Genomic DNA, 72,089 nt, shown 5'->3' with positions numbered 1-72,089 from the left:
ATAGCATACTATAGGGTTTAATATAGTATACTATAGGGTGTACTATAGGGTTTAATATAGTATACTATAGGGTCTACTATAGGGTTTAATATAGTATACTATAGGGTTTAATATAGTATAATATAGGGTCTACTATAGGGTTTAATATAGTATACTATAGGGTTAAATATAGTATACTATAGGGTCTACTATAGGGTTTAATATAGTATACTATAGGATTTAATATAGTATACTATAGGGTTAAATATAGTATACTATAGGGTCTACTATAGGGTTTAATATAGTATACTATAGGGTCTACTATAGGGTTTAATATAGTATACTATAGGGTGTACTATAGGGTTTAATATAGTATACTATAGGGTTTAATATAGTATACTATAGGGTGTACTATAGGGTTTAATATAGTATACTATAGGGTCTACTATAGGGTTTAATATAGTATACTATAGGGTCTACTATAGGGTCTTGGTTAAGTTCTACATGGGTTGCGGTCTCATGGCTTGACACTGAGCTGTGGCTAAAAGCTTTGCTTTGTATATCTGAAAGGGGAACAAGATAATATACCAAACTGGTCATTGCGCTGGTTGTTTTTACCTTTTTGAGTGTGTTTTAGCAAGAAGAAACTGTTGCCCATAATGTTGTAGAGTGTCATGGCACAACAAACTGGGAAATAATTTCTGTAACTTCATTAATGTACAAGACTATACACCCACACTGTTGTTCATGTCGGACCCTATTGAGACTTGAGAACTTAACATCATTTTAAGTCCCAAAATATTGCCTAATGTCCATGTTTTATTAACTTGTCCATGTTAAGTCTACATACAGTGAGGGAAAAAAGTATTTGATCCCCTGCTGATTTTGTACATTTGCCCACTGACTATTTGAACAGTGAGAGACAGAATAGCAACAAAAAAATCCAGAAAAACGCATGTCAAAAATTTTATAAATTGATTTGCATTTTAATGAGGGAAATAAGTATTTGACCCCCTCTCAATCAGAAAGATTTCTGGCTCCCAGGTGTCTTTTATACAGGTAATGAGCTGAGATTAGGAGCACACTCTTAAAAGGAGTGCTCCTAATCTCAGCTTGTTACCTGTATAAAAAACACCTGTCCACAGAAGCAATCAATCAATCAGATTCCAAACTCTCCACCATGGCCAAGACCAAAGAGCTCTCCAAGGATGTCAGGGACAAGATTGTAGACCTACACAAGGCTTGAATGGGCTACAAGACCATCGCCAAGCAGCTTGGTGAGAAGGTGACAACAGTTGGTGCGATTATTCGCAAATGGAAGAAACACAAAATAACTGTCAATCTCCCTCAGCCTGGGGCTCCATGCAAGATCTCACCTCGTGGAGTTGCAATGATCATGAGAACGGTGAGGAATCAGCCCAGAACTACACGGGACGATCTTGTCAATGATCTCAAGGCAGCTGGGACCATAGTCACCAAGAAAACAATTGGTAACACACTACACCGTGAAGGACTGAAATCCTGCAGCGCCCGCAAGGTCCCCCTGCTCAAGAAAGCACATATACAGGCCCGTCTGAAGTTTGCCAATGGACATCTGAATGATTCAGAGGAGAACTGGGTGAAAGTGTTGTGGTCAGATGGGACCAAAATCGAGCTCTTTGGCATCAACTCAACTCGCCGTGTTTGGAGGAGGAGGAATGCTGCCTATGACCACAAGAACACCATCCCCACCGTCAAACATGGAGGTGGAAACATTATGCTTTGGGGGTGTTTTTCTGCTAAGGGGACAGGACAACTTCACCGCATCAAAGGGACGATGGACGGGGACATGTACCGTCAAATCTTGGGTGAGAACCTCCTTCCCTCAGCCAGGGCATTGAAAATGGGTCGTGGATGGGTATTCCAGCATGACAATGACCCAAAACACACGGCCAAGGCAACAAAGGAGTGGATCAAGAAGAAGCACATGAAGGTCCTGGAGTGGCCTAGCCAGTCTCCAGACCTTAATCCCATAGAAAATCTGTGGAGGGAGCTGAAGGTTCGAGTTGCCAAACGTCAGCCTCGAAACCTTAATGACTTGGAGAAGATCTGCAAAGAGGAGTGGGACAAAATCCCTCCTGAGATGTGTGCAAACCTGGTGGCCAACTACAAGAAACGTCTGACCTCTGATTGCCAACAAGGGTTTTGCCACCAAGTACTAAGTCATGTTTTGCAGAGGGGTCAAATACTTATTTCCCTCATTAAAATGCAAATCATTTTATAACATTTTTGACATGCGTTTTTCTGGATTTCTTTGTTGTTATTCTGTCTCTCACTGTTCAAATAAACCTACCATTCAAATTATAGAATGATCATGTCTTTGTCAGTGGGCAAACATACAAAATCAGCAGGGGATCAAATACTTTTTTCCCTTCACTGTATCTCAAGTCTGAATCGGGCCCTTAATACACATCTTGCAATTAATATTATAATTGTTTGGATTTTTTGTCAAATGCTTTTGTAAAATACTATCTAATTTATAATGAGATTGATTTTGGGTTAAACTATCCCTTTTTAAACCAAAGTATATACTGGGCTCTATTTCACTAAGTACGCTCCATGTATTAAATAACACAATATAATCAGCTTTATTTAATGAGGCCTAATAATAAATGTACACAGTGATTTAAACATCACATCCATTCACCAGACTAGAATAGACCTACAAATAGTCTGTCTGAAATGGCATCCTATTCCCTATACAGTACCTGTCAAAAGTTTGGATACACCTACTCATTCAAGTGTTTTTCTTTATTTTTGAAGACATCAAAGCTATGAAATAACACATGGAATCATGAAGTAACTAAAAAAGTGTTAAACAAATCTAAATATCTTTTAGATTCTTCAAAGTAGCCACCCTTTGCCTTGAAGACAGCTTTGCACACTCTTGGCATTCTCTCAACCAGCTTCATGAGAAATGCTTTTTCAACAGTCTTGAAGGAGTTCCCACATATGCTTCAATCTGCCGTCCGACTCATCCCAAACCATCTCAATTGGGTTGAGGTCGGGTGATTGTGGAGGCCAGGTCATCTGATGCAGCACTCCATCACTCTTCTTCTTGGTCAAATAGCCCTTATACATCCTGGAGGTGTGTTTTAGGTCATTGACTTGTTGAAAAACAAATTATAGTCCCACTAAGAGCAAACCAGATGGGATGGCGTATCGCTGCAGAATGCTGTGGTAGCCATGCTGGTTAAGTGTGCCTTGAATTCTAAATAAATCACAGCGTCACCAGCAAAGCACCCCCACACCTCCTCCTCCATGCTTCATGGTGGCTACCACACATGGGGAGATCATCCGTTCACCAACTCTGCGTCTCACAAAGACACGGCGGTTGGAACCAAAAATCTGGACTCATCAGACCAAAGTGTCACGATCGTCTGGGTAAGGAGTAGACCAAGGCGCAGCGTTGCAGGCAAACATACTCATTTATTTAGTGAAACGCGATCAAAACAACAAAAGACGGTAACGTGACAGTAAACGGTCAAACACAACCAACACGAAACAAGAACCCACAAAACACAAAGGAAAACCGACAGTTTAAATATGGCTCCCAATCAGAGACAACCAGCAAACAGCTGACACTCGTTGCCTCTGATTGGGAGTCACTCAGGCCAACCTAGACATAGAACAACTAGACACTAAAACACAGCACAAAAACACACGGAATCTACACACCCTGACTCAACATATAAAGTCCCCAGAGCCAGAGTGTGACAGTACCCCCCCCCCAAAGGCGCGGACTGCGACCGCGCCTCAACAAAACCCCAAACAGGGGAGGGCTGGGTGGGCATTCCTCCTCGGAGGCGGCTCCGGCTCCGGGCTTGACCACCACCCCTCCATAATCCCCCCGTAGCGCCCCTGGTCCGGTCTGACCCCGCTGACTGGATCAGGACTGGACATCGACGGAGCGGATTGCTTAAGCTCCGTTGTGGAGCAGCTGACCAGTACCTGATCAGGCACCGGACTGACGACGCGCACCCCTGGCTTGGCGCGTGAGGCAGGAACGGACCGGACCTGACTGACGATGCGCACCTCTGGCTTGGTGCGTGGAGCAGCAACGGACCGGACCGGGCTGACGATACGCACCCCTGGCTTGGTGCGTGGAGCCGGAACGGGCCTCACCGGACTGACGACGCACACCACTGGCCTGGTGTGGAGAGCAGGAGCGGGCCGGACAGGGCTGACGAAACGCCCCACAGACTTGGTGCGGGGAGCAGGAATGGGCCGGACTGGGCTGGCGACGCGCACCACAGACTTGGTGCGGAGAGCAGGAACAGGCCGGACAGGGCTGACGAAACGCACCACAGACCTGGTGCGGGGAGCAGGAATGGGCCGGACTGGGCTGGCGACGCGCACCACAGACTTGGTGCGGAGAGCAGGAACGGGCCGGACAGGGCTGACGAAACGCACCACAGACTTTGTGCGGGGAGCAGGAACAGGCCGGACAGGGCTGACGAAGCGCACCATAGGCTCGGTGTGGGGAGCAGGAACAGGCCGGGCCGGGCTGACGACACGCACCACAGGCTCGATGCGAGGAACAGGAACAGGCCGGACCGTACTGGGGACACACACCACTGGCCCTACGCAGGGATCAGGAACGGGCCGGACCGGACTGGTAACACACCCCAGTACCTCTCGCCGTGCCTCCACATTCTCCCTCTCCTCTGTGACCAGTGGCCCCCTTAACCTGGCGGCCTCCTCTGCACACCCGCTGGACTGCTCCTTCGCGGCCTCCTGCTGCCCCGTCGTCCACGTCGTGAGCCCCCCCCTAAAAAATTTCTGGGGTTCTCTCCTCCCCGTGGGCCAGGCCTCTATACTTCTCGCCCAACTCTCACTCCTCTGCTTCCAACTCCCGCTATTCAGCTCCTCAATGGGCTTGACCCAGTCGAGGCTCTTCCTCCATTGTTCCCACGTCCACTCTCTCTGCTCTTCCCTCGGCTTGACCCAGTCGAGGCTGCCACGGAGATCTGCTAGGGATCTCCCTGGCGATGGCTCCTCGACTCGCTGCTTGGTCCAGTTTTGGTGGGTTCTTCTGTCACGATCGTCTGGGTAAGGAGTAGACCAAGGCGCAGCGTTGCAGGCAAACATACTCATTTATTTAGTGAAACGCGATCAAAACAACAAAAGACGGTAACGTGACAGTAAACGGTCAAACACAACCAACACGAAACAAGAACCCACAAAACACAAAGGAAAACCGACAGTTTAAATATGGCTCCCAATCAGAGACAACCAGCAAACAGCTGACACTCGTTGCCTCTGATTGGGAGTCACTCAGGCCAACCTAGACATAGAACAACTAGACACTAAAACACAGCACAAAAACACACGGAATCTACACACCCTGACTCAACATATAAAGTCCCCAGAGCCAGAGTGTGACACAAAGGACAGATTTCCACCCGTCTAATGTCCATTGCTCATGTTTCTTGGCCCAAGCAAGTCTCTTCTTAATATTGGTGTCCTTTAGTAGTGGTTTCTTTGCAGCAATTCGACCATGAAGGCCTGATTCACAGTCTCCTCTGAACAGTTGATGTTGAGATCTGTCTGTGAAGCATGTATTTGGGCTGCAATCTGAGGTGCAGTTAACTCTAATGAATTTACCCTTTGCAGCAGAGGTAACTCTGGGTCTTCCTTTCCTGTGGGGGTCCTCATGAGAGCCAGTTTCATCATAGCGCTTGATGGTTTTTGCGACTGCACTTGAAGAAATTTAAAAGTTCTTGACATTTTCCGGATTGACTGACCTTCACTTCTTAAAGTAATGATGGACTGTCGTTTCTCTTTGCTTATTTGAGCTGTTCTTGCCAAAATATGGACTTGGTCTTTTACCAAATAGAGCTATTTTCTGTATACCACCCCTACCTTGTCACAAAACAACTGATTGGCTCAAACACATTAAGGAGGAAAGAAATTCCACAAATTAACTTTTACCAAGGCACACCTGTTAATTGAAATGCATTCCAGGTGACTACCTCATGAAGCTGGTTGAGAGAATGCCAAGAGTGTGCAAAGCTGTCATCAAGGCAAAGGGTGGCTACTTTGAAGAATCTAAAATATAACACTTTTTTGGTTACTACATGATTTCATAGTTTTGATGCCTTCACTATTATTATACCATGTACAAAATAGTAAAAAAAAAACTGGAATGAGTAGGTGTGTCCAAACTTTTGACTGGTACAGTATGTCGGTTGACATTTGGGATGCAGCTATCCGCTCTAACAGTTAGAAGCCAAACAAATAATGCCAGGAACTCCAAATGTCCTTATGTCAGTCTTGTGGATTGCTGACGCAATGACGTCACACAATTCATCAACGCCATGGTGATGCGCCTTGACAATTTCTTTTAACGGTTGAAGTGTTGACGTTGAGAAAATAAAGGTGCTACCTAGAACCTTAAAGGGTTCTTCGGCTTTTCCATAAGATAACCCTTTTCGGTTCCAGATAGAACCTTTTCGGTTTCAGATAGAACCTTTTCGGTTTCAGATAGAACCTCTTTGGTTCCAGATAGAACCCTTATGGGTTCCATGTAGAACCACATGGAACCCAAAAGGGTTCTCCTATGGGGACAGCTGAAGAACCCATTTGGAATCCTTTTTTCTAAGAGTGTACCCTGCATGTGTCACAGGTGTAACCAAGGTCTTATAAGAGTGACATCATCCTCGCCTCCTCCATAGTGGCCACACTGTCACTCCTGGCAACGGCTCACGGTTCTGAGCACGGTCGCTAGGCGGCGGTCCAGGGCGGAGAGGGTCCACGGAGAATAGAGGATAATGGAAAAGAGAACCTCTCATGACATCACAGACTGTACTGGAGCAGGGAGAGAAGACGCAGACAGACGCAGGAGGGTGGAGCGACGAATCCTAGAGGGAGGAAGAGAGCGAGAGAGTAATGGAGTGAAAGTTGAGAAAGAAGAGGAATAAATTATACTTTTCATTTATCATGTTCTCTCCTCTAGCTGCTATATACAGTGGGGAGAACAAGTATTTGATACACTGCCGATTTTGCAGGTATTCCTACTTACAAAGCATGTAGAGGTCTGTAATTGTTATCATAGGTACACTTCAACTGTGAGAGACGGAATCTAAAACAAAAATCCAGAAAATCACATTGTATGATTTTTAAGTAATTAATTTGCATTTTATTGCATGACATAAGTATTTGATACATCAGAAAAGCAGAACTCAATATTTGGTACAGAAACCTTTGTTTGCAATTACAGAGATCATACGTTTCCTGTAGGTCTTGACCAGGTTTGCACACACTGCAGAAGGGATTTTGGCCCACTCCTCCATACAGACCTTCTCTAGATCCTTCAGGTTTCGGGGCTGTCGCTGGGCAATACGGACTTTCAGCTCCCTCCAAAGATGTTCTATTGGGTTCAGGTCTGGAGACTGGCTAGGCCACTCCAGGACCTTGAGATGCTTCTTACGGAGCCACTCCTTAGTTGCCCTGGCTGTGTGTTTCGGGTCGTTGTCATGCTGGAAGACCCAGCCACGACCCATCTTCAATGCTCTTACTGAGGGAAGGAGGTTGTTGGCCAAGATCTCACGATACATGGCCCCATCCATCCTCCCCTCAATACGGTGCATTCGTCCTGTCCCCTTTGCAGAAAAGCATCCCCAAAGAATGATGTTTCCACCTCCATGCTTCACGGTTGGGATGGTGTTCTTGGGGTTGTACTCATCCTTCTTCTTCCTCCAAACACGGCGAGTGGAGTTTAGACCAAAAAGCTATATTTTTGTCTCATCAGACCACATGACCTTCTCCCATTCCTCCTCTGGATCATCCAGATGGTCATTGGCAAACTTCAGACGGGCCTGGACATGTGCTGGCTTGAGCAGGGGGACCTTGCGTGCGCTGCAGGATTTTAATCCATGATGGCGTAGTGTGTTACTAATGGTTTTCTTTGAGACTGTGGTCCCAGCTCTCTTCAGGTCATTGACCAGGTCCTGCCGTGTAGTTCTGGGCTGATCCCTCACCTTCCTCATGATCATTGATGCCCCACGAGGTGAGATCTTGCATGGAGCCCCAGACCGAGGCTGATTGACCGTCATCTTGAACTTCTTCCATTTTCTAATAATTGCACCAACAGTTGTTGCCTTCTCACCAAGCTGCTTGCCTGTTGTCCTGTAGCCCATCCCAGCCTTGTGCAGGTCTACAATTTTATCCCTGATGTCCTTACACAGCTCTCTGGTCTTGGCCATTGTGGAGAGGTTGGAGTCTGTTTGATTGAGTGTGTGGACAGGTGTCTTTTATACAGGTAACGAGTTCAAACAGGTGCAGTTAGTACAGATAATGAGTGGAGAACATTCTAAGGCATTATGATGCGACTCTAATGATGATTTGAAAAAAGTTGCATGAAAGGCTGTTAGTTTCTTTTATGTGGCCAAAATGTATCATTGTACCTTATGGTGGGTACAAATATCTAACTGGGCAAAGATGTCAATTCAACGTCTATTCCACATTGGTTCAACGTAATTTCGTTGAAATGATGTGTAAACAACATTGATTCAACCAATGTGTGTCCAGTGGAATGTACAGTCCTCTGTATGTGGTCCTCTGTAGCTCAGCTGGTAGAGCACGGCACTTGTAACGCCAAGGTAGTGGGTTCGATCCCCGGGACCACCCATACACAAAAATGTATGCACGCATGACTGTAAGTCGCTTTGGATAAAAGCGTCTGCTAAATGGCATATTATTATATTATTATTAAAGAAAAACTAACAGGTCTGTGAGAGCCGGAATTCTTACTGGTTGGTAGGTGATCAAATACTTATGTCATGCAATAAAATGGAAATTAATTACTTAAAAATCATACAATGTGATTTTCTGGATTTGTATTACAGACCTCTACATGCTTTGTAAGTAGGAAAACCTGCAAAATCGGTAGTGTATCAAATACTTGTTCTCCCCACTGTATATATGAGTATACAGTGAGGGAAAAAAGTATTTGATCCCCTGCTGATTTTGTACGTTTGCCCACTGACAAAGAAATAATCAGTCTTTAATTTTAATGGTAGGTTTATTTGAACAGTGAGAGACAGAAAAACGCATGTCAAAAATGTTATGAAAGTGAAGTTGTCCTGTCCCCTTAGCAGAAAAACACCCCCAAAGCATAATGTTTCCACCTCCATGTTTGATGGTGGGGATGGTGTTCTTGGGGTCATAGGCAGCATTCCTCCTCCCCCAAACACGGCGAGTTGAGTTGGTGCCAAAGAGCTCGATTTTGGTCTCATCTGACCACAACACTTTCATCCAGTTCTCCTCTGAATCATTCAGATGTTCATTGGCAAACTTCAGACGGGCCTGTATATGTGCTTTCTTGAGCAGGGGGACCTTGCGGGCGCTTTCAGTCCTTCACGGCGTAGTGTGTTACCAATTGTTTTCTTGGTGACTATGGTCCCAGCTGCCTTGAGATCATTGACAAGATCCTCCCGTGTAGTTCTGGGCTGATTTCTCACCGTTCTCTTGATTATTGCAACTCCACAAGGTGAGATCTTGCATGGAGTCCCAGGCCGAGGGAGATTGACAGTTCTTTTGTGTTTCTTCCATTTGCGAATAATCGCACCAACTGTTGTCACCTTCTCACCAAGCTGCTTGGCGATGGTCTTGTAGCCCATTCCAGCCTTGTGTAGGTCTACAATCTTGTCCCTGACATCCTTGGAGAGCTCTTTGGTCTTGACCATGGTGGAGAGTTTGGAATCTGATTGATTGATTGCTTCTGTGGACAGGTGTCTTTTATACAGGTAACAAACTGAGATTAGGATTACTCCCTTTAAGAGTGTGCTCCTAATCTCAGCTCGTTACCTGTATAAAAGACACCTGGGAGCCAGAAATCTTTCTGATTGAGAGGGGGTCAAATACTTATTTCCCTCATTAAAATGCAAATCAATTTATAACATTTTTGACATGTGTTTCTCTGGATTTTTTTGTTGTTATTCTGTCTCTCACTGTTCAAATAAACCTACCATTAAAATTATAGACTGATCATTTCTTTGTCAGTGGGCAAACGTACAAAATCAGCAGGGGATCAAATACTTTTTTCCCCTCACTGTATATATTCATGATAACACTACTTTTTGCGCCTTAATGCTTAATCATGCACCCATGTTTTACCTGCAGCACCGCTCCAGAGGTGTCAGGATAAAGGGTTCATCTTTAGAGTGGGCTCCAAACCTGTAGTCAGCATACAGACAGTGTCAATGCTAACGTTAGTTCGCTAGCATTCGAGGGCTGACTGTTCTCAAATATTTGTGCAGTGTAAAAATACAATATTGGTAATTGGTGTAGTCTGACAACTGCAGTAGGCTACTGCTTGTCCATGTGCTAGCTAACAGCAAGAAACCCAGACGAGAGAAACGTGAAAGCATCCAGGCAGCAGAGATGAGCTTGTCATTAGCTAGCTAACGTTAGCTATATTGTAGCTATAAAGCATTATGTTTACTGTTATTTTGAAAGGACATCTTTATTTTATTGTATACAAGTTACAGTTGAAGTCGGAAGTTTACATACACCTTAGCCAAATACATTAAACTCAGTTTTTCACATAAGGTAGTACAAACCCTGAGGCTCTCCGGAAGCGGTATTGATTGTGATTCCCATCCACTGATATAGCATGCATCTCCTGTGAGCAGGCAGGACAATGGAGGAGATTGCTTCCACAAAGCTTGTCTATTTCAAACTGCCAGTACGTCCACTCACGGAATGCCTTCTGGAATGTGTCGCCACATATCTTTCCACTCTAATAACATGCAAAACATACAGAGGTATAAGTAAGGGACAATTTTTATATTACAGGCAAATATTAACCACTAATTATATACACACTTACCCTGCCAAAGTGCTTTGTTCATCCGTCAAGCATTCCCACAAAGGCTTGACGGGAGCATCCTGGGGCCAACACCTTCATGTCTTCAAAGGACTAGAAGAGGTCCACTGTGAAGATGGTCTAGTGAGTCACAGTGGCTGACCAGTAGCCACTCTTTACAAGTTTGTCATCCAGCCCCACTGTCCAATGTCTCAGACACCCGGAGCAGTTCAGGGCAGGAAGGGTCAGGTTGTAGCGCCCTGAGTCAGGAGTAATTATTAGGAAATAATTCATTACATTCTTTAAAAACATGTGAATAGAAGTAAAGTCCTTAAAAACCACATACTTACCATTTATTCCAATCAGGATGACCTGCTTGCCACTCGTCACTGTCAGGGCGCAACTGCAGAGCCGTGGCGCAACCACACAGCCGTGGCACAACCACACAGCCGTGGCAAAACACAAACTAGAAACCAACATGTGACACCCCAAAAAAAATCACTAATAAATGGTTGTATGTATTTGGACTGTAAATACTGATGCATTGTGTAGCATGACTAAAACGTTGGTATTGCAGGAGGTGCTATCAGATTGAATTTGAATCACCTAAACAATAAACACACATACCTTGCTCCTGGAAGGTAACACAGTACCTTCAACAACAGCATCCTCACTGTTGTAATACTGACACTGGCCCAACACAGTACCTTCAACAACAGCATCCTCACTGTTGTAATACTGACACTGGCCCAACACAGTACCTTCAACAACAGCATCCTCACTGTTGTAATACTGACATTGGCCCAACACAGTACCTTCAGCTGAGAGCATGCTGTCCACCATTGCTTCTCTCTTTTCCCCCCACTTTTGTGCACACAAGGCCTGCCTCTCTGCCCAAGTCACCTTTGGGGTTACATGACAATCTGGCCCCGTGAAACTCCCCATCAGCTCCTGTAGGTCCTGCATCAGGGAGTCTTGTGGAGATGTAAAAAAACAAAAAAAAAACATGATAGTCTCTCATGAAAAGAATAGCTTGGCTGTATTAAAAAATGTTAAGGTTGGCATCGCATTTGTTTGGCATTCTAGCATACTGTGCCTGTATCTTGTGGGGATAGGTGCAGGAACATGGGTACTGCAGGAGGATGGGTACTGGTACTAGAAACTATTCACTAAAAATTGTGTTATTTCTTCATCAACGCAACTTAAGTTTAACTGTGTTTATTGGGTGAAGAGATGAGAATCCACTCTGACAGATATATTTCCTAATATGATGATATACTGTACGTCATTATATTAGATATATGTCATTAAATGACATGTGCATAACTATGTGGTTTTAATGTACATTAGCAGTGGTTCTTCTTATTTTGAGCGTTTATTTTCAATACCTGCAACCTAAGAGTTAATGCCTGCAAGACAGAGGCTTAGGTTACAGTCAATCGGTCTGAGGATTTGAACGTTTTATAGCACTACATTGCATTTTATCCCACATTGAAATGAAAGCCAGTGAGCCAGCTAAAATTGGACAGTATATTGCAACAGCATTTAGTACTAGTTAGAAATGTCCTAACAAGGTAGTCATGCTGCCTGACAAGTTGAATGACGCTAGCCTTGATGAGGCCCTTACTCTCTTGGGGTTGTTGTGTGTAGCGTGATTTCCTTAGGGTCAAGTGACCTGGCTTCAAGCCTACCTCAGGTCAATACCCCCTCCTACCATTTGCTACTCTGATGAGCAGAAGTAGGATAGTGTATGAGGCTCAAAAGCATGTCCTGTTAAGGCGTGAGGGATTTGTGATAGAGAAGCACAGGTTGTGTTTTCTGAACAGAGGGAGTAGTGTAACGATCCTAGCCTTGATAAGTCTATTAAGAAATCCCCCAAGGGAGATCTCACTCTTGGCATCTCCCTTGGGGTTCCTTTAGGGCAGAGTTTCCCAAACCTCTCCTCTGTCCCTCCAGATGTTTCACATTTTTGTTTTAACTCTTAACTGGCACACATGGTTCAATTAGTCAACTAATCATCAAGCCTTTGACTAATTAAATCGGTGGTGGCAATTTAGGGTTAAAACACAAATATGAAACTTCTGGGGGGACCAGTGGAGAGGATTGGGAAACCCTTTTTTAGGGTCATATGCCCCAGGGTCAAGCTCTAATTATGGCGGTACTCACCCCCGCTATTAGCTGCAATATGGTTAACAGTTCCGGTAAGGTTCATGTCCTCCACTGTGACTTTTGATGACAATAATATACAATTAACATGAGGCAGCCAGGACTGGCATATGTTATCTATTTAGAAATGTTTTTCACACTTTACATGCGTAAACAAACACACAACCAAATAGGTACATAACACTTACCATGTGTTGAGGTCTTCTTAGACCTTGTTTGTCCAGGTCTTTGGTGAATTATGTTCCCTCTGCTGTCCCTCTCTATCCATTGAAAAGGGGCAAGGCTAGTGCCACAGGAGCAGGTGACTGTCGCTCTGCAGCTTGCTCCTTCTGATCCTAAAGTATTTATTCAAATCAAACAAGTTAATATCAGTAGTGGGTAGGTGCTTAATATATATAATCAGTATCCTATAACGATGTTTATCACCAGAGCCGATTGCCGCGATGGTAACACATTTACCTTTTGATTAGACGACCGGAGTTCGAATAGCAGACACCATCATGATTCATGAAATCTCATTCTAACCAATAATGGGGCGTGCTCATTTTAAATACATTGTGATTTAGTTTCGGTATCAGACTAACTTTTCTTATGATTTTGTTTGCAGAGCAAGGCTGGCAGTTTATCGCCAGTTCACCCTATGGGCACAAGGGAGAATTGGACGAGGTGTACGACGTCTAATCCCTGCGTGTCGTTTCTTCCATAAGCAGCGCATAAACCAGAAGCAAAGGCATTTACGTAGGGTTTGAGTTTGAATAAAACCAGTTCATTTAGTAAATCTAGCCTGCTGTCATTTTTTTCCAAGACATAGACATAATGCCTGCGCCTTATGTAAAAATAGTATTAGTTAGCTTGTCCACTATAACAACAGGTTCAAGCGTAACCAGATACATTTGCTTTGAAGATAAAACGACTTTCAACAAGCACTAACACATTGTCCCTGTCGCTAGAGTAGTGACTTCAACTAGCTTTGGCTGCATTCTATTGGAAAGGAACAGTAACTACACTGGACAGCTAGTTGGTAGAGTCAAAGTAGACTTTAATAATACATGCCATTTAGCAGACGCCTTTATCCAAAGCGAACTGGGTACATGGTAGTGGAAACAGATCATAGAAACAGGATTACAATTTTGATATCATGGATGGTCAGTCCTTGCATCTACAGCTCTATGAATTTGAGAGTGGTTAAATTTCTCCAGCCCCATCCCTCAGCTTTTTACCGAAAGAGGAGCAGGGAACCACTTTGTTATTATTTCTACTGCTGATTGCCACTTTAAGAAGTTAAGATGCAGATTAAATACACACCAAAATATGTTACAGATACTATAGAAATGTCCCATAACTCAGACAGTTAGTGAATACACAGCATCCAACACAGCAAACAATCAATCCGTCAAATGTATTTTACAAAAGCCCTTTTTACAACAACATAATAACCACAGTGGTTATAGAGGGTGCAACAGTTCAACAACTCAGGAGCAAATATCAGTTGGCTTTTCATAGCTGAGCATTCATAACTTGAGAGAGTCGAAACAGCAGGACCGGGACAAGGTAGCACATCTGTTGAAACGGGTAAAACAATCAGTGGAAAAACAATTCCACTCCGATTCCCTTTATGGATGGGTGTATCTTTGAATTCGCTGTTGAATGGCCTGCCCCTTCTCCATTTTCGGAACACCAGCCCGCTCCCCCAAAGTGATCGATAGTATATCTTGGCTTGCAATGTGATGATTGTATTTCTGAGCTCTCAGGTTCAAACAGCGAGTTATGGTCTTCACTGATCTCACTCTCTGTCAGCTCCATCTGTGGCGTATAGAGGCAGGACTCGGTTGTATACTGATGTTCGTGAGCGCTAGCTGGGCCCCGAGCTCTTTAGTGATGGACCTGCTTTCACAGACAATTTGATGATTCCTTCCAGTGACGCACTTGCGTCAGTCGTTACTATGGCAATTAAACATGGTGCTGACCATAGCTCAAATAAACCTTGTCGACTATCAAAATAAAAAATATAGAGATGTTTTTATGTTAAATGCACGTGTTTAGTGGATTGAATACATCTCTTTGCTTAGATTTACTTCCTAAAGTGTTTCCATTTCCCTTTAAATAGTATATTGAGTAGAACGTCATTAGATATAGTCTCAAATATTTGTTATATTTTTTAAGATTAACGGGGGCTGGCATGTTGGATTTAGTTTCTCCCTGTCTCTGGTCCACTCTCCAGTACAGTAGGTGGCGGTAATTCACCATAACGTTGGCTGCCAACCGCCGATAAACCCCATTGAAGAAGAATACATTTTCCTCTAGGAAATACAGTAATTCCATACATGTCTGCCTGTCCCTAAAGTATAATGGATTTAAAATATAAGGGAGTTGTACACCAGTCTAGTAGGTAGCGGTAATGCAACAAATTGGATGCCAACCGCCGTTAAACCTCATCGAAGAAGAATAATAGATTTAAACTATAGTCCAGTTGGAGGCGGTAATGAGAGATATTGGATGCCAACCACCATTAAAGTCCACTGAAGAAGAAGAAGAATTTCGTCATTGAAAATCTTTTCCGGTATGTGAGATAATTTACTTGTTCTCTGTAATATCGTATAGCTTTGTAATCGTGACATTATCTAGTGTGGAGGAAAATATGCAGGTTTCTGGACTCATCCTGACACTGAGCAGGATTGCGTGACGATTACCTTAGCAACCGCGTGACTCAGCATGACAACGTGAACGCGATTGTTCGACAGTCTGCTGGGTGAGGCGTTATACGTTCCTCCATTCATTGCCGAATGAGATTTGTAGATCCTCCTTTCTCTAATATCTCTGCCACGAACTAGTAGCCAGTTGTTGTTGCCCAAAGTGGAATCATATCCAACCCACAGACGTGTACCTATGATGAAAATTACAGGCCCAAAATGGAATCATATCCAACCCACAGACGTGTACCTATGATGAAAATTACAGGCCTCTCATCTTTTTAAGTGGGAGAACTTGCACAATTGGTGGCTGACTAAATACTTTTTTCCCCCACTGTATGTATGTGGACAACTACAAATACCTTGGTGTCTGGTTAGACTGTAAACTCTCCTTCCAGATTCACATGAAGCATCTCCGATCCAAAGTTAAATCTAGAATCGGCTTCCTATTTCGCAACAAAGCCTCCTTCACTCATGCTGCCAAACATGCCCTCGTAAAACGGACTATCCTACCGATCCTTGACTTCGGCGATGTCATTTACAAAATATCCTTCAACATTCTACTCAGCAAATTGGATGTAGTCTATCACAGTGCCATCCGTTTTGTCACCAAAGCCCCATATACTACCCACCATTGTGACCTGTACGCTCTTGTTGGCTGGTCCTCACTACATATTCGTCGCCAAATCACTGGCTCCAGGTCATCTATAAATCACTGCTAGGCAAATCCCCGCCTTATCTTAGCTCATTGGTCACCATAGCAACACCCATCCGTAGTATGCGCTCCAGCAGGTATATCTCACTGGTCATCCCCAAAGCCAACACCTCCTTTGGCCGCCATTCCTTCCAGTTCTCTGCTGCCAATGACTGGAACGAACTGCAAAAATCTCTGAAGCTGGAGACTCCCTCACTAACTTTAAGCATCAGTTGTCAGAGCAGCTTACCGATCACTGCACCTGTACACAGCCCATCTGAAATTAGCCCACCCAACTACCTCATCCCCATATAGTTATTTATTTTGCTCTTTGCACCCCAGTATCTCTCTTTGCACATCATCTCTTGCACATCTATCATTCCAGTGTTAATACTAAATTGTAATTATTTTGCACTATGGCCTATTTATTGCCTTACCTCCATAACTTGCTACATTTGCACACACTGTATATATATTTTCTGTTGTATTTTTGACTTTGTTTTGTTTACCCCATATGTAACTCTGTGTTGTTGTTTTTATCGCACTGCTTTGCTTTATCTTGGCCAGGTCGCAGTTGTAAATGAGAACTTGTTCTCAACTGGCTTACCTGGTTAAATAAAGGTTAAATAAATAAAATAAAATAAATAAATAAAAAACATGTTTCCCATCTCAAGACATTTAATAAAAATATTACTATACTGTAAGTGCCAAATAAAGTAACATGGTTGAACATATCAGGGGACTACTGAAAACACAACCACCAGATTACATGGGTAAAATAGTTTTTTAAATCAGCCATAAAACCCCCTGTGACAGGAGTAATGGAAGGTTGTTTTGTGAAACAGGGAGTGGCAATTGAATGCAATCTTCACCCAAAAATGTAATTGTTAATAAAATTCTAGCATGCTCAGTTTTCCACCACAAAACAGCAGTAAATTAACAAAAATAGTGGAACCAGCTCACCTGCTTTTACTTTTGAAAACATATTTTTTTAAGTGTTCAGTTCATGTAACAGGGTTGACCTTAAAATGAGGGACAGACATAAATGAATTACTAATCACATTCATAATACTCTTCAGAAATGACTTTGTCAAAGCAACAAAATAACTAGTGCTTTACAAAGAGTATGTTTACATGTCTTAGGTTCTGAACAATAATATGCCTATTTGTAAGTCGCTCTGGATAAGAGCGTCTGCTAAATGACGTAAATGTAAATGTATAATAATATAATATGCCATTTAGCAGACACTTTTATCCAAAGCGACTTACAGTCATGCGTGCATACATTTTTGTGTATGGGTGGTCCCAAACAGAGTAAAAACTCAGACATACTAGAAAAAGCTCAAACCAAGGTTATTCACCCACTGGGTCATACAGCTACAAAGACATAATTACACAAGCACATATATTTATACCCTCCTACTAGGCGGAGTCAACTCCTTGCACATCTAGACAGCCAATACATCTCTGTTGCTAGGCAGGAACTGAATTGGTTCCTCTCACTGTTGTAGTCATGCCCCTGCCTGATGCTAGAACCTTTGTGGGCGTGGAAGTATATGTGTGTGAAATAGGACTGTTTCTTCTCACTTCATCTGACCTGACCTTGGGATGAATTCCTCAGTCCTCCCTAATCCACAGCTGTCTTACCTTATCAGTGACTGAAACCAGACTGTTGCCCTTTGCCTCCCTCCTTAGGAGCCATGATATGAACAATAACATGTTTTGACAGAGTGTAAACATTCTGCAACCCCCCTTGTCTCACTCAGTAACTTTCCATACACTTAGTTCCTATCCACCCTCCATTGACCCCAACATTCCTTATACATGGAAAGTAATCAATAAGTTCTAGTATGGTAACATGAATGGGTATATTTCAAGCTAGAATCCAACACATTCACGCTCATAATTTGAAATTAAAGTAGTTATGGCAGTAGGCCGAGTATGGCATTAGTCATGTAAACACCTTACTCTGCTTATCTTAATTGGCTTAAGGTGACAATTGAAGTAACGCTGTTAAAAACACCTGGTTTTCTGAGCAATCTTTCAAATTATTAGGACACGTAAACGCCTTAATCAGATTCATAGAGGCATATGTAATCTACACATGTGCTAGCACGAGCAACGCAAGCTTCCTTTTGCAGTGAGTTCGGGAAAAACTGAAAGTATGAATGTGAAAACTATTTCAAAGATGCAAACTTATTCGGAATCAAATATGCTACTCAAAAATAACATGGTCGCTGTGGTAGTACGTTTATTTTGATTAGCAATTTTCAGCATTTGTCAAAGTCCCATCAGGTAGCCTGATTTCAGATGTCCATGCTATTCAATATCTTTGTTTCACAGGGGACAGCCCTAACCTTTGCTCTCTCAGTGGGAGGGGCTTATCATCTGGGGAGCCTCAACAACATCATGATGCTGACAAGACAGAGAAAAGTCTCAATAAACACCAGCAGAGATGTATAGGGAAGAAACCTCACCACTGCTGCTTTGACTGTGGGAAGAGTTTTGCTAAACAGAGGGAATTGATCATTTACCAGCGGATTCACACTGGAGAGAAACTGTACCGCTGCTCTCAGTGTGGGAAGCGTTTCGCTGCATCTAAAACCTTAAAATCTCAGAGAATTCATACAGGGGAGAGGTCTTACCCCTGCTTTGATTGTGGGAAGATCTTCAGTCAATCAGGAGCTCTGACTACACACCAACACATACACAAAGGAGAGAAGCCTTACAGCTGTGATCAGTGTGGGAAAAGCTTCCGGAAGTCAGGATACCTGACTATACACCAACGCATACACACAGTAGAGAAGCCTTATAGCTGTGATCAGTGTGGGAAGAGCTTCAATCATTCAGGATCAATGACTACACACCAGCACATACACACAGGAGAGAAGCCTTATAGCTGTAATGAGTGTGGGAAGAGCTTTGCTCTATCCGAAAACCTGACTACACACCAACGCATACACACAGGAGAGAAGCCTTATAGCTGTGATCAGTGTGGGAAGAGCTTCAGGAAGTCAAGACACCTGACTACACACCAACGCATACACACAGGAGAGAAGCCTTATAGCTGTGATCAGTGTGGGAAGAGCTTCAGTCAATCAGGAGACCTGACTATACACCAACGAATACACACAGGAGAGAAGCCTTATAGCTGTGATCAGTGTGGGAAGAGCTTCAGGAAGTCAGGACACCTGACTACACACCAACGCATACACACAGGAAAGAAGCCTTATAGCTGTGATCAGTGTGGGAAGAGCTTCAATCATTCAGGACACCTGACTACACACCAACGAATACACACAGGAGAGAAGCCTTATAGCTGTGATCAATGTGGGAAGAGCTTCAATCAATCAGGAGACCTGACTACACACCAACGAATACATACAGGAGAGAAGCCTTATAGCTGTGATCAGTGTGGGAAGAGTTTTGCTCGAGATTTTACCCTGACTACACACCAGCTCACGCACACTGGAGAGAAACCTTACTCCTGTCTATGTGGAAAGAGCTTTGCTCATTCAGGGTCACTGAAAAAACACCAGAAAGAACAAACATGTCATATTTTATCTCCCTCTGCTCCGGCACCGGTTCCAGATCCCTAAATAATGTTTCAATACATTACTCTTTACAAGATGTTTTCTATCCCTCATTCTCTAACAGTATACTAAGTCTGATTACTATGGTAACCTGTGTAGCATAATATGCAGCTCTGGATCCATATGTATCAAGCATCTCGTAGTAGGAGTGCTGTGTGTGTGGTGTGGTGTGGTGGGGTGGGGGTGTTCAGAGCTGTATCCTATTTCATTAACTCCTATTATCCATTAAATAATTTTATAATGTAGAATGTTTCAACAATATTAGGTGTGTATTTTTGTATTCAGTAGATCAGGGTTCTTCAATTCCGGTCCTGGAGGGCCGAAACACCTCTGTTTTTCATCCTCTCCTTCTAATCAGGGGCTAATTCAGACCTGGGACACCAGGTGAGTGCAATTAACTACCAGGTAGAAATAAAAAACTGAAGTGTTTCGGCCCTCCAGGACCGGAATTGAAGAACCCTGCAGTAGATCAATAAATTCAATCCATTATCTGCTCAACAATGTCTTCTTATCACATTAATTATGTTTTTAAAATCTATAATTATTATTATTTTTTATAAGGAGCATAGGCCTCTTGTATAATTAGTTTGGTCCTAAAAGATGTTCACATATTTATTATAAATCCCTTCACCAGGTTTTAGTGTAGCTGATGGGACATACGGAAATACAGAAGCCATAGGCCTATTAGTGTGGTCAAATTATGTTGTTGCATTTATTTTTAAATATATTAATAGGGATATCTTTCAACTTTCCTTATTGTATATTAAGTGTGCTCCAAAAAGATGTTCACACATTTTTATTGTGAAGCGAATTATGTGTTGGTTGTTAGGAAGAGGTGTCATGGGGGCAGGAAGCCAGCTCTGCCCATCAGTACTTATAGGTAATGTCAACCACAGACATCACACTCTTCTGTTTTCTCATGGCCAGTAAGGTCTCCTACCAAACTGCTCTCTCTTCACTCTGGAAATACACTTGATAATATCTTATACCTTACCATTCTACTTTTTATTGGGGATTTATTATGCGGCACGAATGCTTGAATGTCATTGTAAAACATACATCTGGAATGTGGTTTCATGTTTTCTTGTTTTGTTTTACATTGCTGATTGCATATTCATTTTTTAAAATATGTATTTTTTTTAATGTTTAGTTGAAGTGGTGTAAAGTAATTAAGTAAAAATACTTGAAAGTACTACTTAAGTACTTTTTTGGGGTGTCTGTACTATTCATATTTTTGACAACTTTTACTTTACTAAATTCCTAAACAAAATTATGTACTTTTTACTCCATACATTTTCCCTGACACCCAAAAGTACTCATTACATTTTGAATGTTTAGCAGGACATGAAAATGGTCTAATTCACACACTATCAAGACAACATCTCTGGTCATCCCTACTGCCATTGATCTGGTGGACTCACTAAACACATGCTTCGTTTCTAAATTATGTCTGAGTGTTGAAGCTTGCCCCTGCCTATCCGTAAATAAATTAAAAACAAGAAAATGGTGCCGTCTGTTTTGCTTAATATAAGGAATTTGAAAATATTAATACTTTTGATACTTAAGTATATTGAAAACCAAATACTTTTAGACTGTTCGCTGCTCTGGCACCCCAATGGTGGAACAAGCTCCCTCATGACGCCAGGACAGCGAAGTCACTCACCACCTTCCGGAGACATTTGAAACCCCACCTCTTTAAGGAATACCTGGGATAGGATAAAGTAATCCTTCTACCCCCCCCCCAAATTGTAAAGTGGTTATCCCACTGGCTATAGGGTGAACGCACCAATTTGTGAGTCGCTCTGGCTAAGAGCGTCTGCTAAATGACGTTAATGTGCCCTTGAGCAAGGCACTTAACCCTAATTGCTCCTGTAAGTCGCTCTGGATAAGAGCGTCTGCTAAATGACTAAAATGTAAATGTAATGTAAATGTAAGTATGATTTTTTTACTGGGTGACTTTTACTTGAGTAATTTTCTATTAAGGAATCTTTACTTTTACTCAAGTATGACAATTGGGTACTTTTCCCACCACTGTATAGTTGTATTATGCAGAAGAGACCAGGATATGTTGTTGCCCTGTGTCCCAACACTCAATGTTATAGTCATGGTCCTGAGAATAAAACCGGTTTAAAACAATCAACAGAGACACACGTGTCTTACATTGCTACACATCCGTTATAATAAGTGCTTTTTCCTGCTTCATTTCAGTATCAGGTGTAGTTTTTCACCAATTATAAAGTGTGTTTGTTGTCTATCTTTATGTTTCTAAGGCTGAAGGGAGGGAGATGCAACAGTAGCCTTGAGAACATCTGGACTAATATAGAACTCTGTTCCAAATTGCTGTCAGGTAAAAGTAGACGATAGCAGACAACATGATCCTTAGTGAAAGGGGTGTTGTTGAACGTTTTTTGACTTTACTCAACTTTTATAGATTAGGTCAAATCTGATCCAATAACTTTCTGAAGTAAGATTAGCCTACATGTCATGTGCGACGTTATGTTGTCATAACGTAATTGAGCTTTGATATTTAAATAGATGTTTGATTAATCTGGTCTAGGTGCATCAGTTGCATCCTTGAGATTTGAATTCTCTCCCGCTAACCCCCTAATCCTTATCTGAACACTGTGACAACATAGTAACTACAGTAGCCTACACATTTCTTGTTTTAGGAATAAACACTGAAGAAACAATAGCTCCCACGATGGATCCAGTAAGTCTTGTTTCCTTTTAACAGTATAGGTCTACTGTGCTGTATAAAATGTCTAGGCCTAATTTTCATTATCTTTGATCCTCCACATTCCTGTGTTCGGTTTAAATGGTTGGACAAAAAAACGATGATAAACGTTGTTGGGATTTTGTTCCCTTCAGGAAAGTAGCATACAACTATATCATGTTTAGAAATCTGTGATATTACCTAATTATCTCTTCTTCCTCCCAAAGTGTGCAATTGTTCACCTCCACTAATTTGAAAGTCAGATTATCCATGTATGACCAGATACTCAAATGGCCACTCTAACGATGAAAATACATATTCTGTGGGGTTTATCGGCGGTTGGCATCCAACGTTATGGTGCATTACCACACCTACTGTAATGGAGTGTGGGCCAGAGACAAGGATGGAGGAACTTAGTCCCACCTGCCAGTGTAGCCGGCGCGGTCTGTTCGTTGCCGACTACTGCGTTGTGTTCCGGTGCACTGAAGACAAGACACTGGCGTACTTGAAGGCACTTTATTGTGTACAACTCTCTCAATCTGTTCAACATCAAAGAGAGAAAATGTTCAAAACTCTACCCTCGACCAGAATCCGCCTCTCCCAGCCGAGTACAATGCAGACTCAGTATAATCACATTCAAAGATCCAAGGAATAAAATACAACATAATTGGAAAATAAACATAGCATCTGGTGTATATCTTATGTATGTGTCATATTGCATGTTATCTCTGCCAAAAACTCTGAACTTTTAGCCTTTACATTAATACTGTGCAACATGACATAAACCATCTTTCAAATAGGTAATACATACAGTAATATGCACGAAGCAACATGTAATCCTTCACATTTGAGCTTTTCAGTGCCATTAAACACTAATCAATATATGAAAACATTTTAAATGAACACATATTTTTAACCTGATATAGGGAATACATACCTGTTCAACATCAAAGAGAGAAAATGTTCAAAACTCTACCCTCGACCAGAATCCGCCTAACATAAAAAGAACAACGTGGGCTTCATCACAAGGATAGAATGACGATTGCTAACTTACAGCTAAACAAAACACGAGGTTAGCTAAGTTAGCAATTTCTCAAACTCTCAAAAATAGCTAAATTCACGACACAGCTTGATTAAATGTACGTACACTCATCATATAATATACATACAAGTTACTATGTGCACTGAAACGTTTTAGTTTTAACAGGTATATCAAGTTTATATCACGCCGAAGTGAACACATACCTCTCCCAGCCGAGTACAATGCAGACTGAGAAAAGCATGACACCCCTCCGCATATAACCAAACCAACACTCTAGAGGGCGCACTTACACAACTAACTCTCCCAATATCTGAAGACTACACGAAATGCTGAACATTACAATATTTTGGTGAAATCAACTCACAAAATAAAATAAAAAATAGAAAATGAACGGTTGCAAAAATCTGTAATTCTTCGACCTGTTACACCAGCACCGTTTCTCTTTAAAAAGATAACATATTTGCGACTGTATCTAACAATGTTCTACTCAGTATGCTTATCAAACTCAATCCTGTACCCCCTTCTCCTTCATACTGGATCAGTCTTTCTCTCCCTGTCATACTGCCCACACTGTATCAGTACATGCTCCACTGTCTCTGTTTCCTGGCAGTAATCACACCTTCCTGGTGGATGCTTTCCTATCACATTTAATGACATATCCAGACATCCATTTAATGACATATCCAGCTGTGTCCCACCCTTAGCCTTGAAAGGATAGCCTCCTCTCTTCTGTCCATTCCTACCATCCTCCCCTCCCTTACTTTATTCTGTACCTGGAATAGGGATAGATGGCAGCATTCGCGCAAAACTGAAAGCGTGAACCACCGCATTTAACCATGACAAGGTGACTGGGAATATGTTAGAATACAAACAGTGTATTCTCTGTAGCTCAGCTGGTAGAGCACGGCGCTTGTAACGCCAAGGTAGTGGGTTCGATCCCCGGGACCACCCATACACAAAAATGTATGCACGCACGACTGTAAGTCGCTTTGGATAAAAGCGTCTGCTAAATGGCATATTGTTATTATTATTATTATAGTTATTCCCTCTGTAAGACAATCAAACAGGCAAAATGTCAGTATAGAGACAAAGTGGAGTCGTAATTCAACGGCTCAGACAAGACGTATGTGGCAGGGTCTACAGACAATCAAGGACTATAAAGGGAAAACCAGCCACGTCGCAGACACCGACGTCTTTTTTCCGAACAAGCTAAACACCTTCTTCACCCGCTTTGAGGATAACACAGTGTCACTGACGCGGCCCGCTACCAAGGACTGTGGGCTCTCCTTCTCCGTGGCCGACGTGAGTAAGACATTCAAGCGTGTTAACCCACGCAAGGCTGCCGGCCAAGACTGCATCCCTAGCCACGTCCTCAGAGCATGCGCAGACCAGCTGGAAGGAGTGTTTACGGACATATTCAATCTCTCCTTATCCCAGTCTGCTGTCCCCACATGCTTCAAGATGTCCACCATTGTTCCCGTACCCAAGAAAGCAAAGGTAACTGAACTAAATGACTATCGCCCCGTAGCACTCACTTCTGTCATCATGAAGTGCTTTGAGAGACTACCTTACCTGACACCCTAGACCCACTTCAATTTGCTTACTGCCCCAATAGATCCACAGACGATGCAATCACCATCACACTGCCCTATCCCATCTGGACAAGAGGAATACCTATGTAAGAATGCTGTTCATTGACTATAGATCAGCATTCAACATCATAGTACCCTCCAAGCTCATCATTAAGCTCGAGGCCCTGGGTCTGAATCCCGCCCTGTGCAACTGGGTCCTGCACTTCCTGACGGGTCGCCCCCAGGTGGTGAAGGTAGTAAACAACACCTCCACTTCGCTGATCCTCAACACTGGGGGCCCACAAGGGTGAGCGAGAGATAGCGAGAGAGAGAGAGAGAGAGACTACTGTGACGGACCCACATTTAAGGAAAGCTCTGACTATGTACAGACTCAGTGAGCATAGCCTTGCTATTGAGAAAGGCCACCGTAGGCAGACCTGGTTCTCAAGAGAAGACAGGCTATGTGCACAGTGCCCACAAAATGAGGTGAAAACTGAGCTGCACTTCCTAACCTCTTGCCAAATGTATGACCAGATTACACAGACCCACAAAGAATTTGAAAACAAACCCAATTTTGATAAACTCCCATATCGATTGGTTCAAATACCTCAGTGTGCCAACACAGCAGAAATATTTGTGACCTGTTGCCACAAGAAAAGGGCAACCAGTGAAGAACAAACACCATTGTAAATGCAACCCATATTTATGTTGATTTATTTTCCCTTTTGTACTTGAACTATTTGCACATAATATGACATTTGAAATGTCTTTATTCTTTTGGAACATTTGTGAGTGGAATGTTTACTGTAAAAAAAAAAAAGACGTTTATTTCACTTTTGTTTGTCTATTTCACTTGCTTTGGCAATGTTAACATATGTTTCCCATGCAAATAAAGCCCTTAAATTGAAATTGAATTGAGAGAGGGGGAGCAGGGTTGTACACCGAAGTTAGATGGTAATTAAAATACGTAAATCCCAAAATGGTGACAAATACTGACATTTAATCAATTACAAATTACATGACCCTTCCCTGTACCAAAAAAATAATAAACCCTCCCCAGACTGAAATTGAAAAAACATAACCTTCCCCCATTTTCGTCCAGAAATACAGTAATTAGGTACATTTCTGCATGTCCCTAAAGTGTAATTGGTTTATACTATAGTCCAGTTGGAGGCGGTAATGCAAGAGATTGGATGCCAACCACCATTAAAGCCCACTGAAGAAGAAGAATTTCGTCATTGCAAATATTTTCCAATATGTGAGATCATTTACTTATTCTCAGTAATATCGTATTGCTTTGGAATCGTGACGTTATTTACTGTGGAGGAAATACCCTGACTCTTAGAAGGGATTGCGTGACCCAGCATAACAACTTGAACGCGTTATACGTTTTTCCATTAATTGCCGAATGAGATTCCTAGATCCTTTCTCTAATATCTCTGCCATGAGCTCATAAATCGAGATAGCTGTGTATTTTACTACTGCATGGCCAGTGTGAGCCAGAATGCTAACTAGCCAGCTACATGTCAGTCAGTAGTTGTCCTTCCAAATGCGGTGGTCACTGGATAAACTAGCTATGAATTGAACATTTGTCAGAAAACGAACTAGTAGCCAGTTGTTGTTGTCCATGGTGGAATCATATCTAACCCACAGGCTCTTGGAGGTTATGTACATACACGAGCTCCGGAATTTAGCTAACGTAGCGTCGCGAATTAGCATTAATCTAACTAGCTCAGCTGTATTATAACAAAACGGATGATATGAATCAAACACTAGCTAGCTAGCAAGCCATCCTCGGCGACAATGCTATTGTGGCGCTGGAATGTCAGATACATGTTTTAATTTTATGTTAACTGTCATTGAAGTTGATGGTTACCACTGATTTCAGATATGAAGAAAGATCAACTGTCCGCCATTTTTTATGTTTCGTTCAGAGTGAAAGTAAGATTCCCGGCAAACCCGTTGTGAACACTTAAAACAAAGTAACTGTACTGCTGTAGCCAACACATTTCTGGTCTAAGACAAGTTGTCTGATGAAGAAACGCTAAAGAAACAATAGATTCTGCAATGGATCCGGTAAGTCTGGTTTCCTTTTAACAGTATAGGCCTGCTATGCTGTTTAAAATGTATAGGCCTAGTTATCATCTTTGATCCACCACATTCCTGTGTTCTGTGTTAGTGGCTGGACCCAAAAAAAAAAACATGACGGTAAAACTTGTTGGGATTTTTTTTTCTAAAGCTAAGTAACCTACTACTTTATCATGTGTAGGAATCTGTGTCTATTACTTAATTATCTCTCCTTCCTCCCAAAGTGTGCACTCGTTCACCTCCACTAATTTGAAAGTCAGATGATCCATTATATGACCAGATCCTCAAATGGCCACTCTAACATTGAAAATACTTGTGTGGGGTTTATCAGTGGTTGGCATCGAACGTTATGGTGCATTATGCCACCTACTGTAATGGAGTGTGGGCCAGAGACAAGGATCGAGGAACTTAATCCCACCTGCCAGCCCCGTTTCTCTTTAAAAAGATAACATATTTGCGACTGTATCTAACAATGTTCTACTCAGTATGCTTATCAAACTCAATCCTGTACCCCCTTCTCCCTCATACTGGATCAGTCTCTCTCTTTCCCTATCATACTGCCCACACTGTATCAGTGCATGCTCCACTGTCTCTGTTTCCTGGCAGTAATCACACCTTCCTGTTGGATGCTTTCCTATCACATTTAACCCTCCTGTTATGTTGTGGGTCAATTTGACCCGTTTCCACTTTTGCGTTGTCTAAAATACTAGTTAACCACTCTTTTTCGCCATGAAATTACATGACTTTTCCTCATTTAGGGTCATGAACCTAACTGCAAAATGTGGACACACTGATGTGTTGTGGAATGTCTGTGTACATTTTGTATACAAACATGATGTTGTGGGTCATTTTGACCCGGAGGCTTTCATGTGTATATATATTTGCACAGGTGCAAAACAAAAAAGTGTCTTTGATTTATTTTGTTTTGACTGGTCCTGGTTGCACTTTTAGAATTGTGTTTGGGTTAAAAAGGGCTTTCCCAAGCTTCTCCTCAGTGTGAGAGCAGCAGGTCCCTGACACAGACACTCAAAAATGAGCTCCAAAAGATTTTCAATCAATGAAGTCTTATCACAAATTCTGGACTGTGACAGTGAAAAAGAAGAAGAGGTTTCAGAGACAGAGGATATTTCAGAGATAGAGGACAATGCTGTTGATGATCCAGATTTTGTCTTCATTGAAGAGGATTCAGAGGAGGAGTCTGCCGTACCATCCCCTACATCAGATGAGAGACAGATCATGCAACAAGCATCATCAAGAGAAGAGAAGACATGGAAGTCTAAAGATGGTCATATTGAATGGTCACCGTCACCACAACGAGGTCAAGGTAGACTCTCAGCTTCCAATGTAATAAAAATGGTTCCAGGACCTACACGATTTGCTGTCACTCGAGTCCATGACATACAATCAGCTTTTGAGCTCTTTTTACCCCAAGCAATCGAGAAGATTGTTCTGGACATGACCAACTTGGAGGGGAGCCGTGTGTTTCAAGAGAACTGGAAGCCACTGGATCGGATTGACTTGCATGCATACATTGGATTGCTCATATTAGCTGGAGTCTACCGGTCAAACGGAGAAGCAACGGCCAGCCTGTGGAATGAAGAGAATGGAAGGCCAATATTTCGGGCAACAATGTCTCTACAAGAATTCCACATAATTTCTCGGGTGATTCGCTTTGATAACCGTGATACCAGACCGGGTCGACGTGAAAGAGACAAACTAGCTGCAATCAGAGATGTATGGGATAAATGGGTGGAAATTCTACCGTTACTGTACAATCCCAGTCCTCATGTTACAGTTGATGAACGCCTTGTTCCATTCAGAGGACGTTGTCCCTTCAGACAGTATATGCCAAACAAGCCTGCAAAATGTGGCATCAAAATATGGGCAGCATGTGATGCCACATCAAGCTATGCATGGAATATGCAAGTTTACACTGGGAAGCCACCCGGCGGAGTGCCTGAGAAAAACCAGGGGATGCGGGTGGTGCTGGACATGAGTGAAGGGCTGCAAGGTCATAACATCACGTGTGACAACTTCTTCACATCCTACCGCCTTGGTGTTGAACTACAGAAGAGAAAGCTGACCATGGTTGGAACAATCAGAAAAAACAAACCTGAACTTCCCAGTGAGCTTCTGAAAATGCAGGGCAGAACTGTGCATTCCTCTAAATTTGCTTTCTCTGAAAATGCAACTGTTGTTTCATACTGCCCAAAGAAGAACAAGAATGTTCTTGTAATGAGCACAATGCACAAAGATGCATCGCTGAGTGCAAGAGAGGACATCAAGCCACAAATAATACTGGACTACAATTCCACCAAAGGAGGAGTTGACAATTTGGATAAAGTCACAGCAACATATAGTTGTCAGCGCATGACTGCCCGCTGGCCTTTGGTGATTTTCTACAACATTGTGGATGTGTCTGCTTACAATGCCTATGTCCTGTGGACTGAAATCAACCAGCAATGGAATGGTGGCAAATTGTACCGACGCCGGCTTTTCCTAGAGGAGCTCGGCAAAGCTCTCATCACTCCCAAGATCCAGAGGAGAGTCCGGCCTCCTCGGTCGACAGCAGCTGCATCTGCCGTCCAGAAAATTCAAGCTGGACCATCAACACATGCCTCCAATCAACCAGAAATGGATCCAGTGGATACAGGCAGTGGCAAGAAACGGAAAAGATGCCAGCTCTGCCCCCCTCGACAAGACAGTAAAACAAGCACCACTTGTGTAGAATGCAATAAATACATCTGCAGAAAGCACACACACACATTGTGTTCAACATGTAGAGAGAAAGACTGAAGGGATAATATGGACCAATAGGGGGGGAAAAAACCTACTTGGGGAAACTGAAAAATCTTGTTTGTGAGAAAGGAAATATATTTAACAAATAGTTCTTAAATATTGTTTAAAAAAAATAAAAAGTATTGTATTTCTTCTTTCTGAAATGTCTGATAAGACAAAATAAAGTTGTTTCTGTTTTTACTTAATTCTTTGACTGTCTTGAGTGTGTTTAAACTGTGCGGGTCAATTTGACCCGTAACATAATGGATGTCATTTTTTTCCAGCAAAGCACAAGGGTTAATGACTTATTCAGCTGGCTGTGTCCCACCCTTAGCCTTGTAAGGATGGCCTCCTCTCTTCTGTCCATTCCTACCATCCTCCCCTACATTACTCTGTACCTGGAATAGGGGCGGCAGATAGCCTAGTGGTTTAGAGCGTTGGGCCAGTAACCCGAGCCGACAAGGTGAAAAATCTGTCAATGTTCCTTTGAGCATCTTAACCCTAATTGCGCCTGTAAATTGTTCAAGATAAGCACATCTGCTAAATGACTAAAATGTAAACAATGAATAGATGCCTGCCCTGAGTGTCACTGTTCCACTTTTCCTGCCATCTCTGCACCACCACTGCCCATATCATTCCCTTAGCCTCGCTTATTAGCACCTCCACCTCCTGTCTCCTAAGGGCCTGTTTAGCTAGCACATCTACTTCCTACATTCCCTTCCACCCACACATGGGCCGGGACCTAAGCAAAGCTTATATGGACACCCATCTGTCTCACCCAGGCATGAATTTGAATTCCCTCATATAGCAGGCCTTGTCTGCTATGTTAGCTAAATGATTACAGACTCATCAACACAGCACGAGTCAGAACATATAACTACTCTGTCTGGCTTGACTTCCTCCACCCATTGCAAGGCTAAACGTACGGCCATCAGCTCTGCCATGTACACAGCCAGGTGGTCTGTAATACGTCTCCTGACAGCCACCCCCACTTTCCTGTTCAACAAAGGCTGATCCAGTCTGACCTGTCTTTGGATCTTTTGATCCATCTGTATATATGGGCAAAAAAATACTGATTTACAGTTTCCAGTCGCCTTTTAAAGAACTCGCAAGGATCAACCCCCTCCCTGTCTTTCCGTACTCTCTCCAACACTTGTAAATCAACTACTGGAGGTGGGAGTAGCCATGGTGGACTCACAGGGATAGGTACCGTGGGGCTAAAGTCCCTACCATACAATCCCATCTGCCTCGCCTGGTTATCACCCACCCATCCAAAGCTTTTATTCTGTCCATGTTCATGCTCCCAACTTTTCTGTAGCACCCCTTTTGTGGGGTGAGACACCCCATGTTCCTGTAAGTTAACCCAATAATTAATTGGCAGTGATTGCCTTCTAATATGTAATGGCAATGAAAATAAATGTATTTTAAAGAATGTAAAGCTGTCGTTACCACAGCCACAATGCCTAAAATGTTTATCGTAGAAATTCATGGAAACAAAAATGTGCTTTTTTGATTTTAAGGTTAGGGTCAGGCACAAGGTTAGCAGTGTGGTTAAGGTTAGGTTTAGGATTACAATTTTAAGAAGAACAATTGTAGAAATAGGTGTGGTTTATGGCTTTGTGGCTGTGGTAACTAGTGAAGACCTGTCACTAGGTTTTTTTCTCTCAAGTTGCTGGCATTACATTTTACATTTTAGTCATTTAGCAGACGCTCTTATCCAGAGCGACTTACAGTTAGTGAGTGCATAAATTTTTCATACTGTCATGTATATTTGATCAAATAAGCCACATGTCACCTCTTCCTGTTTTGAAAGGAAATGACTGGTATAAGAAATATGGTGGAAACTCTGACTAGCCCATGCCTCCACCAACCCAATGCTATTAGATTTGTGGGATGTAGTGAATGATTGAACATTTCAGGAGAAATGAGATATTCTAGGGATGCACCCAAATCAATCAGAGGTGTAGACTAAATTAATCAAATGTTTGGTTTAATGATAAACTGTTTAATATTTCTTATGGCCAACAGGACAAAGCTAGCCCGTTCCCCTCCACCCTCCCGGAGTCCCCAGGTCAAACGCCTCCCGGTACCGCTTTGGGTCTGGTCGACTGCAGGAAAACACCGGGGCAGAGTGGAACTGAGAGAGGAGGAGGAGAAGAGAAGGAAGATGGAGATTTGATTTCATTAAGTAAGAACCATGGTGTGTAGATTAGACTACAGTCTTCTTCTGTAACAATAGTGGAGGTGCATAAAGATGGCGGCCCGCATGTACTTACCACAAATTCCTTGTTTTGCTAAATTCACTGTATTGTACATTGCTCTCCTTTACTGTTTTTTTGGTATGGTCATTAGCATTGTAAACATGATCCCAATTTTAGCTTCAAGACGCTGGCAATTTGAAAAAAAAACGAAAAAATAGATTGTGTTGATTTATTGGAACATTGAACAATGTCGCACACCATAGTTTCATAACTCAGTGGATAGTGCTAAAACAATGACGTCATTTCAGAATTCTAACATCTTTATGCACTTTAGTCATTCATTGATTAATTATATACAGTGAGGGGGAAAAAGTATTTGATCCCCTGCTGATTTTGTACGTTTGCCCACTGACAAAGACATGATCAGTCTATAATTTTAATGGTAGGTTTATTTGAACAGTGAGAGACAGAATAACAACAAAAAAATCCAGAAAAATGCATGTCAAAAATGTTATAAATTGATTTGCATTGTAATGAGGGAAATAAGTATTTGACCCCCTCTCAATCAGAAAGATTTCTGGCTCCCAGGTGTCTTTTTATACAGGTAACGAGCTGAGATTAAGAGCACACTCTTAAAGGGAGTGCTCCTAATCTCAGCTTGTTACCTGTATAAAAGACACCTGTCCACAGAAGCAATCAATCAATCAGATTCCAAACTCTCCACCATGGCGAGGACCAAAGAGCTCTCCAAGGATGTCAGGGACAAGATTGTAGACCTACACAAGGCTTGAATGGGCTACAAGACCATCGCCAAGCAGCTTGGTGAGAAGGTGACAACAGTTGGTGTGATTATTCGCAAATGGAAGAAACACAAAAGACCTGTCAATCTCCCTCTGCCTGGGGCTCCATGCAAGATCTCACCTCGTGGAGTTGCAATGAACATGAGAACAGTGAGGAATCAACCCAGAACTACAAGGGAGGATCTTGTCAATGATCTCAAGGCAGCTGGGACCATAGTCACCAAGAAAACATTAGGTAACACACTACGCCGTGAAGGACTGAAATCCTGCAGCGCCCGCAAGGTCCTCCTGCTTAAGAAAGCACATATACAGACCCGTCTGAAGTTTGCCAATGAACATCTGAATGATTCAGAGGAGAACTGGGTGAAAGTGTTGTGGTCAGATGAGACCAAAATCGAGCTCTTTGGCATCAACTCAACTCGCCGTGTTTGGAGGAGGAGGAATGCTGCCTATGACCCCAAGAACACCATCCCCACCGTCAAACATGGAGGTGGAAACATTATGCTTTGGGGGTGTTTTTCTACTAAGGGGACAGGACAACTTCACCGCATCAAAGGGACAATGGACGGGGCCATGTACCGTATTTTCCGCACTATAAGGCGCACCGGAGTATAAGCCGCAGCAGCTAAATTGAATGATATTGAATGATGTGTACATATATAAGCCGCACTGGACTATAAGCCGCAGGTGTTTTAATGTTTAATTACCATATGTAAGGGTTCGTGCACAGAGGGGATTGTCGGGAAAGAGATGGCTGCTTGAGGAAGCTCCCATTTATTAACATTTCAACAAACAAGTTGCATATTTGCATAACGTATTCAAGTGTTACCATTTAGTGCAATAGTAGCTACAGAACATATACTGTGCTGTGTAAACTGTACTGTATCACATAGCGTTTCAGACACACAAACTTTTCAACTTTCAAACTTAAACGGTGCGCTCCCAGCGCACATACCGGCAGTGATCTACAGCAGTGGTTTTCAACCAGTGGTCCTTGAGGGAGTGCTAGGGGTTCCCCAGCAAAATTAGTTAATAGCGTCACAATCATTTAACCACTTAACTTTGGTTATTTTTGAAAAACCTTGAAAAAGTGTGGCACATCTTTGAATATTTATCTACATTATAGCCTACAGTAGTACCATAACAAAAAACAAAGCTTACAGCGCTTGACGAGGCAATATCAATGGCTAAATTAAATGTGTTTTTTTGAAAGTGCAAAATAAAGTGCCTGTAACACGACAGTAAGCGCGTAAGCCTAAAGTTGCAGCAACACGGCTGCTTAAAATATACGGTAATCAGCCTACCAGAAAAGTCATTAATCCTCGTCTTCATCTTTTAGGCTAAGGTGCAGTACACGGCTGTAACCAGAAAAGTCAAGTCATTAATCCTCATCTCCGTCTTCTTCCTGCGTACTAAAACCACCAAAGTCCTCATCTTCAGTGTTGGAAACGAACAGGCTCAGGGTGGCTTCGTCAGCCACTCTCCTCTCGCCTTCGTTGTCGCTCTCAAAACCAACAAACTCCTCTTCGTCACTGTCGGAATCGAACAGCCTCTGAAGGTCCTCAGCTGTGGCGGCGTTCTCCTCTTCATCACGCAGCAGTCCAGCCTTTCGGAACCCGTTAATGATCGTGGATGTTTTGACAGCCATATTGACTGCCTTTAACTTAAAAGCTGCATCATATGCATTTCTACGTTTGTTTTCCATAATAAGGGTTTGTGCATGAAAACTTCCTTTGCACAAACTGTCTCGCTCTCGTAATGTCTGTCTGTCTTGCTCTCGTTCTGTCTCTAGTTCTGTCTCTCGTACCACTCTCGGTTCCACTTTTACTTTTGCGCGCTACCTGTCTCACTCTTTTCCGGCCTCCAGCTTTTCCTGCTGGAGCCCGCCGCTTAAAGGTGGGGGGCGCGGATCGGTCATAGAGCCCATAGAGTTAGAGTTGGTGGACTGTAACCTGTAAAATCCATAGATTTAGGAGGTCTTCTAGTGGCCGTTAGCTGTAAAAATCCATAGATTAGCCGCACCGTTATATAAGCCGCAGGGTCGAAAAATGGGAAAAAAGGCGCGGCTTATAGTCCGAAAATTACGGTACTGTCAAATCTTGGGTGAGAACCTCCTTCCCTCAGCCAGGGCATTGAAAATGGGTCCTGGATGGGTATTCCAGCATGACAATGACCCAAAACACACGGCCAAGGCAACGAAGGAGTGGCTCAAGAAGAGGCCTAGCCAGTCTCCAGACCTTAATCCCATAGAAAATCTGTGGAGGGTGCTGAAGGTTCGAGTTGCCAAACGTCAGCCTCGAAACCTTAATGACTTGGAGAAGATCTGCAAAGAGGAGTGGGACAAAATCCCTCCTGAGATGTGTGCAAACCTGGTGGCCAACTTCTAGAAACATCTGACCTCTGTGTTTGCCAACAAGGGTTTTGCCACCAAGTACTAAGTCATGTTTTGCAGAGGGGTCAAATACTTATTTCCCTCATTAAAAATCAAATCAATTTATAACATTTTTGACATCGGTTTTTCTGGATTTTGTTGTTGTTATTCTGTCTTTCACTGTTCAAATTTACCTACCATTAAAATTATAGACTGATCATGTCTTTGTCCGTGGGCAAACGTACAAAATCAGCAGGGGATCAAATACTTTTTTCCCTCACCCAGATGAAATGATCTTGGTCATTCCACCCATTTTTAAAAGTGTACAGTTGAAGTCAGAAGTTTACATACACCTTAGCCAAATACTCAGTTTCACAATTCCTGACATTTAATCCTAGTAAAAATTCCCTGTTTTAGGTCAGTTAGGATCACCACTTTATTTTAAGAATGTGAAATGTCAGAATAAGAGTAGAGTGAATTATTTCAGCTTTTATTTATTTCATCACATTCCCAGTGGGTCAGAAGTTTACATACACTCAATTAGTATTTGGTAGCATTGCCTTTAAATTGTTTTAACTTGGGTCAAACGTGTCGGGTAGCCTTCCACAAGCTTCCCACAATAAGTTGGGTGAATTTTGGCCCGTTCTTCCTGACAGAGCTGGTGTAACTGAGTCAGGTTTGTAGGCCTCCTTGCTCGCACACGCCTTTTCAGTTCTGCCCACAAATGTTCTATAGGATTGAGGTCAGGGCTTTGTGATGGCCACTCCAATACCTTGACTTTGTTGTCCTTAAGCCATTTTGCCACAACTTTGGAAGTATGCTTGGGGTCATTGTCCATTTGGAAGACCCATTTGCAAGCCAAGCTTTAACTTCCTGACTGATGTCTTGAGATGTTGCTTCAATATATCCACATAATTTTCCTTCCTCATGATGCCATCTATTTTGTGAAGTGCACCAGTCCCTCCTGCAGCAAAGCACCCCCACAGCATGATGCTGCCACCCCCGTGCTTCACGGTTTGGATGGTGTTCTTTGGCTTGCAAGCATCCCCCTTTTTCCTCCAAACATAACGATGGTCATTATGGCCAAACAGTTCTATTTTTGTTTCATCAGACCAGAGGACATTTATCCAAAAAGTACAGTCTTTGTCCCCATGTGCAGTTGCAAACCGTAGTCTGGCTTTTTTAATGACGGTTTTGGAGCAGTGGCTTCTTCCATGCTGAGCGGCCTTTCAGGTTATGTCGATATAGGACTCGTTTTACTGTGGATATAGATACCTTTGTACCTGTTTCCTCCAGCATCTTCACAAGGTCCTTTGCTGTTGTTCTGGGATTGATTTGCACTTTTCGCACCAAAGTACGTTCATCTCTAGGAGACAGAACGCGTCTCCTTCCTGAGCGGTATGATGGCTGCGTGGTCCCATGTTGTTTATACTTGCGTACTATTGTTTGTACAGATGAACGTGGTACCTTCAGGCATTTGGAAATTGCGCCCAAGGATGAACCAGAATACAATTTTTTTTCTGAGGTCTTGGCTGATTTCTTTTCCATGATGTCAAGCAAAGAGGCACTGAGTTTGAAGGTAGGCCTTGAAATACATCCACAGGTACACCTCCAATTGACTCAAATGATGTAAATTAGCCTATCAGAAGCTTCTAAAGCCATGACATAATTTTCTGGAATGTTCCAAGCTGTTTAAAGGCACAGTCAACCACTGGAGTGATACAGGGTATTATAAGTGAAATAATCTGTCTGTAAACAATTGTTGGAAAAATTACTTGTCATGCACAAAGTAGATGTCCTAACCAACTTGCCAAAACTATAGTTTGTTAACAAGACATTTGTGGAGTGGTTGAAAAACGAGTTTTAATGACTGCAACCTAAGTGTATGTAAACTTCCGACTTCAACTGTAACTAATTAACATTCTGTAATAAAGAGCACATGTTTTCCCATCTCAAGACATTGAATAAAAATAGTACTACACTAAGTACCAAATAAAGTAAGTGTTGACCGTAACAGGGGACTACTGAAAACATCAAACCCACTGGATAACATGGGTAAAATAGTCCTTTAATTCAGCCATAAAACCGCTTGTGACCGGGGAAATAGAAGGTTGTTTTATGAAACGGAGTGGGAATTGAATGCAATCTTCACAAAAAAAGATAATTGTTAAAACATTTCTAGCATGTCTATGAATGGGTAAAAGGGTTGACTTGCTCAGTTTTCCACTACAAAACACCAGTAAATTGACAGAGTAGAACCAGCTGACCTGCTTTTACTCTGATTTGACTATTAGATGTTCAATGTTTGTTTAAAAAATTTTTTTTTGAAAGGAATAGTTTCACCATATTAAAACGAGAGTTCAGTTCATGTAACAGGGTTGACCTTAAAATGAGGGACAGATGTAAATGACTTACTAATCACATTCATAATAATCTAGAGAAATGACTTTGTCAAGAAACGAAATAACTAGTGCTTTACAATGAGTATGTTTACATGTGTTTGGTTCTGAACAAACAGAATAAAAACTCAGACAACTAGAAAAAGCTTAAACAAAGTATATTCACCCACTGGGTCATACAGCTACAAAGACGTGATTACACAAGCGCATATATTTATACCCTCCTACAAGGGCGGAGTCAACTCCTTGCACATCTAGACAGCCAATACATCTCTGTTGCTAGGCAGGAACTTCAATGGTTCCTCTCACTGGTGTAGTCATGTTCCTGCCTAATGCTAAAACCTTTGTGGGCGTGGAAGTATATGTGTGTGAAATAGGACTGTTTCTTCTCACTTCATCTGACCTGACCTCGGGATGAATTCCTCAGTCCTCCCTAATCCACAGCTGTCTTACCTTATCAGTGACTGAAACCAGACTGTTGCCCTTTGCCTCCCTCCTTAGGAGCCATGATATGAACAATAACATGTTTTGACAGAATGTAAACACTTCTGCACCCCCCCTTGTCTCACTCAGTAACTTTCCATACACTTAGTTCCTATCCACCCTCCATTGACCCCCACATATACATTCCTTATACATGGAAAGTAATCAATAGGTTCTAGTATGGTAACATGAATAGGTATATTTCAAGCTAGAATCCAACACACACACTCATCTAACATTAAACTGGTTATGGCAGTAGGCAGAGTATGGCATTAGTCATGTAAACACCTTACTCTGCTTTTCTTAATTGGCTTTAGGTGACAATCGAAGTAATGATGTTAAAAACACCTGGTTTTCTGAGCAATCTTTCAAATGATTAGGACACGTAAACGCCTTACTCAGATTCATAGAGGCATATTTAATCTGCACATGTGCTAGCGCGAACAGCACAAGCTTTCTTCTTTGCACGAGTGCAGTGAGTTCGGGAAAAACTGAAAGTATGCATCTTAGAAATCGTTTTCACAAACTTTATATGTGCGAATTCGGAATCAAATATACTTAGTAGTACGGTAGTACGTTTATTTTGATGGCAATTTATCATTAATCAAAGTCCCATCAGGTAGCCTGATTTCAGATGTTCATGCTATTTAATATCTTTGTTTCACAGGGGACATTTGCTCTCTCGGTGGGAGGGGCTTATCATCTGGGGAGCCTCGACAACATCATGATGCTGACAAGACAGAGAAGAGTCTCTCCAGATCAGATCGTTTCAATAAACACCAGCACACATGTATAGGGAAGAAACCTCACCACTGCTGCTTTGACTGTGGGAAGGGTTTTGCTAAACAGAGGGAATTGATAATTCACCAACTGATTCACACCGGAGAGAAACCGTACCGCTGCTCTCAGTGTGGGAAGGGTTTTGCTGCATCTAAAACCTTAAAATCTCACCAGAGAATTCATACAGGGGAGAGGCCCTACCCCTGCTTTGTTTGTGGGAAGACCTTCAGTCAATCAGGACACCTGACTACACACCAACGCATACACACAGGAGAGAAGCCTTATAGCTGTGATCAGTGTGGGATGAGCTTCCGGAAGTCAGGACACCTGACCAGACACCAACGCATACATACAGGAGCGAAGCCTTATAGCTGTGATCAATGTGAGAAGAGCTTCAGTCAATCAGGATCCCTGATTACACACCAACGGATACACACAGGAGAGAAGCCTTATAGCTGTGAGCAGTGTGGGAAGAGCTTCAATCATTCAGGACATCTGTCTACACACCAACGCATACACACAGGAGAGAAGCCGTATAGTTGTGATCAGTGTGGGAAGAGCTTCAATCATTCAGGATCCCTGATTACACACCAACGCATACACACAGGAGAGAAGCCGTACAGCTGTGATCAGTGTGGGAAGAGCTTCAATCATTCAGGATCCCTGATTACACACCAACGCATACACACAGGAGAGAAGCCTTATAGCTGTGATCAGTGTGGGAAGAGCTTCAATCATTCAGGACTTCTGACTACACACCAACGCATACACACAGGAGAGAAGAGTTATAGCTGTGATCAGTGTGGGAAGAGCTTCAATCATTCAGCACTCCTGACTAGACACCAGCGCATACACACAGGAGAGAAGCCTTATAGCTGTGATCAATGTGGGAAGAGCTTTGCTCGAGATTCCACCCTGACTGCACACCAACGCATACACACAGGAGAGAAGCCTTATAGCTGTGATCAGTGTGGAAAGAGCTTCAGTCATTCAGGACACCTGACTACACACCAACGCATACACACAGGAGAAAAGCCTTATAGCTGTGATCAGTGTGGGAAGCGCTTCAATCAATCAGGAGCCCTGACTACACACCAACGCATACATACAGGAGATAAGCCTTATAGCTGTGATCAGTGTGGGAAGAGCTTCAATCATTCAGGATCCCTGACTACACACCAACGTATACACACAGGAGAGAAGCCGTACAGCTGTGATCAGTGTGGGAAGAGCTTCAATCATTCAGGATCCCTAATTACACACCAACGCATACACACAGGAGAGAAGCCTTATAGCTGTGATCAGTGTGGGAAGAGCTTCAATCAATCAGGAGAACTGACTTCACACCAACGCATACACACAGGAGAGAAGCCTTATAGCTGTGATCAGTGTGGGAAGAGGTTTGCTCAAGATTCCGCCCTGACTGCACACCAACGCATACACACAGGAGAGAAGCCTTATAGCTGTGATCAGTGTGGGAAGAGCTTCAATCAATCAGGATACCTGACTACACACCAACGCATACACACAGGAGAGAAACCTTACTCCTGTCTATGTGGAAAGAGCTTTGCTCATTCAGGGTCACTGAAAAAACACCAGAAAGAACAAACATGTCATTTTTTATCTCCCTCCTCTCCTGCACCGGTTCCAGATCCCTAAATAAAGTTTCAATAGAAAACATATTGTGAAGAGTCATCCATCTCCCATTCTCTAACATTATACTAAGTCTGAATACCATGATAACCTATGTAGCATAATGTCAAGCTCTGGATCCATATCTATCATTCGTCTAGGAGTGCTGTGTGTTGTGGGGTGGGGGATGTTGTAGTGGGTGGGGGTTTTCATAGCTGTATCTTATTACATTAACTCCTATTAGCCATTAAATACTTGTATCATGTATAATAATGTTTCAACAATACGAGATGTGTATTCTTGTTTTTAATAGATCAATAAATTCAATCCATTATCTGCTTAACAACATCTGCTTATCACATTACAGTGGCTTGCTAAAGTATTCACCCCCCTTGGCATGCTTCCTATTTTGTTGCCTTACAACCTGGAATTAAAATGGACTTTTGGGGGGTTTGTATAATTTTATTTACACAAGATGCCTACCACTTTGAAGATGCAAAATATTTTTTGGGGTGAAACAAACAAGAAAAGTATTTAAAAAACGGAACTTGAGCGTGCATAACTTTTCTCTCCCCCAAAGTCAATACTTTATAGAGCCACCTTTTGCAGCAATTACAGCTGCAAGTCTCTTGGGGTATGTCTCTATAAGCTTGGCACATCTAGCCACTGGGATTTTTGCCCATTCTTCAAGACAAAACTGCTCCAGCTCCTTCAAGTTGGATGGGTTCCGCTGGTGTACAGAAATCTTTAAGTCATACCACAGATTCTCAATTGGATTGAGGTCTGGGCTTTGACTAGGCCATTCCAAGACATTTAAATGTTTCCCCTTAAACCACTCGAGTGTTGTTTTAGCTGTATGCTTAGGGACATTGTCCTGCTGGAAGGTGAACCTCCGTCCCAGTCTCAAATCTCTGGAAGACTGAAACAGGTTTCCCTCAAGAATTTCCCTGTATTTAGCGCCATCCATCATTCCTTCAATTCTGACCAGTTTCCCAGTCCCTGCCGATGAAAAACATCCCCACAGCATGATGCTGCCACCATGCTTCACTGTGGGGATGGTGTTCTCAGGGTGATGATTTGTTGGGTTTGCGCCAGACACAGCGTCTTCCTTGATTGCCAAAAAGCTAAATTTTAGTCTCATCTGACCAGAGTACCTTCTTCCATATGTTTGGGGAGTCTCCCACATGCCTTTTGGCGAACACCAAACGTGTTTGCTTATTTTTTTCTTTAAGCAATGGCTCTTTTCTGGCCACTCTTCTGTAAAGCCCAGCTCTGTGGCGTGTACGGCTTAAAGTGGTCCTATGGACAGATACTCCAATCTCCGCTATGGAGCTTTGCAGCTCCTTCAGGGTTACTTCTGAAGGTAATTGGTTGCACCAGATCTTATTTAGGGGCTTCATAGCAAAGTGGGTGAATACATATGCACGCACCACTTTTCCGTTATTTTTTAAAATATATATATATTTTACTTCACCAATTTGGACTATTTTGTGTATGTCCATTACATGAAATCCAAATAAAAATCCATTTAGATTACAGGTTGTAATGCAACAAAATAGGAAAAACACCAAGGGGGATGAATACTTTTGCAAGTCACTGTAATTGTTTTTTAAATCTTTAATAATAATATATTTTCATAAGAAGCATAGGCCTCTTGTATAATTAGTTCGCTCCTAAAATATGTTCACATTTATTGTAAAACCCAGGTTTTAGTGTAGCTGAATGGACATACAGAAGTCATAGGGCTATTAGTGTGGTCAAATTATGTTGTTGTATTTATTTTAAAGGATTTTAATTGGGATATCTTTCAACTTTCCTTATTGTATATTCAGTGTGCTCCAAAAAGATGTACACACATTTTTATTGTGAAGCGAATTATGTGTTGGTTGTTAGGAAGAGGCATCATGGGGACAGGAAGCTAGCTCTGCCCATCAGTACTTATAGGTCATGTCAACCACAGACCTCACACTCTTCTGTTTTCTCATGGCCAGTAAGGTCTCCTACCAAACTTCTCTCTCTTCACTCTGGAAATACACTTGATAATATCTTATACCTTACCATTCTACTTTTTATTGGTGAATTGTTACTCAGAACGAATGCTTGCATGTAAATGTCATTGTAAAAGATACATCTGGAATGTGGTTTCATGTTTTCTTGTTTTGTTTTACATTGCCGATTGCATATTCATTTATTAAAATGTATTTTTTTAAACGTTTAGTTGTATTATGTAGAAGAGACCAGGATATGTTGTTGCCCTGTGTCCCAACACTCAATATTATAGTCAATGTCCTGACAATAAAACGGGTTTAAAACAATCAACAGAGAAACACGTGTCTTACTGGACTCAAATAGAACTGTTCCAAGTTGCTGTCAGGTAAAAATAGAGACAGCAGACAACAGGATTCTTAGTGAAAGGGGTGTTGTTGTCACAATTCCAGTGGGTCAGAAGTTTACATACACTAAGTTGACTGTGCCTTTAATCAGCTTGGAAAATTCCAGAAAATGATGTCATGGCTTTAGAAGCTTCTGATAGGCTAATTGACATAATTTGAGTCAATTGGAGGTGTACCTGTGGATGTATTTCAAGGCCTACCTTCAAACTCGGTGCCTCTTTGCTTAACATCATGGGGTAATCAAAATAAATCAGCCAAGACTTAATTGTAGACCTCCACAAGTCTGGTTCATCCTTGGGAGCAATTTGCAAACGCCTGAAGGTACCACGTTCATCTGTACAAACAATAGTACGCAAGTATTAACACCATGGGACCACGCAGCCATCATACCGCTCAGGAAGGAGACGCGTTCTGTCTTCTAGAGATTAACGTACTTTGGTGCAAAAAGTGCAAATCAATCCCAGAACAACAGCAAAGGACCTTGTGAAGATGCTGGAGGAAACAGGTAAAAGTATCTATATCCACAGTAAAACGAGTCCTATATCGACATAACCTAAAAGGCCGCTCAGCAAGGAAGAAGCCACTGCTCTTCTCTGTGTCACGGAGGCTCTCCGCACTGCTAAAGCTAACTCTCTCTCCTCTGCTCTTATCCTTCTAGACCTATCCGCTGCCTTTGATACTGTGAACCATCAGATCCTCCTCTCCACCCTCTCCGAGTTGGGCATCTCCGGCGCTGCTCACTCTTGGATTGCGTCCTACCTGACAGGTCGCTCCTACCAGGTGGCGTGGCGAGAATCTGTCTCCGCACCACGTGCTCTCACCACTGGTGTCCCCCAGGGCTCAGTTCTAGGCCCTCTCCTATTCTCTCTATACACCAAGTCACTTGGCTCTGTCATATCCTCACATGGTCTCTCCTATCATTGCTACGCAGACGACACACCATTTTCTGATAACCAGGTTGCGAATCGCATCTCTGCATGTCTGGCAGACATATCAGTGTGGATGTCGGATCACCACCTCAAGCTGAACCTCGGCAAGACGGAGCTACTCTTCCTCCCGTGGAAGGACTGCCTGCTCCATGATCTCGCCATCACGGTTGACAACTCCATTGTGTTCTCCTCCCAGAGTGCAAAGAACCTTGGCGTGACCCTGGACAACACCCTGTCGTTCTCCGCTAACATCAAAGCGGTGACTCGATCCTGCAGGTTCATGCTCTACAACATTCGCAGAGTACGACCCTACCTTACACAGAAAGCGGCACAGGTCCTAATCCAGGCACTTGTCATCTCCTGTCTGGATTACTGCAACTCTTTGTTGGCTAGGCTCCCTGCCTGTGCCATTAAACGCCTACAACTTATCCAGAACGCTGCAGCCCGTCTGGTGTTCAACCTTCCCAAGTTCTCTCATGTCACCCCGCTCCTCCGCACACTCCACTGGCTTCCAGTTGAGGCTCGCATCTACTACAAGACCATGGTGCTTGCCTACGGAGCTGTGAGGGGAACGGCACCTCCTTACCTTCAGGCTCTGATCAGACCCTACACCCAAACGAGGGCACTACGTTCATCCACCTCTGGCCTGCTAGCCCCCCTACCTCTACGGAAGCACAGTTCCCGCTCAGCCCAGTCAAAGCTATTCGCTGCTCTGGCACCCCAATGGTGGAACAAGCTCCCCCACGACAGCGGAGTCACTGACCACCTTCCGGAGACACTTGAAACCCTACCTCTTTAAGGAATACCTGGAATAGTATAAAAGTAATCCTTCTGTAACAAGATTTGTTCAAGCCTAAAATGTTAGTCCGTAATCGTAACATGGTGTTTGTATGTTCACAGATGAAATTTCACGGTTACGTTTCACGCATGGCTTTTCTTACGATCCTAAAAATTTACGTATGGATTTTCGAACGATCCTAACAATATGTACGTTAAATCTTTTGGCAGCTATCTGGCTCCATAGTTTTGGATCAATCGAGATACCAAGGAGATCCGTTTGAAGTCTCGATGAAAGTCATAGATGTGTTAGATGAGGTGGCGTCAGTGAAAATATCAAGATGTATTATTTTTGTTTGTTTGTATGTCCAAGGAGCAGAAGGAGCGTGCTTTGCACCTGAAAAATATATATCGGATCGGAATGTGTCGTGTGGATCTGTGAAGCAGGGCACCTATCAAGGGGGTTATCTCTGGAGTGGCTCTAGAAGTGAGTGTAAAGGATGTAACTGAAGAAGTAGATGTAGTGGTTGATGCACGCTGACTGACCCGTATGGTGATGGAGTGAGGAAGACCATTCCATCCATTATTTTGTTATTTGAAGAAGAGTCTCTCCCTTCATACGTATATTTGGGTTATGTGAGATATCCTGCAAGAGTCTTCATGCCCAAACCCTTGCAGTGGGATGAATGTAAACTATTTGGACGTGTCAAGTGTATGTAGACGGGAGGCATATTGTATGCCAGTTGAGGCGAAATGCTGCAGTTGTGGTGGCGAGCATGAACCAGAATTCACGAAGTGCCCTGTTAGGGTGAAGGAGACCCAGGTGGCAAGAATAAGGGCTGTCCAGCATGTCTCCTATCCGGAGGAGGTGAGACGAGTGGAAGAAGGGAGTAAAGTTGAAGAAACCATGGTAGTTGGATTAGAGACATTAGTAAATGCAACTCTCCAACAGGATCCTGACAGGTTGCATGTTAAAAAGGTGGACTTTGTATAATGCCCTGCCCCCCCCCCCCCCCACACCCTGAAATTGCATTTCTGTCCCCCCCATATTTTTATTTAACCAGGCAAGTCACTTAAGAACAAATTCGTATTTACAATGACGGCCTACACCGGCCAAACCCGGACGACGCTGGGGCAATTATGCGCCGCCCTATGGGACTCCCAATCACGGCCGGTTGTGATACAGCCTGGAATCGCACCAGGGGGTCTGTAGTGACGCCTCAAGCACTGAGATGCATTGCCTTAGACTGCTGCGCCACTCGGGAGCCCATATGGAAAACATATGGAAACAGCTCTAATGTTACAGGCTTCACTGTCATGGTGCACACAGGTTTCTTCATTCCGCTCCCACCCACACCTGCTGGGTTTCTGTCCTGACTCCCGCCTGCTACTGTAAGAACTGGTCCAAACCCAAACCCAATCTCAGTCCCGCAATGCTATTTTAGGCATATGTGATGCAGCTCACTTGCCAGCCATGGTCCCAGCAATTTTGCGCCCTATAGGCATTATCAAATAGGCAAAAAATTGTGTTTGGAGAGAGTATAGTTATTGACTAGACTGGTGTGGGTTAGGCGTGCAGGCGGCTTAGGCTGGCTGGTCAGTCTGGCTGAAATTTGATATAGCTATTGGTTAAAGGTGCAACACAATATTTATTATTGAATTATATTTGATGTAGTTCAGTCTTATTATTCACTTAAATATATTTTTTAATGATCTCTTACCTAGCTTGATGACTGTGGGCATTTTTGCTTACTTTTTATTCTAAATGGAGACGGCATATTGGATTGTGTAAAAATGCGGAAAATAACCTTTAGATGCCCATCAAAATTCTGGGGGAGGACCCCCAGACAGGTTATGTCCCCCCCACTTCTAAAACCAAAGTGGCGCCCCTGGTTTATTGCATTGGTTTTAAAACGCACAGAACAAACAAAGAAGAAATCTGAGAAAATAGGCATAATTTGTGAGTGCAGCTGAACGTTTTTTGGGACAATAGAGGGATTATATAGAGGGATTATAAGGAATCCTGTCGATATATGTTCCGTCCACACAGGCCCCTGATCCTATGTAGGGATGTGATTTGGATTATCACTGAAGGGGTGGGGTTTTTTGGGATTAATTAAATGTTTGTATTGTATATGATGGTGGTACTGTATTTCCCCGCCCCCCTTATTTTTCGTGGCAGCAACACAAAAATAGGTGTAGTCTGCCATAAACCTTAAAGAAGAAGACAACAGCAAAGCATTCTAACTGTACTGTTGTAGCCGACAACATTTCATGTCATACAAAGAAACAGTAGCTTCCACGATGGATCCGGTAAGTCTGGTTTCCTTTTAACAGTATAGGCCTGCTGTGCTGTATAAAATGTCTAGGCCTAGTTTTCATCATCTTTGATTTTCCACATTCCTGTGTTCTGTTTAAACGGCTGGACAAAAAAAACATGTTTTTTTACTTCAAAGTAGCCTACTACTATTCATGTTTAGGAATCTGTGACAATGACCTAATTATCTCTCATTCCTTCACTGATTTCGAACACATTATCCATTATTTGACCAGCTACTCAAGTGGCCGCTCTAACAAATAACATAATTGTCTTCAAAAATGGAAGGCTGTCGGGAAGAGGCAAGATCAGGTGGGACCATTATAGCCAATGAGAGGGCAGATATGCGTGTTTCCACTAGTTGCCACAAAGTCAAACGTCTATATCGCAGTGCTTAATTTGTATTTCGGGATGTCCAGTAACACATAGTGAGCGCTAGAGTGGTGGTTATCCGAGGGGCTCTGAGGTACCGGAACACATTAAGAAAAAATGTGTCAAACAACGTAGCAGCGCAGCAGACAGAGTAAACAGCTAAGTAGCCTACTATCTATGGTGGTGATACGGACAGCACTCTACAAGGAGCTGATTAATTCAAAGCATTTTAAATGTCACTGCAGTATGCCCACATACTTGAGTATAGCTGTGCGGCTTACACAAGTCAGAATTTCTTATAGTCTAATTTTCTAGACATCAATGTACAGCAACATTTTTAGAAGACACTGCAGGAAACCCGCCATATGCATATCCACACATACTCAGCTGTGGGGCTTACATAACCACATTGCATATAATTTTCAAGACATCAATGTAGCAGTAGAACAAATATTACAATATAACTTCAAATAAAATAAATCAATGTACGCTACATTAGAACACACATCAGAATATATAGGCCTCCTGCCTATGTGATAATATGAAGCAAATATTCAGATTACCTTCACAGAACAAGTTTGTAAAGAAAAAATAAACTCCTACCTTAGTTTTCAAAACCTCCCACAATGACTCTCCCCATGTCAAGTCCATTTAACTCCTGAGAGTACATTTCTTGCTCAAAGCCATGAGCGGGCCTGTGGCTGTGACGTTTAGCCTCCTTCTAAGGCTGTTCTGAAGACTCTGGCTGTAGTGTCTATTTTTTCATTTTGAGTGTTAACTATAACCTGGGTGTCCTCTTTAGCCTTGTCTACAAGGCTTGCTGCCATCAAATATGCCTTGGTTGGGGCATGTTCAAAAACCTTTTTTCTGAGGTCTCTTTGTTGTTTTGTTGTTTTACATCTGAGGCAGAGGATTTTACTGTACATTCCACCCACTATTTTGCTAGTTTAATCCCTCCAGTCGTTTCTAGACCCAAGCTCCCTACCTTTTTGCATGTTGGACAGCCCAACTTTGAATTATAAATGACAAGCCAGGGGTTATACGTTTGCTTGTTCTTGACCTGCAAATTGCACCTGCTCTTCCCCCCAGCTCCCCGTCTCCCTCTCCTGCTGAGTCTGACTCGCTACTCTGCCTACTAGCTAGTGGAGGTGCCGGTGGTGATGCTGAACTGGCAGAATTAGCAGCGCTGCTAGCTAAGGCATCGCCACCAGGAACAGTTTGCCCCTCACTCCTCTCCTCAGGCACGGACAGTTCTCTGGCTCGTTCTGGGTTCGATTCACAATCTTTCTCTAGATTTTTGGACATGAGAAATTTCATCAAACTCAAATTAAGCACTGCTATATCGTATTTTTATTCATTTAGGGTTAAGCATAAAGTTAGAAGTTTGGTTAAGGATAGAGTTAAGATCACATTTTAATAAGATGAATTCTAGAAATGGGCGTGGTTTATGACTTTGTTTGTGGCAACTAGTGACGACCAGGCACTACTCCCATATAAGTGTTTTTTTTCCCCCAATGTTGCCGGGATGTCACGTGTCCTACTTTTACATATACATTCCTAACAACCTAATTCGATCAAATAAGGCAGAAGCCAGATTTTGGGCCCAGTTATCCCTCTCGCTTCGCCTCTTCCTCGCTGTTTGATAGGAAATGACCGGTATAAGAAATATGGTGGAAACTAGCCCATGCCTCCACCAATCCAATGCTCTTAGATTTGTGGGTTGTAGTGAACGATTGAACATTTCAGGTAAAATGAGATATTCGAGGGATGCACCCAAATCAATCCGAGGTTTAGACTAAATTAATAAAATATTTGGTTTAATGTTAATCTATGTAGAATAATTATTGCCGCCAACAGGACAAATCTAGCCTGTCCCCCTCCACCCTCCCGGAGTCCCCAGGTTGACCGTCTACCGGTACTTTACTGCTGGGTCTAGTCGACTGCAGGAAAACACCGGGGCAGAGTGGAACTGAGAGAGGAGAAGAGGAACATGGATATTTGATTTAATTAAGTATGAAGCATGGTGTGTGGATTAGACTAGAGTCTGCTTCTGTAACAATTCATTGATTCATTATACACTGCTCAATAAAATAAAGGGAACACTATAATAACACATCCTAGATCTGAATGAATGAAATAATCTTATGAAATACTTTTTTCTTTACATAGTTGAATGTGCTGACAACAAAATCACACAAAAAGTATCAATGGAAATCAAATGTATCAACCCATGGAGGTCTGGATTTGGAGTCACCCTCAAAATTAAAGTGGAAAACCACACTGATCCAACTTTGATGTAATGTCTTTAAAACAAGTCAAAATGAGGCTCAGTGTGGCCTCCACGTGCCTGTATGACCTCCCTACAACGCCTGGGCATGCTCCTGATGAGGTGGCGGATAGTCTCCTGAGGGATCTCCTCCCAGACCTGGACTAAAGCATCCGCCAACTCCTGGACAGTCTGTGGTGCAACGTGGCGTTGGTGGATGGAGCGAGACATGATGTCCCAGATGTGCTCAATTGGATTCAGGTCTGGGGAAAGGGCGGGCCAGTCCATAGCATCAATGCCTTCCTCTTGCAGGAACTGCTGACACACTCCAGCCACATGAGGTCTAGCATTGTCTTGCATTAGGAGGAACCCAGGGCCAACCGCACCAGCATATGGTCTCACAAGGGGTCTGAGGATCTCATCTCGGTACCTAATGGCAGTCAGGCTACCTCTGGCGAGCACATGGAGGGCTGTGCGGCCCCCCAAAGAAATGCCACCCCACACCATGACTGACCCACCGCCAAACCGGTCATGCTGGAAGATGTTGCAGGCAGCAGAACGTTCTCCACGGCGTCTCCAGACTCTGTCACGTCTGTCACATGTGCTCAGTGTGAACCTGCTTTCATCTGTGAAGAGCACAGGGCGCCAGTGGCGAATTTGCCAATCTTGGTGTTCACTGGCAAATGCCAAACGTCCTGCACGGTGTTGGGCTGTAAGCACAACCCCCACCTGTGGACGTCGGGCCCTCATACCACCCTCATGGAGTCTGTTTCTGACCGTTTGAGCAGACACATGCACATTTGTGGCCTGCTGGAGGTCATTTTGCAGGGCTCTGTTTGTGCTCCTCCTGCTCCTCCTTGCACAAAGGCGGAGGTAGCGGTCCTGCTGCTGGGTTGTTGCCCTCCTACGGCCTCCTCCACGTCTCCTGATGTACTGGCCTGTCTCCTGGTAGCGCCTCCATGCTCTGGACACTACGCTGACAGACACAGCAAACCTTCTTCTTGCCACAGCTCGCATTGATGTGCCATCCTGGATGAGCTGCACTACCTGAGCCACTTGTGTGGGTTGTAGACTCCGTCTCATGCTACCACTAGAGTGAAAGCACAGCCAGCATTCAAAAGTGACCAAAACATCAGCCAGGAAGCATAGGAACTGAGAAGTGGTCTGTGGTCACCACCTGCAAAACCAGTCCTTTATTGGGGGTGTCTTGCTAATTGCCTATAATTTCCACCTGTTGTCTATTCCATTTGCACAACAGCATGTGAAATGTATTGTCAATCAGTGTTGCTTCCTAAGTGGACAGTTTGATTTCAAAGAAGTGTGATTGACTTGGAGTTACATTGTGTTGTTTAAGTGTTCCCTTTATTTTTTTGAGCAGTTTTGATGAAAATATCTGGTCGTTCCACCCAATTTTGAGAAGTGTAACTTGGTCATCAACTTTGGATTTCACCTAATTTTAACATTCTGTCATAAAGAGCTCGTGTACAACTTCATTAAAAAATGTTTTCCCATCTCGAGGTTAAATAAAATAGAAATGATATAGTAAGTGCCTATGTGCCAAATAAAGTAACAGGGTTGACATTAACAGCAGACGACTGAAAACAACAAAACCAGTACATTACATTGGAAAAATAGTCCTTTAAATCAGCCACAAATTTGCTTATAACCGGGGTAATGGAAGCTAGTTTTGTGCAACAAGGACTGGCAATTGAATGCAAGCTTCACAAAAAAATGTAATTGTTAAAAAATGTCTACCATATCAATTTAAGGATAAAAGGGTTTACTTGCTCAGTTTTCCACCACAAAACACCAGAAAATTGGCAAAAAGATTAGAACCAGCTCACCTGCTTTTACTCTATGATTTAACTATTTGATGTTCAATGTTACTTTTGCAAAAAGAATGTAAGGAACAGTTTCACCATATTTAAACAAGGGTTGACCTTAAAATGCCCTCCTGTAGCTCAGTTGGTAGAGCATGGTGCTTGCAATGCCAGGGTTGTGGGTTCGATTCCCACGGGGGGCCAGTATGAAAAATGTATGCACTCACTAACTGTAAGTCGCTCTGGATAAGAGCGTCTGCTAAATGACTAAAATGTAATGTAAAATGAGGGACAGACGTAAATGAATCACATGAAATAAATAATCTTCAGAAATGACTGTCAAAGTAACCAAATAACTAGGGCTTTACATGCACACACATAATTTAATATTAAACTGATTATGGCAGTTGGCCGAGTATGGCATTAGTCATGTAAACACCTCACTCTGGTTATCTTAATTGGTGCAAGCTCATAACCAAAGTAAACATACGCCTTTAAAAACAACTGGTTTTCAGAGCAATGTTTACAATTATTAGGACATGTAAATGCTTCAATCAGAGTTACAGCGGTGTATTTAATCTGTACATGTGCAACACAAGCAGCCCATGCTAACTTAGTGCAGTGAATTCGGACAAACTGAAAGTATGCAGCTTAGAAATAGTTTTCACATACAAACTTTATTTGTCCGAACTCAGAATTAAATATGCTTCTCAAAAATAACATGGTAGCTGTGGTAGAACATTAATTTTGATTGCCAATATTCGGCATTCATCAAATTCCCATTAATTAGCCTGATTTCAGATGTGTCCATGTAAACAGGATTATTAGAGAAATTGTTCCTCTTTCATAGTATGTCAACGTTTAAATCAAACTCTCTTATATTAATTGACTATTCATAATAATCATATTATTCTGCGCATGTAACCGTACTCAATGATGGTAAAACTTGGAGAAATTATTGTATTAGGTGGGTTAAAATCTTTCTAAAAGTTACACAGGGTTGACGGAGGGACTTGTCAAAATGCAGAATTATTTTTAAATTTAGCAAGTCTTTATTCATATAAAAATCGGATCAATCGAATTCTCCATGTGTTCTGTTTTAATGGGCACTTTATTTAATATAACAGAGATTTTATAATAATAATAATAATAATATGCCATTTAGCAGACGCTTTTATCCAAAGCGAATTACAGTCATGTGTGCATACATTTTTACGTATGGGTGGTCCCGGGGATCGAACCCACTACCCTAGCGTTACAAGCGCCATGCTCTACCAATTGAGCTACAGAGGACCACATTTAAAATGTTATATTGGTGCACAATTTCTACTGAACAAATATAAAAGGGACGTAAAAGACATTCATTTCATGGAACGACCCATCTGTTTATGGGCCCATGTTTGCAAAACCTAACAATTCAATGTCTTTGTTTCACAGGGGACAGCCCTAATAGTTGCTCTCTCAGTGGGAGGAGCTTATCATCTGGGGAGCCTCAACAACATCATGATGCTCACAAGACAGAGAAAAGTCTATCCGGATCAGAACACCTCAAGAAACACCAGCAGAGAGGTATAGGAAAGAAACTTGATCATTGCTGCTCTCAGTGTGGGAATAGTTTCAATGCATCTAAAACCTTAAAATCTCATCAGAGAATTCATACGGGGAGAGGCCTTACCCCTTCTTTGATTGTGGGAAATGCTTCAATCAATCAGGAACCCTGACTACACACCAGCACATACACACAGAAGAGAAGCCTTATAGCTGTGATCAGTGTGGGAAGAGCTTTAATAATTCAGGAGCCCTGATTAGACACCAACGCATACACACAGGAGAGAAGCCTTATAGCTGTGATCAGTGTGGGAAGAGCTTCAGTCAATCAGGATCCCTGATTATACACCAACGCATACACACAGGAGAGAAGCCTTACAGCTGTGATCAGTGTGGGAAGAGTTAGTTTTGCTCAAGATTTCACCCTGACTACACACCAGCTCACACACACTGGAGAGAAACCTTACTCCTGTCTATGTGGAAAGAGCTTTGCTCATTCAGGGTCACTGGAAAATCACCAGAAAGAACAAACATGTCATCCTTTATCTCCCTCCTCTCCGGCACCGGTTCCATATCCCTAAATAATGTTTCAATAGAAAACATTGTGAAGAGTCATCCATCTCCCATTCTCTAACAGTATACTAAGTCTGAATACCATGATAACCTGTGTAGCATAATGTCAAGCTCTGGATCCATATCGATCATTCGTCTCGGAGTAGGAGTGCTGTGTGTGTTGTGGGGTGGGGGTGTTCAGAGCTGTATCTTATTTCATTAACTCCTGTTATCCATTAATTACTTGTATCATGTATAATAATGTTTCAACAGTACGAGTTGTGTATTCTTGTATTCAATAGATCAATAAATTAGATCCATTATCTGCTTAACAACGTCTGCTTATCACATTACAGTGGCTTGCGAAAGTATTCACCCCCCTTGGCATGCTTCCTATTTTGTTGCCTTACAACCTGGTATTAAAATTGATTTTGGGGGTGTTTGTATCATTTGATTTACACAACATGCCTACCACTTTGAAGATGCAAAATATGTTTTATTGTGAAACAAACAAGACAAACTGAAAACTTGAGTTTTCATAACTATTCACCCCCCAATGTCAATACTTTGTATAGCCACCTTTTGCAGCAATTACAGCTGCAAGTATCTTTGGGTATGTCTCTATAAGCTTGGCACATCTAGCCACTGGGATTTTTGCCCATTCTTCAAGGCAAAACTGCTCCAGCTCCTTCAAGTTGGATGGGTTCCGCTGGTGTACAGAAATCTTTAAGTCATACCACAGATTCTCAATTGGATTGAGGTCTAGGCCATTCCAAGACATTTAAATGTTTCCCCTTAAACCACTCAAGTGTTGCTTTAACAGTATGCTTAGGGTCATTGTCCTGCTGGAAGGTGAACCTCTGTTCAGTCTCAAATCTCTGGAAGACTGAAACATGCTTCTTGGGGTAATAAGAGCTGTTGGGTTTGCGCCAGACATAGCGTTTTCCTTCATAGCCAAATAGGTCAATTTTAGTCTCATCTGACCAGAGTACCTTCTTCCATATGTTTGGGGAGTCTCTCACATGCCTTTTGGCGAACACCAAACTTGTTTGCTTATTCTTTCTTTAAGCAATGGCTTTTTTTTGGCCACTCTTCCGTAAAGCCCAGCTCTGTGGAGTGTACGGCTTAAAGTGGTCCTATGAACAGATACTCCAATCTCCGCTGTGGAGCTTTGCAGCTCCTTCAGGGTTATCTTTGGTCTCTTTGTTGCCTCTCTAATTAATGCCCTCCTTGCCTGGTCCGTGAGTTTTGGTGGGCGGCCCTCTCTTGGCAGGTTTGTTGTGGTGCCATATTCTTTCCATTTCTTAATAATGTATTTAATGGTGCTCCGTGGGATGTTCAAAGTTTCAGATCTTTTTTTTATAACCCAACCCTGATCTGTACTTCTCCACAACTTTGTCCCTGACTTGTTTGGAGAGCTCCTTGGTCTTCATGTTGCTGCTTGCTTGGTGGTGCCCCTTGCTTATTGGTGTTGCAGACTCTGAGGCCTTTCAGAACAGGTGTATATATACTGAGATCATGTGACAGATCATGTGACGCTTAGATTGCACACACGTGGTCCTCTGTAGCTCAATTGGTAGAACATGGCGCTTGTAACGCCAGGGTAGTGGGTTTGATCCCCGGGACCACCCAGACGTAAAAATGTATTGCACACATGACTGTAAGTCGCTTTGGATAAAAGCGTCTGCTAAATGGCATATTATTATTATTATTATTATTATTATTATTATTATTATTTAACTAATTATGTGACTTCTGAAGGTAATTGGTTGCACCAGATCTTATTTAGGGGCGTGAATACATATGCACGCATCACTTTTTCGTTATTTATTATAATTTTTTGTAACATTGTTTTTTTTTTATTTCATTTCACCAATTTGGACTATTTTGTGTATGTCCATTACATGAAATCCAAATAAAAATCTATTTAAATTGCAGGTTGTAATGCAACAAAATAGGAAAAACGCCAAGGGGGATGAATTATTTTGCAAGGCACTGTACTTTGTGTACAGTCGTAGTCAAAAGTTTTGAGAATGACACAAATATTAATTTTCACAAAGTCTGCTGCCTCAGTTTTTATGATGGAAATGTGCATATACTCCAGAATGTTATGAAGAGTGATCAGATGAATTGCAATGAATTGCAAAGTCCCTCTTTGCCATGAAAATGTACTTAATCCCCCCAAAACATTTCCACTGCATTTCAGCCCTGCCACAAAAGGACCAGCTGACATGTCACTGATTCTCTCGTTAACACAGGTGAGAGTGTTGACGAGGACAAGGCTGGAGATCACTCTGTCATGCTGATTGAGTTAGAATAACAGACTGGAAGCTTTAAAAGGAGGGTGGTGCTTGAAATCATTGTTCTTCCTCTGTTAACCATGGTTACCTGCAAGGAAACACGTGCCGTCATCATTGCTTTGCAGAAAACGGGCTTCACAGGCAAGGATATTGCTGCTAGTAAGATTGCTCATAAATCAACCATTTATCGGCTCATCAAGAACTTCAAGGAGAGACGTTCAATTGTTGTGAAGAAGGCTTCAGGGCGCCCAAGAAATTCCAGCAAGCGCCAGGACCGTCTCCTAACGTTGATTCAGCTGCGGGATCGGGTTACCACCAGTGCAGAGCCTGCTCAGGAATGGCAGCAGGCAGGTGTGAGTGCATCTGCACGCACAGTGAGGCGAAGACTATTGGAGGATGGCCTGGTGTCAAGAAAGGCAGCGAGGAAGCAACTTTTCTCCAGGAAAAACATCAGGGACAGACTGATATTCTGCAAAAGGTACAGGGATTGGACTGCTGAGGACTGGGGTAAAGTCATTTTCTCTGAATCTCCTTTCCGACTGTTTGGGGCATCCGGAAAAAGGCTTGTCCGGAGAAGACAAGGTGAGCGCTACCATCAGTCCTGTGTCATGCCAACAGTAAAGCATCCTGAGACCATTCATGTGTGGGGTTGCTTCTCAGCCAAGGGAGTGGGCTCACCTAAGAACACAGCCATGAATAAAGAATGGACCAACACATCCTCCGAGAGCAACTTCTCCCAACCATCCAAGAACAGTTTGGTGACGAACAATGCCTTTTCCAGCATGATGGAGCATCTTGCCATAAGGGAAAAGTGATAACTAAGTGGCTCGGGGAACAAAACATCGACATTTTGGGTCCATGGTCAGGAAACTCCCCAGACCTTAATCCCATTGAGAAGTTGTGGTCAATCCTCAAGAGGCAGTTGGACAAACAAAAACCCACAAATTCTGACAAACTCCAAGCATTGATTATGTAAGAATGGGCTGCCATCAGTCAGAATGTGGCCCAGAAGTTAATTGACAGCATGCCAGGGCGGATTGCAGAGGTCTTGAAAAAGAAGGGTCAACACTGCAAATATTGCCTCTTTGCATAAACTTAGTATAATTGTCAATAAAAGCCTTTGACACTTATGGAATGCTTGAAATTATACTTCAGTATACCATAGTAACATCTGACAAAAAGATCTCAAAACACTGAAGCAGCAAACTTTGTGAAGACCAATACCTGTGTCATTCTCAAAACTTTTGACCACGACTGTACACTTTTCTGTCATCCTCAACACCAGATGCTCCAAAGAAGCCCTCATCGTCAGTCAGTCCTTCTGGTGAAATAGTAGAGGGCAGTTTAGTTTTGTGTAAGTGCTCCATGATGTCATATCCATTTTTATAGTTCTGTAAAATGACTGATTTGACAGAAGTATTTTCTAACATGTATTAATGATCCTGCAGCAGTGTTTCCCTGGGTTCCTGTGGTGGGGGCTGTTCTGACTGCTGGAGCTCTTCTAATCACCATCTACTGCACACTGAAGAGGTAAGTCTTCCACTAGTGGTCACTAGAGAGCAGAACTCACTCTGTCCCTCTTTACAGGAGATCCACAGGAGGGAGTGATGCCACAGCAGACACGTGATTATATGACCACCTCCACACTGCTGACATCACAATACTGCATCACGACAGTCTCTTTCGTACTAGTTGTAAAAAATAATTATTATTACTTTGTAATCTCTCTCTACAGAGTGTCCCCCCTGATCCTGAAATTGAAACGTACACAGCTCTGAACATGAGGACCAGATCCCCTGACTACTACACTCTGGCAGTCAGTCTCTTATAATGTATTCATTTGTGTGCTAATTAATTTGTATGTGATATAGTATAGTGTGTGTGTGTGTGTGTGTGCAAGTCATGGGTAACTGCATACGTGGAGTGTGCATGAAAGTGGGCGTTGCAAAGCAATTGGGTGGATCAACACCAGTGGGTGTGTCGAAACATAACAGCTAATTGATGGCAGATAGTTACCACTCAAGACTGTTTTGCGTGGCTGCTTCCTGCTTCATTGTAGCGTTTTAGCTAAGCCAGTTAGGCAGGTTAGGATCATTAACGTGGAAGGTAATGAGAACCAACATAGCAGGTTAGGAGAATAAATGTAGCAGGTTAGGAGAATAAATGTAGCAGGTTAGGAGAATAAATGTAGCAGGTTAGGAGAATAAATGTAGCAGGTTAGGAGAATAAATGTAGCAGGTTATGAGAATAAATGTAGTAGGTTAGGAGAATAAATGTAGCAGGTTAGGATAATTAACGTGGCAGGTTAGGATAACTAACTTAGCAGTTTAGTATAATGAGGTTAAGGTTAGGAAAAGGGTTAGGCTTAGCTAAAATGCTACAAGGAAGCAGCAAGCAGCCACGCAAAACGGTCTTGGGTGGCAACCAATCTGCCAAATTAGCTGTTAGGTTTCAATACACCACTTGGATTGAGCCTCCCACTTGTTTCACAACGGCCACTTCCAGACACACTCCACGTATGCAGTTACCCATGACTCTGTGTGTCTCTCTCCAACAGAGAGTCCACCCGATCCTAACAGTGACACGTACACAGCTCTGAACATGAGGACCAGGTCACCAGAGTATGACACTCTGGCAGTAAGTCCATTGTGATGTAGTGAGTGAGGGACAGAGGAATCTGACACTGGCCTGTAGCACCAAAGACTCTAGGAAACTTGAACATTGTGATAATTTTGTGCACCTACATCTGGTACAAGAATGGAAAATGTCTTTGTGGTATCTAAGGAATTTATGACTTTGTTAGCTTTGCAAATGGTAATGTGGTATCTAAGGAATTTATGACTTTGTTAGCTTTGCAAATGGTAATGTGGTATCTAAGGAATTTATGACTTTGTGGGCGTTTGCAAATGGTAGTGTGGTATCTAAGGAATTTATGACGTTGTTAGTGTTTGCAAATGGTAGCTTAGAGAATGTTGATTTGGCCCAGGGAGACATCTGGAGAGCAGTTCTATAGGAGTACCCTAAAACAGAGGAAGTCTGTTGTGTGGAGTGATGGGATTGGTCTGTAGGGGAAACCACCCCTATCTTGGTAAAGATTATAAATACTTGGTGAAGACAAAGGAGGTCAGAACAACATATTCTTTTGGGTCCACTGTTCTCCAGATGCTTGCAGGTATCTGTAAATCGACGCTGAAATCCTTTGTTATGAATAAACCTTTATAATCAAAGTACAGTGTCAGAGGATCTCCTTGTCCTCCACAGCATGATTAGCAACATGTTTTCAGACACAACATCTTACCGACCCAAAGACTCTAGATAACTACCTGTACCTAGACCCAGTCAGCAGTGAGGATGCAGGCAGCTACTCCTGTGCTGTAGAAGGACCAGAATATCTCCACTCTCCTAGACAGGTGTGTCTGCTGGAATCAGTTGACTGAGAACTGCAGTGGTCTGTAGCACCACCTGTACTCTGACTGACAACCCCAACTCCACCTACATCTGGTAGATGGACTTAATGACTGTGGTATTACTTTATTTGACTCTCTCCCATTAGGGAGATTCGAGTCCTGTGTATGACAACATCTGTGTAGCCTGGAGAGAAGCCTTACAGCTGTGATCAGTGTGGGAAGAGTTAGTTTTGCTCAAGATTTCACCCTGACTACACACCAGCTCAAACACACTGGAGAGAAACCTTACTCCTGTCTATGTGGAAAGAGCTTTGCTCATTCAGGGTCACTGATAAAACACCAGAAAGAACAAACATGTCATCCTTTATCTCCCTCCTCTCCGGCACCGGTTCCAGATCCCTAAATAATGTTTCAATAGAAAACATTGTGAAGAGTCATCCATCTCCCATTCTCTAACAGTATACTAAGTCTGAATACCATGATAACCTGTGTAGCATAATGTCAAGCTCTGGATCCATATCGATCATTCGTCTCGGAGTAGGAGTGCTGTGTGTGTTGTGGGGTGGGGGTGTTCAGAGCTGTAGCTTATTTCATTAACTCCTGTTATCCATTAATTACTTGTATCATGTATAATAATGTTTCAACAGTACGAGTTGTGTATTCTTGTATTCAATAGATCAATAAATTAGATCCATTATCTGCTTAACAACGTCTGCTTATCACATTACAGTGGCTTGCGAAAGTATTCACCCCCCTTGGCATGCTTCCTATTTTGTTGCCTTACAACCTCGTATTAAAATTGATTTTTGGGGTGTTTGTATCATTTGATTTACACAACATGCCTACCACTTTGAAGATGCAAAATATGTTTTATTGTGAAACAAACAAGACAAACTGAAAACTTGAGTTTTCATAACTATTCACCCCCCAATGTCAATACTTTGTATAGCCACCTTTTGCAGCAATTACAGCTGCAAGTATCTTTGGGTATGTCTCTATAAGCTTGGCACATCTAGCCACTGGGATTTTTGCCCATTCTTCAAGGCAAAACTGCTCCAGCTCCTTCAAGTTGGATGGGTTCCGCTCGTGTACAGAAATCTTTAAGTCATACCACAGATTCTCAATTGGATTGAGGTCTAGGCCATTCCAAGACATTTAAATGTTTCCCCTTAAACCACTCAAGTGTTGCTTTAGCAGTATGCTTAGGGTCATTGTCCTGCTGGAAGGTGAACCTCTGTTCAGTCTCAAATCTCTGGAAGACTGAAACATGCTTCTTGGGGTAATAAGAGCTGTTGGGTTTGCGCCAGACATAGCGTTTTCCTTCATAGCCAAATAGGTCAATTTTAGTCTCATCTGACCAGAGTACCTTCTTCCATATGTTTGGGGAGTCTCTCACATGCCTTTTGGCGAACACCAAACTTGTTTGCTTATTCTTTCTTTAAGCAATGGCTTTTTTTTGGCCACTCTTCCGTAAAGCCCAGCTCTGTGGAGTGTATGGCTTAATGTGGTCCTATGAACAGATACTCCAATCTCCGCTGTGGAGCTTTGCAGCTCCTTCAGGGTTATCTTTGGTCTCTTTGTTGCCTCTCTAATTAATGCCCTCCTTGCCTGGTCCGTGAGTTTTGGTGGGCGGCCCTCTCTTGGCAGGTTTGTTGTGGTGCCATATTCTTTCCATTTCTTAATAATGTATTTAATGGTGCTCCGTGGGATGTTCAAAGTTTCAGATCTTTTTTTTATAACCCAACCCTGATCTGTACTTCTCCACAACTTTGTCCCTGACTTGTTTGGAGAGCTCCTTGGTCTTCATGTTGCTGCTTGCTTGGTGGTGCCCCTTGCTTATTGGTGTTGCAGACTCTGAGGCCTTTCAGAACAGGTGTATATATACTGAGATCATGTGACAGATCATGTGACGCTTAGATTGCACACACGTGGTCCTCTGTAGCTCAATTGGTAGAGCATGGCGCTTGTAACGCCAGGGTAGTGGGTTTGATCCCCGGGACCACCCAGACGTAAAAATGTATTGCACACATGACTGTAAGTCGCTTTGGATAAAAGCGTCTGCTAAATGGCATATTATTATTATTATTATTATTATTATTATTATTATTTAACTAATTATGTGACTTCTGAAGGTAATTGGTTGCACCAGATCTTATTTAGGGGCGTGAATACATATGCACGCATCACTTTTTCGTTATTTATTTATTATAATTTTTTGTAACATTGTTTTTTTAAAATTTCATTTCACCAATTTGGACTATTTTGTGTATGTCCATTACATGAAATCCAAATAAAAATCTATTTAAATTGCAGGTTGTAATGCAACAAAATAGGAAAAACGCCAAGGGGGATGAATTATTTTGCAAGGCACTGTACTTTGTGTACAGTCGTAGTCAAAAGTTTTGAGAATGACACAAATATTAATTTTCACAAAGTCTGCTGTCTCAGTTTTTATGATGGAAATGTGCATATACTCCAGAATGTCATGAAGAGTGATCAGATGAATTGTAAAGTCCCTCTTTGCCATGAAAATGTACTTAATCCCCCCAAAACATTTCCACTGCATTTCAGCCCTGCCACAAAAGGACCAGCTGACATGTCACTGATTCTCTCGTTAACACAGGTGAGAGTGTTGACGAGGACAAGGCTGGAGATCACTCTGTCATGCTGATTGAGTTAGAATAACAGACTGGAAGCTTTAAAAGGAGGGTGGTGCTTGAAATCATTGTTCTTCCTCTGTTAACCATGGTTACCTGCAAGGAAACACGTGCCGTCATCATTGCTTTGCAGAAAACGGGCTTCACAGGCAAGGATATTGCTGCTAGTAAGATTGCTCATAAATCAACCATTTATCGGCTCATCAAGAACTTCAAGGAGAGAGGTTCAATTGTTGTGAAGAAGGCTTCAGGGCGCCCAAGAAAGTCCAGCAAGCGCCAGGACCGTCTCCTAACGTTGATTCAGCTGCGGGATCGGGTTACCACCAGTGCAGAGCCTGCTCAGGAATGGCAGCAGGCAGGTGTGAGTGCATCTGCACGCACATTGAGGCGAAGACTATTGGAGGATGGCCTGGTGTCAAGAAGGGCAGCGAGGAAGCAACTTTTCTCCAGGAAAAACATCAGGGACAGACTGATATTCTGCAAAAGGTACAGGGATTGGACTGCTGAGGACTGGGGTAAAGTCATTTTCTCTGAATCTCCTTTCCGATTGTTTGGGGCATCCGGAAAAAGGCTTGTCCGGAGAAGACAAGGTGAGCGCTACCATCAGTCCTGTGTCATGCCAACAGTAAAGCATCCTGAGACCATTCATGTGTGGGGTTGCTTCTCAGCCAAGGGAGTGGGCTCACCTAAGAACACAGCCATGAATAAAGAATGGACCAACACATCCTCCGAGAGCAACTTCTCCCAACCATCCAAGAACAGTTTGGTGACGAACAATGCCTTTTCCAGCATGATGGAGCACCTTGCCATAAGGGAAAAGTGATAACTAAGTGGCTCGGGGAACAAAACATTGACATTTTGGGTCCATGGTCAGGAAACTCCCCAGACCTTAATCCCATTGAGAAGTTGTGGTCAATCCTCAAGAGGCAGTTGGACAAACAAAAACCCACAAATTCTGACAAACTCCAAGCATTGATTATGTAAGAATGGGCTGCCATCAGTCAGAATGTGGCCCAGAAGTTAATTGACAGCATGCCAGGGCGGATTGCAGAGGTCTTGAAAAAGAAGGGTCAACACTGCAAATATTGCCTCTTTGCATAATCTTAGTATAATTGTCAATAAAAGCCTTTGACACTTATGGAATGCTTGAAATTATACTTCAGTATACCATAGTAACATCTGACAAAAAGATCCCAAAACACTGAAGCAGCAAACTTTGTGAAGACCAATACCTGTGGCATTCTCAAAACTTTTGACCACGACTGTACACTTTTCTGTCATCCTCAACACCAGATGCTCCAAAGAAGCCCTCATCGTCAGTCAGTCCTTCTGGTGAAATAGTAGAGGGCAGTTTAGTTTTGTGTAAGTGCTGCATGATGTCATATCCATTTTTATAGTTCTGTAAAATGACTGATTTGACAGAAGTATTTTCTAACATGTATTAATGATCCTGCAGCAGTGTTTCCCTGGGTTCATGTGGTGGGGGCTGTTCTGACTGCTGGAGCTCTTCTAATCACCATCTACTGCACACTGAAGAGGTAAGTCTTCCACTAGTGGTCACTAGAGAGCAGAACTCACTCTGTCCCTCTTTACAGGAGATCTACAGGAGGGAGTGATGCCACAGCAGACACAGGTGATTCTATGACCACCTCCACACTGCTGACATCACAATACTGCATCACGACAGTCTCTTTCCTACTAGTTGTAAAAAATTATTATTATTACTTTGTAATCTCTCTCTACAGAGTGTCCCCCCTGATCCTGAAATTGAAACGTACACAGCTCTGAACATGAGGACCAGATCCCCTGACTACTACACTCTGGCAGTCAGTCTCTTATAATGTATTCATTTGTGTGCTAATTAATTTGTGTGTGTGTGTGTGTGTGTGTGTGCGCAAGTCATGGGTAACTGCATACGTGGAGTGTGCATGAAAGTGGCCGTTGCAAAGCAATTGGGTGGATCAACACCAGTGGGTGTGTCGAAACATAACAGCTAATTGATGGCAGATAGTTACCACTCAAGACTGTTTTGCGTGGCTGCTTCCTGCTTCATTGTAGCGTTTTAGCTAAGCCAGTTAGGCAGGTTAGGATCATTAACGTGGAAGGTAATGAGAACCAACATAGCAGGTTAGGAGAATAAATGTAGCAGGTTAGGAGAATAAATGTAGCAGGTTAGGATAATCAATGTAGCAGGTTAGGAGAATAAATGTAGCAGGTTAGGAGAATTAACGTGGCAGGTTAGGATAAGGAAAAGGGCTTAGCTAAAATGCTACAAGGAAGCAGCAAGCAGCCACGCAAAACGGTCTTGGGTGGCAACCAATCTGCCAAATTAGCTGTTAGGTTTCAATACACCACTTGGGTTGAGCCTCCCACTTGTTTCGCAACGCCCACTTCCAGACACACTCCACGTATGCAGTTACCCATGACTCTGTGTGTCTCTCTCCAACAGAGAGTCCACCCGATCCTAACAGTGACACGTACACAGCTCTGAACATGAGGACCAGGTCACCATAGTATGACACTCTGGCAGTAAGTCCATTGTGATGTAGTGAGTGAGTGAGTGAATGAATGAGTGAGGGACAGAGGAATCTGACACTGGCCTGTAGCACCAAAGACTCTAGGAAACTTGAACATTGTGAGAATTTTGTGCACCTACATCTGGTACAAGAATGGAAAACGTCTTACCGACCCAAAGACTCTACCTGATAACTACCTGTACGATAACTACCTATACCTAGACCCAGTCAGCAGTGAGGATGCAGGCAGCTACTCCTGTGCTGTAGAAGGACCTGAATATCTCCACTCTCCTAGACAGGTGAGTCTGCTGGAATCAGTTGACTGAGAACTGCAGTGGTCTGTGTAGAGATGGACTCAATGACTGTGGTATTACTTTATTTGACTCTCCCATTAGGGAGACTCGAGTCCTGGGTATGATATCTGTGTAGAGATGGACTCAATGACTGTGGTATTACTTTATTTGACTCTCCCATTAGGGAGACTTGAGTCCTGTGTATGACAACATCTGTGTAGCCTGGTGAAAGTAAACCCAGCACAGGACACAAAACTAATTTGGGGTTGTTTATTCTGTCAAAGCTTACATTTAAAAAAGGATGATGTAAGGTGGAAATCACCGCAAGGTGAAGTCACCATGAAGTAAAGTTCAGTCTAAATCACCATCAAGTGAAATAAATCTGTTAGTAAAGTGCATAAAAACAATCTGAGTACAGATTAAATAAGTACAAAGTGAAATGCATAAACGGTAGTGGCTGTGCTTTCTACAACGAAAATACAAGAAAATACAAAGACCACAATGTTCACAGTTAGAATAGACTTTCCAATGTTTCAAATGTCTGAGTACAAGATGTCCATCAACAAAATGACGTTGTGCATGAAAAACTAAAATCCATTCTGTCATCAAATACAATATGAATATTTACAAACACACTGTCCACGTGATACCCTAAACCCACATGCAACGGTAGATCCTCATCTCACCCAGACCCCCATCTCTCCACAACGTGGTTCTGAGAGCACTGGTATTCAGCTAGCAAGAAGCTAACATCCTCATGTCAATCTGAAATTATCAACAGGATAACATGACCATCTGGCATAAATATTACAAAACAAACTCTTATACATTGCAGATGATGCAAAATATGATATATTTCAGTACAACAGTAAGATTTTAAAAAAGTATTATTTACCTAAAGTAATACATCTAAAGTAATATTTGACCCATAATGGATTACAACAGCTCTTTAATGTAGTTGCTTGCTCTCACTCATACACAATGTGCAGGCGCAATCCCATAACACCTTCTTGACATGATTTACTGATCTCTTAAATGGACATCTAGTGGATAGAAATGAATACAGCAATGTGCATTTACCACCTGGCTACATCAGGCCAGGACCCCTACTGCAGCAAAGAGAGTGGACACAGGCGGGCAGGATGATGTTCACTACACCGGCATCCACCACAGAAACCAGGAAGTGCCTGTCTGTTGCAAAATAGACTGTTTTTGAGTCACATTGATGGTTGTTGTGTTGTTGAGATGCCAGTAGAGAGCGCTGTAGTACAGTACACTGGAAACACCAGGTTTTAGTGTAGCTGGTGGGACATACAGAACTACAGAGAAACCATACATCTATTGTTATGGTCCAATTATGTTGTTGCATTTATTTTAAAGGATTTTAATATGGATATTTTCCAACTTTCCTTCCAGCATAGTACGTGTGCTCCAAAAAGATGTTCACACATTGTTTATAAGCACTTCAGTGACGTGTTGTTTGTCAGGAAAAGGCATCATGGGTGCAGGAAGCCAGATCTGCATCACCTTCTTAGACCCTCAGTACATCTAGTTGGTGTCAACCACAGAACTCACAGTCTTCTGTTTCACACAGCCAGTATAATGTATCCTACCAAACTCCTCTCTTCACTCTGGAAGTACCTTTTACATTACCATTCTACCTTCTCTTGGTGATTTGTTCTGCAGAATGAACACCTTCCTAATATTGAGCTGCACCCCCCCATTTGCCCTCAGAACAGCCTCAATTCATCGGGGCATGGACTCTATAAGGTGTCGAAAGCGTTCCACAGGGATGCTGGTCCATGTTTACTCCAATGCTTACCACAGTTGTGTCAAGTTGGCTAGATGTCCTTTGGGTGGTTGACCATTATTGATACACAAGGGAAACAGTTGAGCGTGAAAAACCTAGTAGCGTTGCAGTTCTTGACACAAACCGGTGCGCCTGACACCTACTACCATACCCCTTTCAAAGGCGCTTAATAGGTATTTTGTCTTTCCCATTCACCCCCTCTGAATGGCACACATACACAGTCCATGTCTCAATGCTTAAACATTCTTCTTTAACCTGTCTCCTCCCCTTCATCTACATTGATTTGAAGTGGATTTAACAAGTGACATCAATAAGGGATCGTAGCTTTCACCTGGTCACCTGAGCAGGTGTTCCTAATGTTTTGTATACTCAGTGTAGACTAATGTCTTAAAGAGGAAGTATAGTTCTGTATCAGCTACTTGTGTCCTGACCAATGTTCCCTCTAATGTTTTGGGGCACTAAGCAAATTTTAGGTCTTGTGAGCAGAAACTTGAACATTGTAAGAATTTTGTGCAACTCCCGGTACTCGTTTACAGTGAACACTGAGGCTTTACCCTTACAGTTTTAGACAGTAGCCAGTAGTGGCTATTTGAGCATAATGTAGGCCTAACAACAAAACCAATGGAGCCAATCCCATAACATTTTTACATGGAAATAGCTTTTGATTTCTATGATATAGCCTACAGTATCCTATATGTGGTGTTCAATGCAGGCCTACATTGCATGAGAATTTAAAAAACGTTTTTACCTTAAAGGCTTGACATTAATTAATGATTTTTTACTTGGTCTGTAACACCATGGGCTAAATAGGTGACTGTAAATTGCATTGTGTTGCATGATGCAAGAAACCACTATACAAAATAAAATGAAGTATTATTACCATACAGAGAATTAGACAACGTAGGCTACCCCTCTGCCTATTGGCGTATTTGCATAGTCAAGCCTGTCTCAATACAACACTGCCCCTTTAATTAAGACATAGGCTTTTTACCTAGCTGGCTTTTTAAAGACCTCTTGAAATGTAGCCTACATGTTTTGTGTTCTTGTAGGAAGCAGTAACATTGCTGACCTACAGTGGGGAGAACAAGTATTTGATACACTGACGATTTTGCAGGTTTTCCTACTTACAAAGCATGTAGAGGTCTGTAATTTTTATCATCGGTACACTTCAACTGTGAGAGACGGAATCTAAAACAAAAATCCAGAAAATCACATTTGTATGATTTTTAAGTAATGAATTTGCATTTTATTGCATGACATAAGTATTTGATCACCTACCAACCAGTAAGAATTCCGGCTCTCACAGACCTGTTAGTTTTTCTTTAAGAAGCCCTCCTGTTCTCCACTCATTACCTGTATTAACTGCACCTGTTTGAACTCGTTACCTGTATAAAAGACACCTGTCCACACACTCAATCAAACAGACTCCAACCTCTCCACAATGGCCAAGACCAGAGAGCTGTGTAAGGACATCAGGGATGTAATTGTAGACCTACACAAGGCTGGGATGGGCTACAGGACAATAGGCAAGCAGCTTGGTGAGAAGGCAACAACTGTTGGCGCAATTATTAGAAAATGGAAGAAGTTCAAGATGACGGTCAATCACCCTCGGTCTGGGGCTCCATGCAAGATCTCACCTCGTGGGGCATCAATGATCATGAGGAAGGTGAGGGATCAGCCCAGAACTACACGGCAGGACCTGGTCAATGACCTGAAGAGAACTGGGACCACAGTCTCAAAGAAAACCATTAGTAACACACTACGCCGTCATGGATTAAAATCCTGCAGCGCACACGCAAGGTCCCCCTGCTCAAGCCAGCGCATGTCCAGGCCCGTCTGAAGTTTGCCAATGACCATCTGGATTATCCAGAAGGGGAATGGGAGAAGGGCATGTGGTCTGATGAGACAAAAATAGAGCTTTTTGGTCTAAACTCCACACGCCGTGTTTGGAGGAAGAAGGAGGATGAGTACAACCCCAAGAACACCATCCCAACCGTGAAGCATGGAGGTGGAAACATCATTCTTTGGGGATGCTTTTCTGCAAAGGGGACAGGACGACTGCAACGTATTGAGGGGAGGATGGATGGGGCCATGTATCGTGAGATCTTGGCCAACAACCTCCTTCCCTCAGTAAGAGCATTGAAGATGGGTCGTGGCTGGGTCTTCCAGCATGACAATGACCCGAAACACACAGCCAGGGCAACTAAGGAGTGGCTCCGTAAGAAGCATCTCAAGGTCCTGGAGTGGCCTAGCCAGTCTCCAGACCTGAACCCAATAGAAAATCTTTGGAGGGAGCTGAAAGTCCGTATTGCCCAGCGACAGCCCCGAAACCTGAAGGATATGGAGAAGGTCTGTATGGAGGAGTGGGCCAAAATCCCTGCTGCAGTGTGTGCAAACCTGGTCAAGACCTACAGGAAACGTATGATCTCTGTAATTGAAAACAAAGGTTTCTGTACCAAATATTAAGTTCTGCTTTTCTGATGTATCAAATACTTATGTCATGCAATAAAATGCAAATTAATGACTTAAAAATGATACAATGTGATTTTCTGGATTTTTGTTTTAGATTCCGTCTCTCACAGTTGAAGTGTACCTATGATAAAAATTACAGACCTCTACATGCTTTGTAAGTAGGAAAACCTGCAAAATCGGCAGTGTATCAAATACTTGTTCTCCCCACTGTATATACGGCCTCCATCTTGTGACCGTAGAGTACATGTAGGTATATACGGCCTGCATCTTGTGACCGTAGAGTACATGTAGGTATATACGGCCTCCATCTTGTGACCATAGAGTACCTGGAGGTATATACGGCCTCCATCTTGTGACCGTAGAGTACCTGTAGGTATATACAGCCTGCATCTTGTGACAGTAGAGTACCTGTAGGTATATACGGCCTGCATCTTGTGACCGTAGAGTACCTGTAGGTATATACGGCCTGCATCTTGTGACCATAGAGTACCTGGAGGTATATACGTCTCCATCTTGTGACCGTAGAGTACATGTAGGTATATACGGCCTGCATCTTGTGACCGTAGAGTACCTGTAGGTATATACGGCCTGCATCTGTGACCGTAGAGTCCCTGTAGGTATATACGGCCTCCATCTTGTGACCGTAGAGTACATGTAGGTATATACGGCCTCCATCTTGTGACCGTAGAGTACCTGTAGGTATATACAGCCTGCATCTTGTGACCGTAGAGTACCTGTAGGTATATACGGCCTGCATCTTGTGACCGTAGAGTACCTGTAGGTATATACGGCCTGCATCTTGTGACCGTAGAGTACCTGGAGGTATATACGGCCTCCATCTTGTGACCTTAGAGTACCTGTAGGTATATACGGCCTCCATCTTGTGACCGTAGAGTACATGTAGGTATATACGGCCTCCATCTTGTGACCGTAGAGTACCTGTAGGTATACACAGCCTCCATATTGAGATTCGTAGAGTACCTGTAGGTATATACGGCCTCCATCTTGTGACCGTAGAGTACATGTAGGTATATACGGCCTCCATCTTGTGACCGTAGAGTACATGTAGGTATATACGGCCTCCATCTTGTGACCGTAGAGTACATGTAGGTATATACGGCAGCTCCAAATCAGAGGGATAGGTAGGAGCAAGTCCATGTAATGCTTTGGAGGTTAGCAGTAAAACACTGAAATCAGTCCTAGCCTTAACAGGAAGCCGCTGTAGAGAGGCTAGCACTGGAGTAATATGATCACATTTTTGGGTTCTGGTCAAGATTCTAGTAGCCGTATTTAGCACTAGCTGAAGTTTATTTAGAGCTTTATCCGAGTAGGCGGAGAGTAGAGCATTTCAGTAGTCTAATCTTGAAGTGACAAAAGCATGGATTAGCCTTTCTCCATTTTTGGACAAAGCGTTGTTATGAAGATGGAAAAAAGCTGCTCTTGAAAATTTTTTGTCAAAAGAGAGGTCCTTCAGTTTTATTTGAGACGACTGTACAACTGTGGTCCTCTGTAGCTCAGCTGGTAGAGCACGGCGCTTGTAACGCAAGGTAGTGGGTTCGATCCCCGGGACCACCCATACACAAAAATGTATGCACGCATGACTGTAAGTCGCTTTGGATAAAAGCGTCTGCTAAATGGCATATTATATTATTATTACAACCATCGAGATTAATTGTCATATCCAACAGCAGATATCCATTGATTTCTCAGAGGACAAACCATCCACAAAGACAAACTGATGAGATAAGATTTAAACCAGGCAATATCCAGGCAAATATCTCCAACATGTGGGCCCATATGATGCTTCACACTGAGTCATATGTGCCAGCAAACAGCCGGATCTGGACCTTATAACATTTTCCAGCACTGAGCCATATGTGCCACCTAACAGCCAGATCTGGCCCACAGTAATTTGCTTTGTTAACTGAAAGAGAGAATGGTTTTTTTATACAATTTCAAAACATTATAGGATATCAGTGGCAGTGAGGCTGAATTATTTGATACAATTTACACATTTCATATATGGAGAAAACACAAATGAAAAAATGTAAATGTAAATACACATTGATTTAAAAAAAACTGGTGTTAAGATATGTAGGCCTCTGTGACAGTGACAATAGTTGTATTCTTGCGTCATGTATACGTCTTAATGAGGAAGGAAATTACAGCCCTGACCACTTATGTGTCAACCATAAACTCACTGCCAGTAAGTTGTCTTACAAAACCACTCCCCTTCACTCTGTAAGTACACTCAAAGATATCATATAATATTGTGTTTGATAGTATGTTTTTGTCATGAACCATGTTCTTCTGGGTAATGATATTGATAGGGACCCTTGTATCAAAGCTATAGTCAGGGTTGTAATATTAAAACAGATTTGAAGCAATACATGAATCATTATGTGTATACAGTGCTACAGACAGGTCTGTTCAATAAGTGACTGTTGTTCACCCCTTAATTGATGTGTAGGGTGTAGTAATTCACCAGCTATATAGTGAGTTGTTGTTTATGTTTCTAAGACTGCAGGGTGGGAGATGCAACAATGGCCTTGAGAACAGCAGGAAGTGTGTTGGTGGTCTTTCTCTGGTATGTGGAAGGTATGGGCTCATTCATCTTACACTCTTTCTCTAGATTGTTTGATGAACATACAATTCTAAAATGTCATAAAACAATTCAGAAAAACATGCTTAAAGGGATAGTTCACCTAAATTACATATAGGTTTTCTTACCCTTTAAGCAGTATATGGACAAGGAATGACAGCAATCCATTCTTTCGTTTTGTTTACCTGGCCACTGTTTCCAGAAAAGTTTTAGCATTTGTGGGAAAAAT

General features: G+C 42.6%; 2 protein-coding genes across 3 annotated transcripts in view; both read left to right on the top strand.

Annotated features, from left to right (window-relative positions):
• The first annotated feature begins 26,659 nt into the window (after positions 1 to 26,659).
• Positions 26,660 to 57,685, top strand: LOC311119924 (uncharacterized protein). Of its 2 annotated transcripts, XM_084194570.1 has the most exons (5): positions 26,660 to 27,373; positions 32,192 to 32,351; positions 53,141 to 53,272; positions 57,389 to 57,457; positions 57,552 to 57,685. In XM_084194570.1, the coding sequence occupies exons 1-5, from the start codon at positions 27,365 to 27,367 to the stop codon at positions 57,635 to 57,637; spliced, it is 456 nt and encodes a 151-aa protein (XP_084050696.1). In that variant the 5' UTR covers positions 26,660 to 27,364; the 3' UTR covers positions 57,638 to 57,685. The 2 variants fall into 2 exon arrangements, with proteins under 2 accessions (XP_084050696.1, XP_084050695.1); XM_084194569.1 differs by lacking the exons at positions 53,141 to 53,272; positions 57,389 to 57,457; positions 57,552 to 57,685 and adding an exon at positions 39,085 to 41,002.
• A 5,973-nt stretch (positions 57,686 to 63,658) lies between these two features.
• LOC311119858 (uncharacterized protein) overlaps positions 63,659 to 72,089 on the top strand; it is a 10,955-nt gene continuing 2,524 nt past the window's right edge. The window contains exons 1-5 of the mRNA XM_084194508.1: positions 63,659 to 63,800; positions 63,913 to 63,993; positions 64,617 to 64,696; positions 64,906 to 64,982; positions 71,779 to 71,856. Coding sequence (XP_084050634.1) covers positions 71,802 to 71,856 — 55 coding nt within the window. The 5' untranslated portion in view covers positions 63,659 to 63,800; positions 63,913 to 63,993; positions 64,617 to 64,696; positions 64,906 to 64,982; positions 71,779 to 71,801. The remainder of the gene's footprint in view (positions 63,801 to 63,912; positions 63,994 to 64,616; positions 64,697 to 64,905; positions 64,983 to 71,778; positions 71,857 to 72,089) is intronic.

Source organism: Coregonus lavaretus (assembly GCF_964263955.1).
Source record: "Coregonus lavaretus genome assembly, contig: HAP1_SCAFFOLD_55, whole genome shotgun sequence".
Classification (NCBI taxonomy): Eukaryota; Metazoa; Chordata; class Actinopteri; order Salmoniformes; family Salmonidae; genus Coregonus; species Coregonus lavaretus.
This window is presented reverse-complemented; position numbering and strand designations above follow the sequence as displayed.

Coding starts and splice junctions, on each gene's coding strand:
- LOC311119924 (XM_084194569.1), top strand. Junction 32,352..39,084: donor TGGAGATTTGATTTCATTAA/GTAAGAACCATG, acceptor TTTGTTTCACAG/GGGACATTTGCTCTCTCGGT.